Genomic DNA, 71873 nt, shown 5'->3' with positions numbered 1-71873 from the left:
AATCTCCTACCCCATTTTCTTGAATTACCAACACTCTTAATCAGAAATCTCTGCGTCCATGTCCCCTCTTGTGTCTAAATTGTACAGCCTCCAGGACTTCCCTGGCAGTCCAGTGGTTAAGACTCCAAGCTTCCACTGCAGGGGGCACGGGTTCAGTCCCTTGTTAGGGAACTAGGATCCCGCATGCCACGCTCGGTGCAGAAAAAAAAAAAAAAAAATCAAATTGTACAGCCTCTAGCATCTCTCTCTCTTCTTTCCACTTTCTGCTGCCAGGTATGGAGAAGAGGTGGTTCTGAGACCCAACAATGGAAACAAAGGACGTCCAGAACAGAGGTGACTCCCATTTCAGAGTGAAGTTTGCTTTCCTCCAAATATGTTAGAAAAAAAGAAAAATCAGATGCATCTTGCACCTCAAGGATTACAAACTTGCAACTAGTAGATAAATATGTCCTGGAGATCTAATGCACAGCATAGTGATTATAGTCAACAATACTGTATTATAAACTTCAAAGTTTCTGAGAGACTAGATCTTCATTGTTCTCACTACAAAAAAGAAATAATAATTATGTGACCTGATAGAGGTGTTAGCTAACACTATGGTGGTAGTCATAATACTGCAATATATAGATGCATGAAATCAACACCTGTACAACTTAAATTTACACAATGTTATATGTCAATTATATCTCAATTAAAAAAAAAAACAGAAACAAAAGGATTAGTTAAGCTTCAATGGGTCTACATAAGTAATTCACATTCCTTTTGTCAACATAATTTTATGTTTTCATTATAATGTGCTTTTCCTTTAACTTGAGAAAATGAGCCCACAGGATCCTGCCTAATTCTTAGGTTCTCCATTGAATGGGAAGGTGGGAAATGGGAGGGGCTTTGGAGAGAGGGTTTTTAATGTCTCTATCAGGATTCAACTAGAGAAGGACAAGAAGGAAACACATATTAATATATTAAGAGATTCATTGCAAGGAATTGGCTTATGTAATTGTAGGGGCTGGCTAGGCAAGCCTGAACTCCATATGGCAGACCATCCAGAAAGGTAGGCTAGAACTCTCAGGTGGGTTCTCCAAGGAAGAAGTTCTTATGATCTTTCAACTGATTGAACCAATTGATTATCTAGGTTAATCTCCCTTACTAAGTCAACTGATTAAGGACTTTAATCATATCTATAAAATACCTTCACAGCAACATCTAGATCAATGTTTGACTGACTAATTGAGGACTGTGGTCTAGCCAAGTTGACACATAAAGAAGACCATCATGTCCCTCAAATACCTATTTGGAACTTTGGCAGTTCCAAGAAAAATGAAATATGCTTATTTCTTTTTTCTTTTTCTTATAAGAAGAACTGATAGAAAACATGCCTTTAGGTAACGTTTCCTTAGAAATGTTCAAATCCTTTGCTCAGGAGAGTAACCCCTCTTTTGCCTGTTAATAAAGAGGTATACAGAGTTAAGCCTGGGTGGCAGCCTTAACTTCCAGTTCAATGGAATCATTGTTGTGTTTCCTGGTTGAAGCATTCCTTCCTTTGGAATTAGAACCCCTAGACCAGCAGAACCTAAGGTCACAAGGAAAGACAACAGAAATTTTGCTAGTGGATCATTAGAAGTCACATTGACTGGAGCCACTCCCATTTCCACCCCTTGATTCCTGAACCCAGGAATCTTGGCTATGGGAGAAATAGCACCATATACTGGATACTGATTTAGAGAATACACAGCATCCTAGAGGACATTGTCCCAGCCTCATGAGATATTGCCACATAGCTGGTGCTATGAATGAGTCTTCAAAAGGCCATTCCACGTTCTATCAAGCCAACTGATGCAGGATGATGGGGAACATGGTAAGGCTAGTGAATTCCATGAGCATAGGCCCATTGCTGTACTTCATGGCTGTAAAGCGAGCTTCCTGATCAGAAGCAGTGCTATGTGGGATAGTGTGGTGGTGGATAAAGTATTCTGTACATGCTCATATGGCAGTTTTGACAGAATCATTGTGTGCAGGGAAGGCAAATCCATATCTAGACTAAGTGGATATTTCAATAAGAACAAAGTCCTGGCCCATCCATGATGGAAATGGTCCAATGTAATCAATTTGCCAACAAGTAGCTTGTTGATCACCCCAGAGTCATAAAGGGATCTCGGTGTTGGTCTCTGCTGCTGGCAATTTGGGCACTCAGCAGTGGTCATAGCCAGGTTAGCACTGGTGAGTAGAAGTTGAGCCCATGCATAACCTCCATCCCTGCTACCATTCCCACTTTGTTCATGAGCCCAGTGGGCAATGACAGGTCTGATTGAAGAAAGAAGTTGACTGATATCCAAAGAATGGGTCATCCCATCCACTTGATTATTAAACTGCCCCCTCTGCTGAGGTTACCCTTTGGTGAGCATTCACATGGAAGACAAATACCTTCACAGCTTTCGCTCGTTCAGAGATGGTCTATACACTGACCTCTTCCAGGGACCTCCGTGTCACTACCTTTCCAATAATGTTCCTTTCAAGTCCCTGCCCATTCAGCCAAACCATTGCCCACAGCCCATGAATCAGCATAGACTCTTGCATCTGTATAAGCATAAGAATTCTAGGTTGAGTGAACAGTAGGATATCTTAGATCACCAAAACAGAGTCATGATGGCCCTTCAGTCAATTCCCAGACTTGAGTCAGTTTATAGGCCAAGGAGCTCTTGAATGAAGTGGAGGCCAGGTCTCTTGAGGAAAGGCTCTGCCAACACTACCAAATTTTTATACAGTACTGTTAATCTTTCTCTAAGTCTTCCCCAAAGGGACCATGATCTGCTAGCCAAATGCCATAGGTCTCTGTGAGTCAGTCTCTTGTGATGACTGCTTTGGCTCTGTTGTCCACTATGGTAAACACACTCATCTTTTGTGATTAAGTGCTGTCACTTGGTATGGGCCTCTCTGGGGATCTCATCATCCTCATTGCATTAGGGATCCTGGTGTGGTGGTTGTAGTTCCTACTGTAATGTTTGACCTACAGAGAGAAGTGGCCACAGAACCCTTCAAGGATGCTGAGGTTCCCCGCAATCTAAAGCACTGAATTCAGAATCTCTGCTGAGTGGGCTCATATCAATAAATTCTGTCTGATCCAACTTTATAGTCTTTCCACCATAATCCTATACCTTTAAGATCTATTCTACACTGTGTTCCCCAGATCTCTATATGTATAAATTGGAAAACTCATGCAGTTTTTTTTTTTTTTTCTGCACCGCGTGGCTTACAGGATCTAAGTTCCTCAAACAGGGGATCAAATCCGGGCCCCAGCAGTGAAAGCACCGAGTCCTAACCACTGGACTGCCAGGGAATTCCCCATGCAGTTTTTGTTTTTGTTTTGTTTTTGAGTGTATTAGATCTCCTCATGGGTCACGCTTGGTACCTCACTTGGGACCTGCTGGGACTTGAGTCTAGTTATAGGCCGAGAGGTTTAGAGTGGTAGCAGGGAAAGCAAATTAATACAGGCCCAAACTAAGGCAGAGGTGGTGGGGATGGGTAGGAAAATATGATGGTTATTGTTATGTGTCGGGACTTCCCTGGTGGTGCAGTGGTTAATGCAGGGGACATGGGTTCAATCCCTGGTCCGGGAAGATCCCACATGCCACGGAGCAACTAAGCCCGTGCACCACAACACCTGAGCCTGTGCTCTAGAGCCTGCGAGCCACAACTACTGAGCCCACGCACCGCAACTACTGAAGCCCGCACGCCTAGAGCCTGTGCTCCACAACAAGAGAAGCCACTGCAATGAGAAGCCCACACACCACAATGAAGAGTAGCCCCTGCTCACCACAACTAGGGAAAGCTGGCGCACAACAATCAAGACCCAATGCAGCCAAAAAAAAAATTTTTTTGTGTCAACTTGACTGAGCCATGGGGTGCACATTATTCTGGGTGTTTCTGTGAGGACAGTTTTGGCTGAGATTAACATTTAAATCCGTAGACTGAGCTAAGCAGATTGTCCTCTCTAATGTGGGAGGGTCTCATCCAATCAGTTGAAGGCCTGAATAGAACAAAATGCTGACCCTCCCCCAAGTAAGAAATAATTCTACCTACCTGACTGCCTTCAGACTGAGGCGTTAACTTTTTTGCCTGCCCTTAGACCCACACTGAAACATTGGCTCTTCCTGGGCACTGAGCCTGCCAGCCTTTGAAAGAAAACTTTACCACTGTCTCTCCTGGTTCTGACTGGAACTAAACCATTGGGTCTCCAGCTCACAGACTGTAGGAACTGCCAGCCTCAGCTCAGTAATAGTGTTATATATAATGAGGATTTGGCTTATATAAATCTATCTATCTATCTCTTTTTTTAATTAATTTATTTAAAAAATTTTTTAAATTAATTAATTTTATTTATTTATTTTTGGCTGTGTTGGGTCTTTGTTGCTGCACACAGGCTTTCTCTAGTTGTGGCAAGCAGGGGCTACTCTTCGTTGCGGTGTGCGGGCTTCTCATTGCAGTAGCTTCTCTTGTTGTGGAGCACGGGCTCTAGGCGCGCAGGCTTCAGTAGTTGTGGCTCGCGGGCTCTAAGGGGCAGGCTCAGTAGTTGTGGTGCACGGGCTTAGTTGCTCCGTGGCATGTGGAATCTTCCCGGACCAGGGCTCGAACCCGTGTCCCCTGCACTGGCAGGCAGATTCTTAACCACTGAGCCACCAGGGGAGTCCCTATCCATCTATCTCTTATTGGTTCTGTTTCTCTGGAGAACCCTGACTAATACAGAGGAGAAAGATGAGAGAGACATTAAGGAGAAAGATGGATGTCTTGGCAACCGATAAAACAGAGATTTGAAGGACGGGGAAAAACACAAGAATGATTCCAAGATTTTACCTTGGAGATCCAATCAGAGGAGAGTGTGCCTAACTGAGATAAGGAAGTCAGGAGGATGAGTAGGTTTGGAGAAGAAGAGGGTGCACCTGATTTAGCTGGCCTGAGTCTGCATGGCACACGATACATCCAGGGCAGATGTATAGGTTCCTGGAGGAAACTTGCGACTAGCTCTTGAAAAATAAGGCTAGTCATGAGAAAACAATGGAAGTCATCTCTACAGGGAGAGTTAAAATTTTAGAGTGGATAAGACCAGAGATGATTTCAAAGATCGTGTCCAGCTTTGACTCTCTATGATGAGTCTGAATTCTGGAATAACAACAGTCCCAGTTCTGAATATTCTTTATCTTGATATTCCAAGTCTCTCAATACTTACAGACTTATGTTGTTGAGTAGTGTCTCAGAGACCACTGCTGGAACCCCTGTTACGCCACCCCTGTTAGAAGGTCACCCTGCATCTACCAACACCAGGAAGCTCACTGCCTCCCAAGGCAGCCCATTTCCCTTTAGTCTGGATCATTAGGAGTTCATCAGAAGTCCAGGATGAAAAAGGGTTGGGAAGAAGATTTGCCATTAAAATAAAGGAAGCAGTAGGTGGACCAAAGAGGAACAAAGGGAGGTAGGTATCAAGAAAATCAAAGGAGGGGAAGACCAAGAAGGTACAGGGGAATTAGAATTTAGGCTCCTGGAGTTAGAGATGGGGCGGCCCCTGATGACTGAGGAGAAGATGATTCCCAAGGAGTGGTAGAGACCAAAGTCAGATTCCCTCTCTTAAGGGAGGTTTGGTGGGAGGAGTGGAAAGTTAACTGCTTATTCAAGCCATGGCTCCTTTAGTGGACTTTGTATGGTCCCCTCCATCCCCAAAGTGCATTTGCACCTTCCTTGGTACTGGTAGGTGGAGGACCCACCTCAATTATGAATACTCAAGACCACATGAATTTAGAAGGCAGGGGTAGAAGAATTCAGCTTTGAATGATTGCTTTATAAAGTAGGATGAGCTTTGCAGAGAGAATTTTATGATGGCTCCTATCCATACACAACTAGGCTGGAGGCATCTATTGCTGCATTACAAATCACTCCCACACCTTACTGGCAAAAAACAACAGTAATGACTTATTATCCCATTATTTCTGTGAGTCAGGAATTCAGACAAGACACAGCAGGGACAGCTTATCTCTGCTCCCTGATGTCTTGGGTCTTTGCTGAAGATTCAAATGCTGAGGAGCTAGAATCATCTGAAGGCTTAACTGGGGCTAGAGAATCTGCTTCCAGATGTAGCTCATTCAAGTGCCTGGCAAGTTTATGCTGGAGGCTGGTTCCTTCCAACATGGTCTCTCCACAGGTGCTTGAATGTCCTCACAACATGGTGGTTGGCTTCCACAAGTGAGCAAGTCAAGGGCCCAAGGTGGAGGCTGAAATTTCTGTTAATGGTCTTGCTCAGGAAGCCCCACACCATCAGGTCTGCAATATTCTATTGGTCACATGGATCAGCCTTCTTCATCATGCGAGGGGAATACACAGTTGTGAATACCAAGAGATGAGGAGTCACATGGGTGGCTGGCTGCCACACCTGGCATGGCAGAGGTCAGGTAAAGCCAGATGGGAGCAGTGCTGACAGAAAGATAAAGGGCAGGTGACTGAGAGAGGTGCTTCACTGTCTTGGCTATTCTAGCCTAGGGGTCTGTGGATGGTGTTCTTGGTCTATCAGATTTTCCATCAGCCCGAATAACCTCCCAAAGGTGAAGAGTTTATAGTTTCCTGAAAGGGAAGCATCAGCTGCGACCATCAAAACCAAGGCATACAAAGGCGCTTTGCTTGGCTGCACAAACTCTTTGTTGGCTATGTGTCTGGGTTGCCCAGTTTCCTGATGCTCATTGTCTATGGCTGCTAATGAATTTAGAGCCGAGTGGGAAGGGGTAGGGAAACAACAGCAGGGCTTCAAAAATGATTCTCCACTGAGCAAAGCTAAAAAGAAATCTACATGGCATACTGGATTTTGATGACAACAGATGTCTCACTCTTGGTCAATAGAATACCAAAAATCTGCATGTGTGGTGATGGGCGGCACTCTGTAGGAGCCGGTGGAGTTTCCACTTTGGCACAGTGTGGTTTCACACCGGAGCACCTCAGCGGCTGTTCTACTGACCACAGGACAATTGAAAGCCTAAGGTTTTTCCTTCTTATCACCTCTCCACCCCCTGGTGGGAGCTTTCCTGTCATTTTGCCTTTCCGGATGGAATGATGCTGAGGAGACCTCTGGGGACAGCCAAGAGAGCTCGTGCCTGAGCACAAGGGCGGGGAAAACCGGTGGACAAGATGTGAAAGGGCTTGATAAACATGTGAGAGATATTGAGGTGCAAAACACAGCCACAGAGTTGTCCTGCTAGAGAAGTGTTGCCTGAGGTGTGCTCTCCCTTCTCGCTGGGACTCGAGAGGGCGGGAGCACCTCCGGCAGGTGCCCTGTTCTCCGTGGAGCTACCCAGCCAAGACCTGCTGCTTCCGAACAGCTAAAGTCATGGTGTTTCCTCCAGGACAACAAGGGCTTCTGTTTCCAATACACGGCCTCTGCTGTTAGGGTGCTGTGTGACCAGGGCAAGTCTCAACCTTTCCACCTGTAATTTTGTCATCTGTGGATAATAACAACCTGCTTCTCTGGGGCTTGGACCACTTAGTTATCAAGTGCAGGAGGAATGAGGAAATATTCGCCGAACTCCAAAACACCATTAGGGGAAAGACTTCTGGGGGGCACTTTGGGAAAAAGTGTTATTTTCTCTCCATTAATGCCCCTGGATTCTTCCAGCACTGAGTGGCAGTAAGACAAGGCCACTGGCTTGAGGGCTGGATGCCTGAACACCTGATGGCTCTGCCTTGCTGTGTACCTGGAACACATGGCCCCCCAGGGGGTCTCTGTATATACTGTCTGCTCTGGTCTTTCATAGCCTTGAGTCTAAAGGCTGGAGTGGCCACATGGTACATTGTGGAGTGTCGACCAGATGGACACAAGAACTCGGGTTCTTGCCCAGCTCTTCCCAGCAGGTCAGAAATTAACCCATCCTGTTTCTTCACTGTCACTATGTAATAGGTCACCTGGGGGAACTTGTAAAAAATACCACTTCCCTGACACTTGGAAGGGCTACCCTCCCTCTAGCCCCACGTCTCCCATACTCCCACAGCCGTAAGACCTCACCTGGTCCCCTCGTCCCTTTCAGGAAATGCACTGAGAGTAAGTAGCGGAGGGGTTGTTTTGCTATCCTGCTTCATCTTTTCCTAGCTACGAGACCCAGGATCCTGTCACAATAGAAGGAATTTCTGGACCTTTAGTCAGCAAGTATGGATATGGGTATTGAGTGTTTCATTTACTTGCTACAAGACCTTGGGTCAATCCCTTAATTCCTCTGAGCTTTTGGCACCTCAACTTCAGAACGGGAATCTAGAAACCCGCCCTGCTTACCTCTCAGAGTTGTGACAAAAAATCAATCTCATTAGTGTTATGTGAAAGACCTTTGTAAACTGTAAAGACTGTTTGAATGAGGACCTTTATAATTAGAGAATTGAGGCTTGGATGGGCATACAAGTACTCAAGAGGATTGATTTTTCAGAGAATTAGCCCAAATCACTTTGGACTTGGGAAATAGCTTCAAGGGATCCTTTTTTTTTTTTGAGGGATCCTTGCTAAGGGGTCTACAGAGGAGTGTCCCTGGCATTTATGGGCTCCCTGAGGGCATATGATGGGGCTTACAGAGGGAAGTCTCAACATAGACCCTGTCCTCTCCTGGGTGGCAGAAGCTGTCCCAGAGCCAACACCTCTATAAGGAAGGCTACATGCACCTGTGTTGTTGCAATGATCTTCACTACAATCATTTACTGTGCTGGTACATGGCAGATGTCAGTAAATATTGGTTGAGTGAATTGATTCCAATATAAGGTAATGCCCATGCTAATCCCATACTCTTTTGAGATCTGCAACTTATCAGGGCAAAAGTAACAGATATTAGTGTGGATTAAATTAATTGGGGGAAAAAAAGAAATAACCAAACAAACTCTCCAATTATAGGATAATACATACTGTATATATTTATCATAGCTAAGGAGTAAGTATTACAGGTATGTATTATATATAACAACAAAAAGAAGTAAGAACACAATTCAGTTTCATAAAACTTTACTAGTGACTGTTATTAATATGGGCCCCAAACTGGGCTGGGCATTGCTATAGGCAGAAAGAAATCACCCATAGTGTTATAACTGAGGTGAAGGATTGAATGGTGATTGAGGGGTGTCAGGAAGGATTTAAGGAAGAGGTGGCTTTTGATGTGGGCAAAGAAGGGGGACTGGGAGAATAATCCAAGCAGGGAATCATGTGACAAATGAAACTCTGGGCATATTATGATTAAGTCACAAAAGTTAGTGCATTTGCTGTGTGGGCACTGTGCTAAGTGTTTTATATAGACTATCTTATTTGTTCCTCATGATAACTCTACGAGGTAGGTATTTTTAAAATTATTTATTTATTTATTTATTTATTTATTTATTTTGGCTGCGTTGGGTCCTTTTTCTGCACCCGGGCTTTCTCTAGTTGCAGCGAGCGGGGGCTACTCTTCGTTGCGGCGCGCGGGCTTCTCATTGAGGTGGCTTCTCTTGTTGTGGAGCACAGGCTCTAGGTGCGCGGACTTCGGTAGTTGTGGCACACGGGCTCAGGAATTGTGGCTCACGGGCTCTAGAGCACAGGCTCAGTAGTTGTGGTGCATGGGCTTAGCTGCTCCGCGGCGTGTGGGATCTTCCCGGACCAGGGCTCGAACCCATGTCCCCTGCATTGGCAGGCAGATTTTTAACCACCGTGCCACCAGGGAAGCCCAAGGTAGGTATTTTTATTCCCATTCTACACATGAAGAAACTGGAGTCCAGATGGTCAATGGCAGGAATAGTATTCAGACATTGGTCTGACCCCCTCACCTCCCAAGTCCTTGCTCTTATGCAGTCCAGCATGGATGGAGTTAGCTGCTCATGGAGAGATACAATGGGAGAAAAGATAGGATGAAGACAAATCATGGAACGTCTTGTTTATGGATTCTGAGGTGCTTTATTTAACATAGAGATGGAAGGGCACACAGGTTTTTGTTTTTTTTGTTTTTTTTTAAATTAACTTATTTATTTTATTTATTTTTGGCTGTGTTGGGTCTTCGTTTCTGTGCGTGGGCTTTCTCTAGTTGTGGCAAACAGGGGCCACTCTTCATCACGGTGCGCGGGCCTCTCACTATCGCGGCCTCTCTTGTTGCGGAGCACAGGCTCCAGATGCGCAGGCTCAGTAGTTGTGGCGCACGGGCTTAGTTGCTCCGCGGCATGTGGGATCTTCCCAGACCAGGGCTCGAACCCGTGTCCCCTGCATTAGCAGGCAGATTCTCAACCACTGCGCCACCAGGGAAGCCGGCACACAGGTTTTAAGGAAGGGGAGGAACACAGCTAGAAACATGCATCGAGGGACTTCCCTGGTGGCACAGTGGTTAAGAATCTGCCTGCCAACGCAGGGGACATGGGTTCGAGCCCTGGTCCAGGAAGATCCCACAAGCCGCGGAGCAACTAAGCCCGTGTGCCACAACTATTGAAGCCCATGCGCTTAGAGCCCGTGCTCCGCAACAAGAGAAGCCACCGCAATGAGAAGCCCGCGCACCGCAACGAAGAGTAGCCCCCGCTCGCTGCAACTAGAGAAAGCCTGCTCACAGCAATGAAGACCCAACGCAGCCAAAAAATAAAAATAAAATTAAAAAAAAAGAAACGTACATCGAAAGAGTGGATATATGTATATGTATCACTTAGTCACTTTGCTGTACCCCTGAAACTAACACAACATTATAAATCAACTCTATTCCAATAAAATTTTTTTTTTAAATGTGCATCGAGGTCACTCCTGTGGCCAGAGGGAGGGTGGACTAGAGATCAGGTGGGAGGCTGGGACCATGATCCAGGCCTGGGGAGAGAGAATCACTGCTTGCCTTCAAAACCGAAGGAATTCGAATTTACATTTTAACTTGATACCCAGCTGATTCTAATGCACATGGAAATTTGACCAGCATTGCCACAAAGAACAGGAGTTCTCCCTGGGGCTGGGGTGAGAGGTGGGGGGACACTTTGCCTCGAGGGGCACGTCTTTTTTGGATGGCAGATCCCTCTGAGAATCAGAGGAGAGCCACGGACCCTTGCCCCAGAAAAAAGTGCCCATGATTACCCAACATTCACCTACAACTTTAGGGCCTTCACAGAGCCCTGCAGAGCACAAAGACCACTGCTGCCTCTGGAAGGAATTCCCAAATCTTGATTCATTAAGTTGGGGAGGAGTGGCAAGGCGTTTACAGTTGAAAAAAAAAATTCAAGTCTGAAGCCATGGGCTGCCATTTTAGAGACCTCTTCAGAACCTGGACAAAGCTTGGTCACCGTGGCCAGAGCCAGAACTCTGTTCCCCTCCCCCTCCCCCCTTGCATTGTTCTCCAAATTCCCTGGTGATCTAAGCAGACACCCTGTAGCAATGCAACAAGGCCCACCCTGGCTTCCTTGAGTTGGATGGAGCCTGCCTGCCTGCTTGCTTTTCTTTAGTCCCAGAAAAGCCAAAATTAGCCCCACTTTTGTTTCTTTTCTCAGGAGCCTCTACATTGTATCTCAGGAAAGGATTATTGTGCTCTGGCAACCCTATCTTATCGTGGGGGAGGTGATGAGTGAAAGGAAAATGGTCTGACAAATTGGTTGAATTTGGACAATCACATGACTTTCCAGTAATTGCCCATCACTGCTTCAGTAAGGCTATTGTTTCAGCTCCCAAATATTTAGCCAAGCAGGAGGCCGGGGATGACTGGGGAGCTGTCAGAGGTTTGAGAGCTTGATAATGTGCGGAAAGGACTTTTTTTGGTGATCCTCCGGCATTTTGATGGAAATGGTGATACCCAGGAGGCTCTGGCCCCATGACTTCTTTATCACTAACTGAGCCCTTTGGGGGTAAGGGGACACCTTGGGGTCTCTGCCAGAATGCAGGGAGAAGGGGAGAGACTCCTCCTGAGGGATGGATTCTGGAAGCTATAAGCATTTGAACCTAGTTTGATTCAGCAATCACCTACCTCATGGCTGGACAGGCTGCCTTGCCGACTCCTCTGGAGAGATAGGGAAATATTCTTTTACTTCTCACAATGAGCACTGCTCAGAAAAACAAAATCAGGCACAGCGAGCCAGGAGGCAAATGTGACTTGAGCTGTCAGAGCTAAAGTTTTCACACAAAAAATTCAAGGCACAATCAGACGTTTGCCCTTAGACAACGTTTCAAAAATTCCTGCGTCTCCAGGGAGAGAGAGCTCCCACTGACCTCAGCCAGGCTTGCTCAGCCTGACATCATGGGACATTTGGAAGATGAGGCCAGTGGCGGCAGCAGCACGTGAGAATGTGTGTTATCGATGGGGAACACTTTTCCCCTGTGCTCATGCGGTCATCTGTCTGATATGCCTGTGGGTGGAGGTGGGCAGAGGGGAAGGGTGTGTCCCGTCACCGGCGACAGAAAAGAGCCATGAGGTCATCGGAGCCCAAGGCTTTCCTCACTGACCAGTGGCAGCAATTGTCTTCCTGGCTTGCATTCCCAGGGGTTCACCTCCGCTCCCACGGAGGGTTCTGATACTGGGATTCCTGCTTTGGACATATACTTTCTTCCATCTGAAAATATGTCCCGATAGCCAGAGAGGAGATATATTACTTAGCAAGAGATTTGAGCTTTAACTTTGAGAACTGCACGGATGACAACTCCCTCCCGTCTGAGCCTCCCTCAGAAGCCCCCTTGCCTCTCATAAGCCCCTGCATAGGCGGCACTCTGTGGGCAGCCCTCCACCCGCTTTGCCTCCCCCCCTCGCCACGGGGCTCCTCCATGGCATCTCACTGGGATTTGGGATTCCTCCCCACTCCTCCATCCCCAGACCTCCTGAATCAGCAACACTTGAGAATCTGTGCAATAGGCAGACCCCGTGATTCTGCTGCACTGAATTTGGGAATCATTGAGCCAGCCGCCCTCTAGGGATAGATTTAGCTCCTGTATTCTCGGATCAAAATGTTCTGAGGACGGCAGCCTCCAGGGTGTAAGCCCACAGCCTCCCATTGGTACAGGTGAGTTTTAATAACCATTAGGTCTCGTCTTCTTACTTTAGTGATTCTTACCCTGGCGGCATGTTATCAATAGAATCATGCATGGTGTTTTTTATTAAAATTACATATAATATGATTTCCAAGCAGAGGTGGGGTTTCTCCTCTCTTCTCTAACATGTCAAAAAAGCACTTTAGAATCCCTGGCAGTGGTTCCACCAGAAGGGTATGTGTTGGCACCTGCTAATCTCTTGGGGAATCTCCCTAATGAGGGCCAATTGCTTGGCGCCAAGGAGGACAGACAGCCTTCTGAACAAAGAGGGGCTTGGGGACCCAAGACTTACCCTAATAACTTCCTTTAAAAGAGTAGCCTCCCTGGGGAAAGGGATGTACTCAGATGCTTTAGGCTCCAAGATGATCGCAGAGACCTTGGACCCTGGGTTAGATCTTTGCGGGGAAGAAGGTGGGAGAGGAGATTCTGGCTCTGCCAACTGGTGGGGCTGAAACTGGGCCTGACTCAGCATTGCGAGGCCGGCTGGTGTCCTGGGAGGAGGCTGTGTAGGTGAACTGCTATATTAGGAGACCACGTCTCCCCTGGCCACGGTTAGTAAAGGGGGAGGCAGTGGTTCCTTCTTGAAGGGCCACAGCTGGGCCTGAAAGGCTGCTGGGAGCACCAGCGGACACCAGCTGAGGAGGGGGTAGGACCAGTGTCCAACAGTGACACCAAGAGGCAGCTAGAGGTCACAGCAGAAATCATGATTCCCTGCTGAGGTTTCTTTGGTGTGGTTTGCCAGCACTGATTTAAGTGCTTGGCACTTATTCATTCATTTAATAACAGTTCTGTGAGGGAGTTATTATCACCCCTTTTGTACAGAAAAGGAAATTGAGGCATGGAGGTTATATGGTGAGTAGCTGGCAGACTGTGAACCAGGCCATCTGGCTCCAGAGCCCACCCCTCTAACTGCCAGGCAGGTCTTGTTGCCTCCATAACATTAACCATTGTTGACTGAGTGCTTACTACATGCTGTATATTGTGTTCTCTGTGCTCTTTTAGTCTTCACCACTATCTCATGAGGTGGGAACTGTTCTTATTCCCATTTCACAGATGAGGAAAGTGAGGCTCAGAGAAGATACAAGTAGTGGACTGCTCACCATCGTTCTCTCCCCTCCGGGAATGGAGGCCGGACTAATCCCATCTAATCCCACCGCAGTTCCACCGCTTTTTGGAACTTCTAAGCCTTTAGGATTCTCAGAAAACCGAAGCTAGTTGGGAATCTTGACTAGGGGATACTGGACTTCCCACAATAAAACCTGTGCAGTCCTTAGTGAGGAACTGGAAAAACAAAAGTGGGACAATATTTCTACCTCCAATTTTGTGAAAGCAGATCACACCAGTCTCAGAGGTCCTGCCCCAGATTTACTGAATGAGAGTACATGAAGGGTGGGGCCAGTAAATGTGAATTTAAAACAAACCGAAAACAAACCACAGGTGATGCTGGCACCCAGCCAAGGTTGAGAATTACTGCCTTTATTTCATAGTAACATTTCACAGCCCCCAGTGACCAGGCAGCAGTGTTTCCAGGAACCATTTCGAGTTTCCAAATCCTCCTGCACAGAAGGAAGCTCCCTGTGGAAGCTGACCAGAGGGAAGGAGCTGGCTAAGGACCAGCAGAGAAGCCAAGCCCGCGGGGCCCAAGGCTCACATCCACATGCTCTTTGTTCATGCCCTCTGCTTGCCTTCTCTACTTGGAAAGTGATCTGTTGAAAGACAGGCTCAAATGTCTTATTCTCGGTGGATACTTCTCCCGTCCAGCCTGCCCTCCTGGCCTCGCCCCTACAAAGGCTTGCCCCTGTGAGCCCCAGCACAACCCTCCCTCAGCACTGCCCACCTCAGCTGTTCTCTATGTTCTCCCCACAACCAGGCAAGACACGCTAGCAGGACTGGGTATTTTTTACATGCTCCCCAGCCCAGCAGGGTGTCTGAGACATAGTACCCTCTCAGAAAGTGCTAGCTGACTGAGCATAAGGGAAGGGAAGAAGGGAAGGGTAAAGATAGAGGGATGGGGAAGCCAGACAGGGCAAAGTGCTAAGCAGGGACAGAGGATGGCTAGTGAAATCGGATTCAGTGCTGATCCCTTGAGCATTTGTGACCTCTGCTCTGACCCATGGGACGGGCCAGTCCAGCCACTCTCCTGGTCACCCAGGAATTGTGGGCAGAGGCCTGAGGGAGTGGGGAGAACGTTTATGATTTCACCAGGAATCACTTCTCATCTGTGTTGATGTTTCTAACAACCCAATAAGTAGCGTAGATGTTAATAATCTCATTTTACATCTGAGAAAACTAAGGATCAGAAAACTAATGAACATGTCCAAGGTCACAGGACTAGTAAGCAGAGGATGGGTTAATGCAAATTCACTGCTGGACAAAAGTAGCTCAGATTCTTAGGGTTGGAAGAGCCCTGGAATACCATCTGATCCATCTCTGGTCAGTGGCGCATCTTCCCAAAACATCTTAGAGGAGGGGTGATGGAGCTGTGTGGGATCACTCTAGTACCAGGGAGCTCCTGGCCACCACTGCAGCTGGGACAGGGCCAAAGGAAAGTTCTCCCTTGCACTGAGTTAAACTTCTCTGTAGCATATACCCACTAGCTCCATCCTCTCCTGAAGACCAGCCTAAGGCTTGCTCCCTTTTCACTCTGTCGGCTCTGCCCTACTGCGCCTGAGATGCCAAGGTCCACATCCTGGACTGAGTCCCAGATTCCCCTCCCTTGTGGCACTCTGGCCCAGGGCCACCCATGCTCGCTCAGCTGGGACACTCACTCGGGACAGTGTGGGCGAGTCACTGCTTGCCTATGGGGATCTACTTCCCAGTTAAGGTATAACAAAGGGGTAACATTCGCTGCCACACTCTGCCTATTCGGGAGAAACTAGAGCATCTCAAAGCATCTCCATCCTGCTTCCTCAGAAGTTTGAAAGGTTTTACTCATACAACCTCAGAATAAAAACGTACTCAGAGCCTAAAAGGCATTCAGGTGAGTTGGGCCTGAGGAGGGGGAAAGCTACAAAATGAATTGCTTCATGCCTAGGAAGTCATGATAATACCGATATCTCAACGGCCTTTGGGTTGAAAAACCCTTTCATGGTTTGTTTTCAGTTTTTGCAACCCATCAGTAAGGCAGGTAGGAGAGAAGTAGACATTTATTTTGTGAACAAGGAAAACAGAATCAGTCTCAGAGCTGGTGAGTAGTGGGATGAGGACTTGCCCCCAGGCCTTCTGGGTCTGAGGTCACTGACTTTGCCCCTTGTGCGGCAGGCCAGAGCGAGCCCTCGAGAGACCCCCTAGATGCTTGACAACACTAGGCACTCACGTGCTGCAACTCAGGCCCCTCGCCAGCTGCTACCGCTGGTGACAGCACTTCTGAGTCTGGTGCTTTATTGCGTACTATCTTATCTCAATAGGAAAAGGCAATTCAAGGGAAGAATTTCCTTGTCATGGTGCTCCCGGCTTTCCATTGTCCAGCTTTCTCAGCCCCGGTTCATCCCCTGGGTCTGACCATTACTCATATCCACGGAGGCGCCTTATCAGGGCTGTCTAAGATACAGGGACTATTTTCTTCTCAGTACCAGACAAACTGGAATCTGTCTACCCTTTGTGGCCTGACATCATCCCACAATTAGCCAGCTCAGAAGCCAGCTGCATGGGGAAGCTGCAGTCACCAGTAATCCAGCTGCTTCCTTCACAAAGCTGTAGGATTTCAGGGTCCTCTGCCGGCAAGGGTGATGGAGAGTGACCTCATGGTGAAGCTGACTGTGAAAGTCTTCACTCCTGTAATTCCTCCCTCAAATTTTACTCTGAAAAACTTCAAACCTACAGAAAAGTTGCAACAATAGTACAATGAACGTGCTTATACTATTCACCTGGATTCGTCAGTTGATCCCATTTTGTCACGTTTACCTCTTTCTCTCCATATACATAAATACCTGAAACATGTATACTTTTTTTGGTCTGAACATTTAAAAGTTGCCAAATCATGATGCTTCTCTCCTAAATAGTTGGCATGTCTATCCTGAGAACAGGGCGTTCTTCTATACAAACATAATACTATTATCATTCTCACGAAAATGAAATAATAATGTTAGCTAATATAGTGTACATATTCCAATGTCCTCAATTGTCCCAATAACCCCATGTAGCTTCCCATCCCCCGCCTTTAGGCTCCTTTAAACTAGTACAGTTCTCTAGTCTTTTTCTTTGTTTTTTATGACATTGACATTAAAAAAAAATCCAAGGTAGTTGCTTTACAGAATGGCCCACAATTTGGACTTGTCTGATTATTTCCTCAAAAATGGATTTCCGATGAAAATATTTCGCAAGAATATTTCACAGGTGATGTTGTATCCTGATCAGGATATTACAACAGGAGGCACATGATGTCAGTTTGCCCCGTCTTGGAAATGTGAACTTGATGACTTGGTTAAGGTGATATCCTCATATCACCCACATGGTGAGATCCAGATTTCCCCATTGTAAACAAACCCATTTCTATTTGTAATTCATAAACTACTCTGCAGGGTGTGATGAAACAAAATTTATCTTTTAAGGCAGGACAAGAAAATTTAAACATAAAATCCTCTCTCTGCGTCCATTTGTGCCTCCTCCTTCTCTCCCTAATGTGCAGTGTGCATCTGCATTACACATTAACCAGAACTTTTGAAAGTCGGGAGTGCCTTCACCATAAAGATAACGTTTTCTGGGACTTCCCTGGTGGTGCAGTGGTTAAGAAGCCGCCTGCCAATGCAGGGGACACGGGTTCGAGCCCTGGTCCGGGAAGATCCCACATGCCATGGAGCAACTAAGCCCGTGCGCCACAACTACTGAGCCTGCACTCTAGAGCCTGTGAGCGACAACTACTGAGCCCACGAGCCGCAACTACTGAAGCCCGCGCGCCTAGAGCCCGTGCTCCGCAACAAGAGAAGCCACCGCAATGAGAAGCCCGCGCACCGCAACGAAGAGTAGCCCCCGCTCGCCGCAACTAGAGAAAGCCTGCGCACAGCAACGATGACCCAATGCAGCCAAAATATAAATAAATAATAAGATTTAACAAATAAATAAATAAATCCTGTTTTAAAAAAAAAAAAAGATAACTTTTTCCCCCTTTCTTCTCACACTAGCAATGTAACTTCTTTGAAGAACAGCATTCTTTCCAAACTCTGCAGGGGGCTGTGCTGACTTGCAGCCCACTTTGTACGTGCTTACCTGGACTAAGTAACCTTGGTGAATCTTATGTAAAATATCATTTTATGTATGATCCTTTGTCTTGAGAATGATATGACTGTGCCTTTGACTTCTAACAGGCGGAACAGTTCTCAGAGCTTTCTGAGAGTCGGTTTCCTGGGTTATAATCCTCAGTATGGCTCAAATAAAATTCCCTTTTTTTTCTTCTTAGCTTGATTGTTAATTGAATTTTCATCAACAGGTGGTACGTTGAGACCCTGTGAGTATCCTACTCCCAATAACCTTTCACGTGTTTTTAGCAATTATTGAGGTCCTTGTCTGTCAACTATTATTATGGTGGATCACATTGTTTTTAACCTAGAAAAGAAATACTCATTATGGAAAAGGTATAGAATAATGAAAAGTATAATGGAAATATAATTGCTACATACACACAGAGAGCAAGATAAAAATACATGCACAATACACAGTATAGTTACTTATAAACTTCCCCTCTTCTAATGTTTCTGTGAATGTTATTTGGGGGACCATATATGTATTCATAACTTTCTTCAGTTTATTTTGTCTGATTATATAATAGACCTATACTAATTGAAAAAGTTTATCATATTCTGTAACAACCTACATGGGAAAAGAATCTGAAAAGGAATGGATGGAGATATATATATAAATATACATATATATATATCTGATTCACTTTGCTGTACATCTGAAATGAACACAACATTGTAAATCAACTATACTCCAATAAAAAATTTTTATAAAGTTTATGAAGCACCAAAAAGTATTAAAAAGCGTAACATTCATAAATGTATCCATGACAAAGTTACTTATATAATACATACTTTTTCATATGCCTCTTTTCTTATTCATACTAAGAACTCAAAAAAATTCTGTCCTTTTAATTTTCCTGCCTTGCTTTTAAATAGTAACTAGGTTGTTATATTTTCTCAGGGGCTCTCTCCTGCCTGTTTTCCCTGGTTTGGGAGTCGATGCTATCTGGTCTCCCTTTACCATTCTTTGGTCTTGGGGGATGTGATTGGCAATGAACAGGAACTACAACAGCTTCTTGAGCCAAGTGGTTTCCTTTGGAAACAAAGTTTTATGCTGCAAACTTGAAAGGAAAGGGAATTTAGGGGGAACTATTTTTTAATTGGGGGATGTATTCAACTGCTTCCACAGTCAGAAACCACTAGTACAAGAATCCACATAATCCCCTGACTATGGAAAGTCTCATAATAAGACTCATCTGATATTGTCAGTACACAGTGTTTTGAAAATAATTGCTGATAGTGGCACACACTCTCCTGGATTCTACTTTATTACCTGACATTGTCTTCTGCAGATTTTTCTTACCATGTTAGAACTGGGAATTCATGTTGTGAGAATGAGCAGGCCGCTCAGGCACTGAACTAGATGATTTCAAGGTAATTCAAGTCTGTTCCTCAGTCTACGGGTCTGTAATCTTTTAGGTTTAATGCCAAAATGGCATTTCTTCATGAAACTATAATGTTTAATCTTTCCGAACAAGGGGAGTTTTGGGGCGTTATCACTTTTTTCCCCCCTATTCTAGATAGTTTTATGAGAACATCTCATACAAATAGATCACTTTAAAAGTAACTTCCTGAGGGCAGTGGTCTCAAAGAATCACCTGAGGAGCTTGTCAAAGATTCCCAGACCCTGCCCAGATCTGGGAAATCCCTGGGGTGGAGACTAAGAGCCTATATTTGAACAGATATCACACACATCAGAGCTTTAGGACCTAAGGACCTAATTCCAAGTGCAATTGCTGGTCAGAGGAAAGGCCTATGGGATAGCTCTTCTCACACGTGGTCAGGCTGCCCTTGGGAAAGATTGTGGTGGCTGCAGTGTACGAGAGCCCTTGTTCCAGCTGTGGGTTTAGAAAATTTCTCAGACTTGCACTGGAGACGCCCCAAATACTAGGACACCTGCAGGAAAGACAAAAGGATGAAGGTCAAGGTCCAGTTCAGAGCAGAGGCATGGGACTTGACAGGTTGCTCTGAAAGCACATTTGAGTTGGTGCGGTCTGGACTCAGAAGCTGGAAACTAGCTCAGGAATAATGGCATGGGGAAGGGGCCCTCGCACGAAGGATTCCACAGCAACCCGCAGGATGTGAAGACAGTTTTGACAAACGTTCTCAGTACACTGGTGGTCCTGTCCTAGCTGCGGTGTCTCATTCGCCTGTACTTAATGGAAGTTGGAGGTAATCTACCGAAAACAAACAAACAAAAAAATACAGTATAATCTTAGAACCTTACAACTGGAAAGCATGTTTGATATCAAACCTAAACGAGAAAACTGCTAGAACAAACAAAACAATTAAAAAACGGGTGGCCTAGGGTGTGACACGTGAACCATGGTTACCACTCTATGCTGCAAGCAGATGGCACGTCAATTGGCCCTGGAAACTGGACCGCCAGCAGAACCAGCTGTTTTTTCTTTGCAAGCCCAGGAAAGTTTGTTGGTGGTGTTACCTTTTCAGAACATCGCCAATAATTAGCCTTATTAAATAACTCTCTGCGATATGGACTGGCATTCTGGGAAAGTTCAGAAAATTTCCTCAGCATTGCTAACTTGATACAGTGTTACATTTAGTCTTCATGTCTCCATAGGCTCCTCTTGGCTGTGACAATTTCTCATACTGTCCTCATTTTTGATGACCTCGACAATGTTGAGGAGTACTGCCCTGTTCTAAAGCCTCAGAGTCTTCTCCTTCAGTTGGCAGAAAGGGAAAGAGACAGTGGAGGAGCCACTTCAGATTCATAAAAACCCCAGCTTACAGGAGGTGCCTCTATAAACAAAATCAATGGATTGCTTTGCCCTCTGGCTTTCACTTGGGTTCAGCCAATGACAAGACAAGCAGCAACGAGAGACCAGAGGCAGAAGGCAGATATATGAAATAAATTCCTCTCAAGAATTAACTCCAGAGAGGGACCTTCAAGATGGCAGAGGAATAAGACGTGGAAATCACCTTCCTCCCCACAAATACATCAGAAAGACATCTACACGTGGAACAACTCCTACAGAACACCTACTGAACGCTGGCAGAAGACCTCAGACTCCCCAAAAGGGTGCGTGAAGAGAGGGGATTCAGAGCACCGCCTAGACGAGCTCCAGAGACAGGCGCAAGCCGCGTCTATGAGCAGACCCCAGAAACATGCATGAGACGCTAAGGCTGCTGCTGCAGCCACCAAGAAGCCTGTGTGCAAGCACAGGTCACTCTCCACACCTCCCATCCCGGGAGGCTGTGCAGCCTGCCACTGCCAGGGTCCCGTGATCCAGGGACAACTTCCCCGGGAGAACACACGGCACACCTCAGGCTGTTGCAACATCACGCTGGCCTCTGCCACTGCAGGCTTGCCCCGCATTCCATACCCCTCCCTCCCCCCGAGCCTGAGTGAGCCAGAGCCCCCAAATCAGCTGCTCCTTTAACCCTGTCCTGTCTGGGCGGGAACAGACGCCCTCAGGCGACCTACACACAGAGGTGGGTCCAAATCCAAAGCTGAACCCCAGGAGCTGTGCAAACAAAGAAGAGAAAGGGAAATCTCTCCCAGCAGCCTCAGGAGCAGCGGATTAAATCTCCACAGTCAACTTGATGTACCCTGCATCTGTGGAATACCTGAATAGACAACGAATCATTCCAAAATTGAGGCACTGGACTTTGGGAGCAGCTGTAGACTTGGGGTTTGCTTTCTGCATCTAATTTGTTTCTGATTTTATGTTTATCTTAATTTAGTATTTAGAGCTTATTATCAATGGTAGATTTGTTTATTGATTTGGTTGCTCTCTTCATTTTTTTATATACGTATATATATATATATATTTTTTTTCCTTTTTCTCTTTTTGTGAGTGTGTATGTGTATACTTCTTTGTGTGATTTTGTCTGTATAGCTTTGCTTTTACCATTTGTCCTAAGGATCTGCCTGTCTGCTTTTGTTTTTTGTTTGTATTTTTGTTTGTTTTTTTAGTATAGTTTTTAGCACTTATTATCATTGGTGGATTTGTTTTTTGGTTTGGTTGTTCTCTTCTTTCTTTCTTTTTAAATTTCTTTACATTACTTTTTAATTTTTTAATTTTTAATAATTTTTTTATTTTAATAACTTTATTTTATTTTATTTTTCTTTCTTTCTTTCTTTTTCTCCCTTTTCTTCTGAGCCGTGTGGCTGACAGGGTCTTGGTGCTCCGGCTGGGTGTCAGGCCTGAGCCTCTGAGGTCAGAGAGCCGAGTTCAGGACATTGGTCCACCAGCGACCTCCCGGCTCCATGTAATATCAAACGGCGAAAGCTCTCCCAGAGATCTCCATCTCAACGCTAAGACCCAGCTTCACTCAACAACCAGCAAGCTACAGTGCTGGACACCCTATGCCAAACAACTAGCAAGACAGGAACACAACCACACCCATTAGCAGAGAGGCTACCTAAAATCATAATAAGGTCACAGACACCCCAAACCACACCACCAGACATGGTCCTGCCCACCAGAAAGACAAGATCCAGCCTGAACGACCAGAACACAAGCACCAGTCCCCTCCACCGGGAAGTCTACCCAACCCACTGAACCAGCCTTAGCCACTGGGGGCAGACACCAAAAACAATGGGAACTTCAAACCTGCAACCTGCGAAAAGGAGACCCCAAACACAGTAAGTTAAGCAAAATGAGAAAACAGAGAAATACGCAGCAGATGAAGGAGCAAGGTAAAAACCCACCAGACCAAAAAAATGAAGAGGAAATAGGCAGTCTACCAGAAAAAGAATTCAAAGTAATGAGAGTAAAGATGATCCAAAATCTTGGAAATAGAATGGAGAAAATACAAGCAGCGTTTAACAAGAACCTAGAAGAGCTAAAGAGCAAACAAACAATGATGAACAACACAATAAATGAAATTCTAAATTCTCTAGAAGGAATCAATAGCAGAATAACTGAGGCAGAAGAACAGATAAGTGACCTGCAGGATAAAATAGTGGAAATAATTACTGCAGAGCAGAATAAAAAAAAAAAGAAAGAAAAGAATTGAGGACAGCCTCAGACACCTCTGGAACAACATTAAACACACCAACATTTGAATTATAGGGGTCCCAGAAGAAGAAGAGAAAAAAAAGGGACTGAGAAAATACTTGAAGAGATTATAGTTGAAAACTTCCCTAATATAGGAAAGGAAATAGTCAATCAAGTCCAGGAAGCACAGAGAGTCCCATACAGGATAAATCCAAGAAGAAACATAGCAAGACACATATTAATCAAATGATCAAAAATTAAATACAAAGAAAAAATATTAAAAGCAGCAAGGGAAAAGCAACAAATAACATACAAGGGAAACCCCATAAGGTTAACAGCTGATCTTTCAGCAGAAACTCTGCAAGCCAGAAGAGAGTGGCAGGACATATTTAAAGTGATGAAAGGGAAAAACCTACAACCAAGATTACTCTACCCAGCAAGGATCTCATTCAGATTCGACGGAGAATTTAAAACCTTTACAGACAAGCAAAAGCTAAGAGAATTCACACCACCAAACCAGCTTTACAACAAATGCTAAAGGAACTTCTCTAGGCAGGAAACACAAGAGGGGGAAAAGACCTACAATAACAAACCCAAAACAATTAAGAAAATGGTAATTGGAACATACATATTGATAACTACCTTAAAAGTAAATGGATTAAATGCTCCAACCAAAAGACATAGACTGGCTGAATGGATACAAAAACAAGACCCATATATATGCTGTCTACAACAGACCCACTTCGGACCTAGGTACACATACAGACTGAAAGTGAGGGGATGGAGAAAGGTATTCCATGTAAATGGAAATCAAAAGAAAGGTAGAGTATCAATTCTCATATCAGACAAAATAGACTTTAAAATGAAGACTATTACAAGAGACAAAGAAGGACACTACATACGAATCAAGGGATCGGGCTTCCCTGGTGGTGCAGTGGTTGAGAATCTGCCTGCCAATGCAGGGGACACGGGTTCGAGCCCTGGTCTGGGAAGATCCCACATGCCACGGAGCAACTGGGCCCATGAGCCACAACCACTGAGCCTGCGCGTCTGGAGCCTCTGCCTCACAACAAGAGAGGCCGCGACAGTGAAAGGCCCACGCACCGTGAGGAAGAGTGGCCCCTGCTTGCCGCAACTAGAGAAATCCCTCGCACAGAAACGAAGACCCAACACAGCCAAAAATAATAAATAAATAAATAAATAAATAAATAAATAAATAAATAAATAAGTCTGCTAAGGGGAGAGGCATTTAAAAAAAAAAAAAGAATCAAGGGATCAATCCAAGAAGAAGATATAACAATTGTAAATAATTATGCACCCAAGATAGGAGCACCTCAGTACATAAGGCAAATGCTAACAGCCATAAAAGGGGAAATCCACAGTAACACAATCATAGTAGGGGACTTTAACACCCCATTTGCACCAATGGACAGATCATCCAAACAAATTAAACAAGGAAACACAAGCTTTAAATGACACAATAGACCAGATAGATTTAATTGGTATTTATAGAACATTCCACCCAAAAGTGGCAGAATACACTTTTTTCTCAAGTGCACACAGAACATTCTCCAGGATAGATAACATCGTGGATCACACATCAAGCCTCAGAAAATTTAATAAAATTGAAATCATATCAAGTATCTTTTCCGACCACAACGCTATGAGACTAGATATGAATTACAGGAAAAAATCTGTAAAAAATACAAACACACGGAGGCTAAACAATACACTACTAAATAACCAAGATATCACTGAAGAAATCAAAGGGAAATCAAAAAATACCTAGAAACAAATGACAATGAAAACACGGCAATCCAAAACCAATGGGATACAGCAAAAGCAGTTCTAAGAAGGAAGTTTATAGCAATACAATCCTACCTCAAGAAACAAGAAAAATCTCAAATAAACAACTTAAACTTACACCTAAACCAATTAGAGAAAGAAGAACCAAAAACCCCAAAGTTAGCAGAAGGAAAAAAATCAGAAAGATCAGGTCAGAAATAAATGAAAAAGAAATGAAGGAAACAATAGCAAAGATCAATAAAACTAAAAGCTGGTTCTTTGAGAAGATTAAAAAAATGGATAAACCATTAGCCAGACTCATAAAGAAAAAAGGGAGAAGACTGAAGTCAATAGAATTAGAAATGAAAAAGGAAAAGTAACAACTTACACTGCAGAAATACAAAGGATCATGAGAGATTACTACATGCAACTATATGCCAATAAAATGGACAACCTGGAAGAAATGGACAAATTCTTAGAAAAGCACAACCTTCCAAGACTGAACCAGGAAGAAATAGAAAATATAAACAGACCAATCACAAGCACTGAAATTGAAACTGTGATTAAAAATCTTCCAACAAACAAAAGCCCAGGACCAGATGGCTTCACAGGCAAATTCTATCAAACATTTAGAGAAGAACTAACATCTAACCTTCTCAAACTCTTCCAAAATATAGCAGAGGGAGGAACACTCCCAAACTCATTCTACGAGGCTACCATCACCCTGATACCAAAACTAGACAAAGATATCACAAAGAAAGAAAACTACAGGCCAGTGTCACTGATGAACATAGATGCAAAAATCCTCAACAAAATACTAGCAAACAGAATCCAACAGCACATTAAAAGGATCATACACCATGATCCAGTGGGGTTTATCCCAGGAATGCAAGGATTCTTCAATATATGAAAATCAATCAATGTGATAAACCATATTAACAAACTGAAGGATAAAAACTATATGATCATCTCAATAGATGCACAAAAAGCTTTTGACAAAATTCAGCACCTGTTTATGATAAAAACCCTCCAGAAATTAGGCATAGAGGAAACTTACCTCAACACAATAAAGGCCATATATGACAAACCTATAGCCAACATCGCTCTCAATGGTGAAAAACTGAAACCATTTCCTCTAAGATCAGGAACAAGACAAGGTTGTCCACTCTCACCACTATTATTCAACATAGTTTTGGAAGTTTTAGCCACAGCAATCAGAGAAGAAAAAGAAAAAAAAAAAGGAATCCAAATCAGAAAAGAAGAAGTAAAACTGTCACTGTTTGCAAATGACATGATACTATACATAGAGAATCCTAAAGATGCTACCAGAAAACTACTAGAGCTAATCAATGAATTTGGTAAAGTAGCAGGATACAAAATTAATGCACAGAAATCTCTTGCATTCCCCTACACTAATGATGAAAAATCTGAAAGAGATATTAAGGAAACACTCCCATTTACCATTGCAACAAAAAGAATAAAATACCTAGGAATAAACTTACCTAAGGAGACAAAAGACCTGTATGCAGAAAACTATAAGACACTGATGAAAGAAATTGAAGATGATACAAACAGATGGAGAGATATACCATGTTCTTGGATTGGAAGAATCAACATTGTGAAAATGACTATACTACCCAAAGCAATCTACAGATTCAATACAATACCTATCAAAATACCAATGACAATTTTCACAGAACTAGAACAAAAAATTTCACAATTTGTATGGAAACACAAAAGACCCTGAATAGCCAAAGCAATCTTGAGAAAGAAAAACGGAGCTGGAGGAATCAGGCTCCCTGACTTCAAACTATACTACAAAGCTACAGTAATCAAGACAGTATGGTACTGGCACAAAAACAGAAATATAGATCAATGGAACAGGATAGAGAGCCCAGAGATAAACCCACACACATATGGTCAACTTATCTTTGATAAAGGAGGCAAGAATACACCATGGAGAAAAGACAGCCTCTTCAATAAGTGGTGCTGGGAAAACTGGACAGCTACATGTAAAAGAATGAAATTAGAACACTCCCTAACACCACACAAAAATAAACTCAAAATGGATTAAAGACCTAAATATAAGGCCAGACACTATCAAACTCTTAGAGGAAAACATAGGCAGAACACCCTATGACATAAATCACAGCAAGATCCTTTTTGACCCACCTCCTAGAGAAATGGAAATAAAAACAAAAATAAACAAATGGGACCTAATGAAACTTAAAACCTTTTGCATAGCAAAGGAAACCATAAACAAGACGAAAAGACAACCCTCAGAATGGGAGAAAATATTTGCCAACAAAGCAACAGACAAAGGATTAATCTCCCAAATTTACAAGCAGCTCATGCAGCTCAATACCAAAAAAACAAACAACCCAATCCAAAAATGGGCAGAAGACATAAATAGACATTTCTCCAAAGAAGATATACAGATTGCCAACAAACACATGAAAGGATGCTCAAAATCACTAATCATTAGAGAAATGCAAATCAAAACTACAATGAGGTATCACCTCACACCGGTCAGAATGGCCATCCTCAAAAAATCTACAAACAATAAATGCTGAAGACGGTGTGGAGAAAAGGAACCCTCTTGCCTTGTTGGTGGGAATGTAAATTGATACAGCCACTATGGAGAACAGTATGGAGGTTCCTTAAAAAACTAAAAATAGAACTACCATATGACCCAGCAATCCCACTATGGGGCATATACACTGAGAAAACCATAATTCAAAATGAGTCATGTACCACAATGTTCATTGCAGCCCTATTTACAATACCCAGGACATGGAAGCAACCTAAGTGTCCATCGACAGATGAATGGATAAAGAAGATGTGGCACATATATACAACGGAATATCACTCAGCCATAAAAAGAAACAAAACTGAGTTATTTGTAGTGAGGTGGATGGACCTAGAGACTGTCACACAGAGTGAAGTAAGTCAGAAAGAGAAAAACAAATACCGTATGCTAACACATATATATGGAATCTAAAAAAAAAAAAAAAATTGTTCTGACGAACCTAGGGGCAGGACAGGAATAAAGATGCAGACGTGGAGAATGGATTTGAGGACATGGGGAGGGGGAAGGGTAAGCTGGGACAAAGTGAGAGAGTGGCATGGACATATATACACTACCAAATGTAAAATAGATAGCTAGTGGGAAGCAGCCTCATAGCACAGGGAGATCAGCTCGGTGCTTTGTGACCACCTAGAGGGGTGGGAGGGAGACGCAAGAAGGAGGAGATATGGGGATATAAGTATACGTATAGCTGATTCACTTTGTTATACAGCAGAAAGTAACACACCACTGTAAAGCAATTATACTCCAATAAAGATGTTAAAAAAAAAAAGTGGACGCGCGAGAAGCAGGACCTTTGGGGTAGGAGGAGCAGGGTACTGCTGTTTTCCTTCATAAGCCTTTTGTTACAATCTGATTCTCTTTTTAAAAACTGTGTACCTGCACTATATTTCAAAAAACATTTTAAATGTATTTAAAAACAAATAGGATGTTTTACAGTACACCATAAAGGATGCTGAACGCTGTCAATAATTTGGGAACCGTAATCTTATCATCCCCTTACAAAACCAGCGGTGTGAAATGCACCCCAGGAGCCGCCCTCAGCAGCTCCCTGGAGGCAGCGAAACAGGACCCCGCGCTGGTCCGGGGCCCCGGGGGCGGCGTGGGACGCGCCGGACTCGCGTGAGGCGGCGGCTGCTTAGTGCGCACTCGCTCGCGGGGCGGGCATTTCTTCTCTTCCCGGAAGTCCCAGGGCAGTGGTTTGAATGGGAAGCAGGCCGCCGGGGTTAGGCCGCTTCTCTGAGGGAGAGGTAGCCAGTAGCAGGTCGGGATTCACTTCTGACAGTGCCAACAGTGGCCTCCTTCGCCGTCGCAGCTTGAGGAGACCACTTACTGCCCCGCCAGCACGGCTGTGGAGGAGCCCAGTGGAGGGTGAAGAGGGGTCGAGCGCCCCTGACCTACGACAGGGACTAAGCCCTCTTGCAATCACAGCTGCAGGACCCCGAGGACCAGGAAGAGAAGAGCCTGGCCCTCTGCTGCCAATATCGACTGCCTGTGGAAAATTTCCAGTGGAATTGGGAGGGTATGCTGAGTTCTCTAGGCGAGAGATTAACTGAGACACTGGAAGTTAACGCGCTGTTCAATGAAGTGTCCAGTCCAGAAGCAGCGGTGCTGGATGCCTGGTGCCTTGTTTGGCTTTCAGAGTTGGGTAAGGAAACAGCAAATCAGATGTGCTCTAAGTCACTTGATTTAGCACCATTCCCTGAGCTCTAAGACTGTCTCTCTCACGCGATGATGACCTTTAGAATAATACTAGACAGGCACGTGTAAACTTCTTGAAGAGATGTTCGTCACCATTACACCAAATCTTGGGTTCATTCAAGGTAGAGCCTCCTCTGTCAAAACATCGACTTGAACGTCAGAAAAAAACAATGAAAAGTGGAAGAGAGTAGAGCAATGCCCTCATAGTTGGAAACTGTGGAGGGGGATGATCAAGAAGGGACAGCAAAAGAAGTGGAGAGAATCTTGGAAATGTTGCAAAATTAGTCTTGAAACACTAAGACACTGCTCTTCTTTTTCTTAATGATGGATACAGAATTCTTTTTCTGTCACTGGAAAATATTATTCATATATCATATTTTAAAATTTTCAGTACTGGAAGGAAACTGCAAAAATTTTAAACATCAAATGCTGTGATCTCTTCTTGTTACAGCAAAGCCTGGGTTATTCATAAAAGGGGATTTTTATCTTAAATGGGTAGTAAAATCCAAACAGAGAGAACTGTATATTATATAATGAAACCTATTTTTAAAATATATCTGAAATTTCTCTTGATATTGTCTCTTTCTTGAGAGTTTATGAAGATGTCAGTCTTCCGTAGGAAAAAAAAATTCACTGGCATATTCATAAAAGGTTAAAAAAAAAGGAAAGAAATCTGTCCTTTCATTTTACAGATGAGCAAACTGTGACCAGAAAAGGAAATGACTTAACAAGGATCACACTGAATCAGACCTAGGAACTGGAGCCCAGCCATGCTCCTTGGCCCAGTGCCTCTCCCTGCTCTGGAGGAGCTCATACCCAATTGTAACAATCAGATGTGAGTGTGGCATCAGATGACTGCTCATAAATCTCTTCATCATACTGAAGTACTGGGGGAGATCAGGGGATTGGTTCTTCAGGATCTAGACAGGGTTTTAAGAAAATCTTAGGGATAGAGCTCTCCCTAAATCACACAGACTTCTTTCCTTGGGAGATTAAAATGGGTGAAATCCTTTTTTTTTTTTTTTTTGAGTAGCTTATGAAGGGGGTGGGTAATCCCTTATTGGGGTTGTTGTCAAGGCAATTCAATCCTCTGAAGTCCCTTCCATCTGTGGGTCTGATTCTTTGGTTACCAACTGGCTTGCAGGTCATATGTGGCCAGGAATTATAGGGAGAAAGGAAACTAATCCCTCTTCAATGTCTACTTTGAGTCACGTAGTGTTATGCATTTCATATACGTTATTTAATCTTCACAACAAGCTTTCTAGATAGGTATTATTCTCAGTCTACCCCAGGAGTTCACAAAGGTTAGGTAACAAGCTCCAAGCCATGCAGATAATAGGCGGCACAACCATCTCTCGTCTCCAGATGAGTGGGCAGAAGAGGATGATTACACAGTTGGTCCCCCAGCTTCTCCCTAGTGTAGGTAACCCCCTTGCACTGCTCAGTGGGTCTTCAGGGCAAGTAACTCCCGTTATCCCCCTGGTCTGACTAACGGCTACGGATGAAGCTGCAGTGGAGGCCCAGGGTGGGAACACTCCTGCTAGGAGGAAGGCATTTGGGCTGGCATCTCTTCCCAAAGGCTCCAGAGTTCCAGAGCTTTGCATAACAGGCAGATTCTCATTGAACAATGAGGCCAAACTTTGCTGCCAAAATTGTCAGTTTAAAAGTTCACTCTGGGATTCCATTTTGAGACCAGCTTGGACACGATAACAACTGGTTTGTGAAGGAAGAGGCCGGGACGATGGGATCTAGAGAGATGGTTAACATCTGGAGCTCAAGTAGTTCGTGCCGCTCAAAGTCAGCAAGATCATTTGATGTTCTTGAGTGAATGGCCATTTCCATTAGGATCCAACCAATTTCTGGTGCCCCAGGGACATGAGCCAGCCTCCCGTTGGGAGGGGCGATGTGCTAAAGACAAACTCCAGGGATGTCATCCTATCCCCAGGCCTTCTGCCTTTCCAAAGATGAGCTCTCCTCCTGCCTTGCTGTTACTAATCAAATTAAACATGTTCCCCAAGTTGGTACTGTATCCATGACTGTACATTTCTGCTTCTTGAAAAGTTGTGGCTGCAGGGATGTAAAACTCACCAATCAGCTGTGGCCCACCTGAGGCATGTCAGTCAGCTTCCTACTCTGTATCTTGCAATAGCTACCAGTCAGCCACAGGATTAAGCACCAACTCCCAGGTTCCTTTCCAGCCTCTTCACCCACCCCCTACACCCATTCTGGCCACATCAGAGTCCTCTTTCCTTAGCTAGATTGCCCCCTTCCCTGCTTCCAATCCTCTGTGTGCTTTCATCTGCTGGAATGTTCTCCCAACCTCCCCCTGCCCCCAGTTAAAAGTTTCATCTTCCCTCAAAGTACAGCTTCAGTGATTAAGATCACAAAGCAAAACTGACTTTAGTAAACTCCATTAAAAGACAACCAGGGTCCAAAGCAGTTGGATAAATAGGGTGGCTTTAGGTTCACTTCTAGTTCAGAGATCATGCAGGGGATTGGAATCTGTGCAGAGACCTGTGGAACAACCTGCTTCCCTGAGGCACCCTCTCTTTCATGCTGCTGGGACTTGCACTACCCCTCAGGAGCAACTGGGCAGCTGCAGCTGAGTCACACAGGCTGCCAGGGGCCAGCTAGGAGCAGAGCTGTGTTTCTTGGCATTTCTCCCAGGTCCCCTGGTGGCCAACTTCTGTGGCTGTGCTGGGATTCAGATGTATCTCTGTGCTCCATGGTGAGATACTTCAGTTCACTCAATCAGGATTTATTCATTGCAGCGTTCCTCCCACCTTAGCTCCAAAATAATCCTGAGAGGGGATTTCAACCATGCCTCTTACCCTTTGCATGCTTTCAGTTACCTCCTGAAGCAGACGGTCCCCTTCACCTGCAGACCCTAGCCCAGCACACACTGGGCCAGGATGGAGCAAGTCCTGGTACCTAGAGCACTTTGCTTTGCTCACCCTTGCAATACCAGTGACCTTGCAAACACTTGGTTGATCAAACAGTCCTCTCTCAACTTCCAGCAGAAAACTCAAGTGGGTGACTGGAGGGCAGGAGCCAGGTCCCATCAGAACCTGTGATTGTGTCCCAAACCCCCCAAACGTGGGCCCACCCCTCTCTAGGCTTAGCCAGGTCTTACGGAGTGGGGCTTTACTAAGATCCAAACATATTAGCTGTTTGTTAGATGAACTCGTTTGTAGCAGATATTCAGAGTAGGGTTGAATCCAAAGGGAAAGGGAAAAGAGAGGCCAAACTATTTTAGATTATATTTCAAAGCAAGATTGGTTTGTGAACTTTGAATTTTCAGAACAAACTCTGGGTGTGTCCAGGTCTCTCCACAGGGCCCAAGGTCTTAGCTCCATTCTGAGCCATGGTGCAGACCAGCCAAGCTCCGTGACAGCTCCTGGTTCCTCACTTTCATGGGCGGCCTTGGCAGAAGCTTAAATTCCTGCCATGGCTGTCTCTGCAGGTTGATCCTTGCTCAGTTCCTGACAAAACCTTGACCTTGGGCTCTGAGCTGCTGAGCTGGCTCCAGAAAGTGTTACTTATCAGAGGTCAAGTCCACTGGCTTCATAGACCACCTGTGTACCCGGGGTCTGAATATCTCCATGTTGTCTTTGTTCCCTCCAAGGTTTACGTCTTCAGGATCCCACTGTGGAGAAAAGACACAAGAGGTACCTTGGTAGAATAGGCCCTTCCCATCTTACAATTTCCCCAACAACAGCTCCAATCCTGGTTCTCATGGCCCAGGCACAGACAAGAACAAACAGGTAAGGACAAGTTAACCAGGCCTGTGTTTCTAGAACCTAACAGGGCAAGTATAACTTTAAATCAAGGAATTAATGGACAGCCACCCTGAACAGACCAGCCCTACTTCCCCTCCTACTCTCTGTTCCCCTGTCTTCACCAAGTCCTTCTCTAGTGAGACTCAGTCATGTTCCCTTTATCCTGAGAATTCCCACCTCCCTGCCTAACTCACTCCTGGAAAAGACCAGGCAAACTCAACCCATTCTTTATGGCCCAGGTAAGTTCCTCCTCTTCCAAGAAGCCTATCCTGACACCCATTGAGCTCTCCCCCTCTTCTCTACTGCCTGTACCACTGGTTTGCAGCTGAGCATGGGCAGCCCTGCCCTGGGTGTCCACCTTGTCCTCTCAGGTAGATGACAGAGCTTCTTAGGAGCAGGGCACTGGTCTGCCCTTGCCCCCCACGTGGTGTTTCCTCTAAACTTGAGGTCAGCAGACTTATCAAAAACAAACATTTAAAACCTAATCCAGAGTGGTGGTCACTGCCAGTGAATATCTCATCACTCTGACTCAGACAAGTATGGGAAATTGAAATGCGCAGGGGTTAAAAAAAAAAAGGTTAAAAGAAAAAAAAAATGGGTGAGCACACAAGCACTGATGAAGCTGTTTGCAAAATCCTCCTATTGTTCTAAAACGATAGATAAAAGGAGAGCTTTTCATGTGGGCCAAGAGCAAGGGCATCGTCTTTAGTGATTCCAGCCACAGAGGCAAGTAGGGGTCGGGCTCAGGTCCTCTTTCTGACACTAACTTGCTTTCTCTTCTCTGGATCTTGATTTCTCCATGTGTAAATTGGGAGGCTGAATCAGCAACTAGATAATACGATCTGTCATTTCTGAGTTTCTATGACTGGTGATTCTGAGTCAGAAGGTTGCATTTGACCGTAGCAAAAGACCCAGGAAACAACAAGCAAAGGCCACATAGGATGTGTCAGCCCGGGCCAGACAATCTATTTGGGCAAGAAAATAGAGCCAGGCATGGACATACACTCCAAGAAAAGTGTTCCACCAGCTACTCAAACCTGAGCAGAATCAAACAGTCCAGTCCTTAGAGGGTCAGGACAAGGTCCTCAAGGCTCCCTGAGCCACTGAAAGATAATGCTCACACCCCACTAGTTATAAAACACAAATTGTAGCTTTGTTTCCAACAGAAAGAGAGTCCCGTTCAATTACTGATTTACTGCTCATAACTGAATTGAGTTCTACTACTTGGTCATGAAAAACAGCATCATGTTAAAAAGACCACCTCATCCCCAGTAACCTTGCAGGCCAGGGACTGAGCTGATTTCGTTGGTGCAGCTCAGCCCCTTGTACGTGTCTGGGGCTGTGTCAGGCACATGTGTACTAATTTCTCACCTACCTGTGGATGCGGACTTGGGGGGACACCTCTAAGCAAATTCCTTCCAGACATCATCAGAGATCCCAAGTAAAAGAGCTCCCCGGCCCCTCAGCCTCCGAGACCCAGTTGCCTAGTAGTGGAAGTGGGGGCCTGTTCCATTCTCTGAGAATGGACAGTATGCTTTTTGATGAATTCTGTTTTCAAGTGGAGACCCACGTTCTAGATCTCAGTTCTGGACCAGTCTCACCAGGAGGGCCCAGGGTGCTCATCAAAAAGACTGATGCTGGGGACCCACCCTAGACCCTATCTGTGGGTTGGGACCTAAGGCTTGGCATTTGAACAAGCTCCTAGGGTGGTTCTTAGCCGCCCTGATGTGTCAGAACCACTGCTCCAGCTCCTGAAATGTCTTCTTAAGAGTTATCCTTGCTACTCCTGACCAATTCCTCTGCTGGCAAACAGAAACAGCCCACCGCTCTGGTCAGGTGCACTCTTTAAAGTGGGTTAAGCCTTCGAAAACAATTTAAATCTCTTCCTTCTGAATTCCCAGAATAATATGTTTTAAAATGTCATTTTCAGTAATAAAAACATCACTGGAATCCAGGCATTCAGAGAATTTGAGCAAAAGATAATCTACTCTCTTATCAGAAAAAAAATCCTGGGAGGTGACAGGCACAGGTGGCTGTCATGAATCATGTGTTTATTTGTCACTTGGAGGCGAGGAGGGCATAGAGACAGCAGCCAGCTGCCCAAGGTCTCACAATGACAACAGAGGGGAATGTTGATCTCAACTCCTGCAGCCACTCCCGGCACCACTACCATTAGTGACCTGCTGGGCTTCCTCTTGTTCAAAAACTTTTGTTCTAAGCATGTTTCTTCCTTGGGCTATGCATCTTCTCTGAGCCCCTACTAGATGGTTTGGACAAAGCAGAAAGAACTCTGAAATGGAGAGCCCGGAAAAAACCCTCGACTTTCAGACTCTCCTCTCATTTTCAAATTCTTTTTTTTCCTAGAGGAATCTGGCACGGGCCCAGCCATCCAAGGGGGGCTCACAAAAACAGGAACTGAAATCAAGCCACAGGAAGACCCTTGCGGAATAAAGAGAGAGCACGATTGTCCATACCTGCTCCGAGTTTAGGGCTTCCCAATACTTCTGCTGCAGAATAAAAAGAGAGATTAAAAAAAAAGTGTTGACTAGCTTTTGCCACCATCACAGAGCAGAGATCAGCGCCAGCCCCTGTCTGCTCAGTGAGCCAGGAGGCAGGCCCTCTGCTGGTCCGGAGGCAAAGGAACAACTGACTTCAGCAAACAAAAAGGCAGTAGCTACTACTGGCTACAACTTAGTTAAATGGTCAGTAGGATAATTGTGATAATTATGAAGGGCTACAGGTCCTTGAAAAAATTACCATCTATGCAGATTTTTAAATTACTATTATTAGAAATTATTATTAGGCATAATCGTAATAATAAAGATTCCATTTATTAACCACATGGCTGAGATGAGTCAACTCAAGCCCATAAAACTAAGAAAGAGAGATGCAAATAAAATCCTCATCTTGAAACTATGGGGTATTTGCTACCAGCCAAGATTCATATTTAATCAGCCTTTACTGCACGGTTGGTTCCACCCCAAGCCTCAAATATGTCTGGCTCAGGTTCTTGAAGGGTAGCATCGCCGTCTGCTCTCATTCGTCCAGCACCTCTGTAGTGCCCAGGACACGTGTGTGTGTGTGTGTGTGTGTGTGTGTGTGTATTCATAAGCTGTGAATCTGCAAATGTCTGTTATACTGATCTGTGTATGTCTGTTACACTGAACTGCTGCCAATCTGCACAGTACACAGGATTTGGCTTTATTGTCACATTGAAACAAAGCCCCTACTGTTCAATTCTTTTAAAATTTCCATTTTGAACAACTTCTGTTTGTTTGCTTTTGTTTGGTCTTTCTGAGCTCCTTGAGGGCTGCAGTTTGACTCAACTTTGAGTCTTCAGGGCTGGCAGGGCTGGCACGGAATGCACTCAGCAAGTCTGTTACGTGAATCTGTATGTGCGTGCATGTGTGCAGCTGTGTGTCTGTTAAGATTATAAAAACTTTATTGAACACCTCTATTTGTCCGCTGATAACTGTGCTAGCCCAGAGATGGGGCTCTGCTCTGGGGCCTGCACAAGTCCCATTCTGGGTCAGAGCTGGAGGTAGGGGTGGAGTCAGGCAGAGAGGTCTGACCCAGGCTGTGCTGGCAGAGCTGTGCCCCAAGCTCAGTGGCAGGGCACCTGGCAGACTGGAGGCGAAGGGCAGAGGTCCCACCCTGAAACTGAGGAGGGCAGGGAAGGGGCACCAAAGCTGGGTCCTTGGTCAGTGCCCCCCACAAGAGTTCCCTGCTCCCTGCTGGGTAGGATGTGGTGGTCGCTGCAGGAGGGAGGGCAGGATATGGGGGTGTGGGTGGCAGAAATGAAGCTTGACAGTCGTCTCCCCAGTTTCTCCCTCTTCCCTCCCTCTCCCACCCACCCCTTCCAGGTCACATGCTTCCAGCCGGGTACCTATGAACTCCTTCCCCCATTCCACGGGAGGACAGAATGGACCTAGAAAACTTGAGTCACCACTGACTTCAGCTGTACCATGCCTTTTTCTTTTGAACAACTTTTTAATTATAAGATTTTCAGTCATACACAAAAGCAAAAGAATAATCTAATGAACACCCGTGGACATATCCTCTTTCATTTGCTCTAGCTCCCCCAATTTTTTATTTGCTGAAGTATTTTAAAGTAAATAATTTCATCTGTAAATACTTCAGTATGTAACTCATAGATAAGGACTTAAAAAATCCTAAGCACAATGCCATTAATACCTAACAAAACTGTGATAATTCCATAGCATTCATCTTTTAATAACATCCTGCTGGGGAGAACATAAACTAAAAAAAAGATTAAATGGAGAACACATAAAATTACTAAAAATGATGTTTCCACACACACTGCAAAAGACGGAAATGTTGATGACAACACGGGTGGAAAAAGTTACATAACTTCTGCAAATGTAATAGAAATAAAAAGAGAGATGAAAGAAAATATGCTAAGAATAAGAACATTAATGGAAAAACTGGTGAAATCCAAATAAAGTCTGTACTTTAGTTAATAGTAATGTACTAATGTTAATTTCTCTGTGTTGACAAATGCAGCATGGTGGTGCAAGATGTTAACATTAGAGGGAATTGGGTGAAGGTATACAGGAACTCTCTGTCTTATCTTTGCAACTTTTCTGTAAATCTAAAATTATTCCAAAAGAAAAAGCGTACTTAAAGACAAGCAAACAAATAAAGAAGTTTAAGAGTCCTCCAACTGAATTTGAAATGAAACCTTGAAACCTCCTTTCCAAAATCTTCAGCATCACAAGCAATCTAAAATTTCAGAAGAGTACCCTCTAGTGGAAGTAGTAGCCAGGATTTCTTTTTTAAGTTACTTTCTAAACCAGTGATAATGTGCCTAAGGAATACAATTAACCCAAATCTTTGTAACTGAGGTCTCTCTCCACCCCCCACAAAGAAGTAAAAATAAATAAACATTTTTGTAGTCTTTTCCCTGTTTCAAGTGCAAAATTTGTTCATTTTTGTATAGAATTTTTTCAAAACCCAAAATAAAGATTGCCCAGAATTCTATCCCTAAAAGAGGACCTCAATGAACAGTTATTGAATAGCCCTCTGAAATACACACACACACACACACACACACACACCCCAAATTATGCAAATGGCTCTTCTCTCTTAAAATATAGTGAGCATTTCCACATATCCTTATATTGTCTTTAGGACCACAATTCCATCATCTCCGTGAACCACAGCATGTAGGGTTTCAAGTCACCTCATTTCTAAAAGCACACTTTTTCGTGCTTCTGAAACCAAGAGGCAACCTATAGGCCCTGTCCACAGGGCATGCGGTAAGTTCTCCTTTGTTCCTGAAGACTCTGAGGTGTGTCTCAGCCACTGAGGAAACAGGGTCACTTTCTAGGACTGGGAGCTGGATGGGCCCTCGGAGACCATTTGTTCAACTCTTACATCTGGGGAGAAGTGACTTCCCCAAGATGGGAGAGGTGAAATGGTGTTGGACTCAGGACCCATTATAAAGGTTTTTTGTTTTTTCTGATCATAAAGTTTTGAGACTTGCCAGATACACACCAGCTACAGTTCCATCTTAGATTTCATCAAGTAGATTTCCTTTTTGATTTTCCTAGTACTTTACAGGCTTTTAAACCTTAACACCATACTCTTCAAAAATCTCATCCTTTCAATTTCTTTAGTTAGTTAATTAAGCAGTTCTATAGCACTTACTCTGGATCAAGTGCGGTTTCACCTCCCATACTTCCTTTCCTCCTCTACCAGCCCAAACTCCCCACTCAGCTCTTCCTTCCTGGGCTGTCGTGAGGAAAATGGGATGTGAGGAAAAATGGATCACAGGCCGTGGAGTGCTGTATGCAAGGCCCATGGTGAACTGGATCAGTGAGAGAGAAGTTCTGACTCACACTGGGCCGGTTTCCCTTATAAAGATGACAGTTTCACTGCAGGGACATCCCAAGGTTGGGATGAAGGGGAAGCCGAGATGAAGCCCTATGTATTACAACGGTGGGCAGCAAGGGTTGGGAGCGAGCACCTCTGAACTCCACTCACAAAGAGATGCAAATACTGTATTTAGGCCAAACTCCAAGACCACCAGTGGGAAAGGCCTTGGCAACCTTGGCTCCTGTTCCTGATTTTTTTTAAATTATTTTTTCCCATTAAAACAGGAGATATAATTGACATAAAACATTGTATGTTCCTGATTTTTTTGGAAGAAATTTTGCTATTCATATGCTGCTCAGAACCGAAGAAGTGGCCCAGGGAAGGGCGGGAAATGGCCACGATCAAGCTGGATTCAGGAGCAGGGCTGCTGCAGATAAAACACAGGATACGCCATGAAATCTGAATTTCAGATAATAAATAATGTTTTAGTATAGGTGTGTTTATCTGAAATTCAAATTCACTGGCCTCTTGTATTTTTTGCCTGTTAAATCTAGCAACCCTACTCAGGAACACAGGGAAGGCTTCCCGGAGGAAGCAGGATTTAGCCAGGGCCTTGAAGGGCAGGAGAAGACAGATGAGCAAAGGAACCCAGAGAAGGGAAAGCTGGCTGGATGTACAGAGGAAAACCTGGAGAGTTGGCCCAGAACCAGACAATGAAATGTCCCAGAGGTCAGGCTAAGGGGTCTGGACATAAACTGTAAAAGAGGGCCTCAGAGCAGGAAGGCCATGGGGCTGATCGAGTGTTGGGAAGACCTTGGGTAGGACAGCCCTGAAAGGAGGGGAGACGGAGGCAGGAGCTCAGTCAGGGGCTCTTCCCTGGATTTCAGGCAGCGTGATGGAAATGCTTCTAGAGACTGCGGAGGCCAGAAGAGGTTTTCTGAGCGGCACCCAGGCAGACACAGCAGCCCATTTTGCTGGTGGTTGACCCTGCTGTTTTCCTGATGGAAGCCTTTCCACTTCTAAGAACTGACTCAGTGTAATTAACCTCCGCCTAACTCCCCCAGTACACTTTCTCACTTTAGGTCACTTGCTAAATGGGACCTGAAAGATGGCCCAGTTCAAAGCTCAGCATCTGCGGGAAGAGTGCTATGTCGGAGCCTCAGCAGCTCCCTGAGCTCATTATCTCCACGTACAGAGCAAGTCCGGAGAAATGAACGGCGTCGCCTGGCTCAAAGGCTCTCAGGGCCAGCGTAGGTGTCCGAGCCCACTTGCAGCCCGTTGTCCACTGCACTGCATCTAGCACCATCGGCAGGCTTGCAGGGCCCCAGCAGCACCCCCATTTGATCCTCAGAATCACTCTGTAATGTAAGTAGGGCAGGTCTCCTGATGCCCATTTACAGAGGGAGAAACTAAAACCCAAGAAGTCCAAGGCAGAACCAAGGCCGCCTGGCAGGTCAGCGAGAGCCTGGACAAGCCAGTGTCCACCTGACCCCTGGTCAGCCCTCTCTCTCCTGCTCAGCCCCGTTGCCCTGGGGTCCCAGTACAGGCTTTCCTTACCCCCAGGGGAACTAGCTGACTGTCCACACATTTCCGGACACACCATCTCTCACTGCTGCAGAGCACACAGGGGCACACAGATCTGTGTAGGGCAGATACCATGCCCTGAACTTGATTTCTGGTCTTTGGGACCTATTAGAAATTTCTGGCCTCTTTCTTCATACTTACATGTATTTACTTCTAAAATTAGCACTTTTAGAATCAGTATGTGTGTGTGTATTCTTTTTATCAACTAATTAATTGTTTTTTCCTTGAAAGAATGATTTGGCTTTAAGACTGACAAACATCCAAGGGACCCTGTCCTGGTCTGCTGGTGCTGGAAGCAGGGTCTGGAGAGGGAACAAGCAGTCCTGGTTGTCAAGAGCCTTAGGCACAGAATTAGCAGGACACGGGGGCCTGGGACGCGAGCCTCTTCAGGCAGCAGTCTGGTGTCTGGTGTTTGGCTCTGAACACACACACACACACACACACACACACACACACACACACTGAGCCAGCTCCAGGTACAGTCATTCTCAACATGCAGACTTTCTTCTGTTGACAGAAACAGCCTCCTCGCAGAATTCCTACAAAGCTTCAATGGCATTGCTAGGAAGCACAGAAGGAAAAAAATGACTAAACACAAAGCTGGACTCAATCTTTTCTGGCATCCCAGAGGCTAGGAGGCAAAAAAACCTTTAAAAGGCACAGGAGCAGTCTTAAGACCGAGGGAATGTCGACCCTGTGCTCATAAAACAGGTGCTGGCTGCCCCGGCAAGTGAGCGGGCCGCTCCGGAAAGCCCTGCTCCCTCTGGGCCCTGGGCCCTCACCCACAGACCATGAGCCGGTGACCCTTCCCCCACATGTGTTCAGAACGCCCTCCGACGGTTGTGTCAGGAGCCAGGCTGCCCGGTGTCGAGTGGCTGCGCGAGTGAGTGAGTGGGTGGGTTTCTCCGTGGAGTGTGCCCTGTCTTGCGGAGACGTCCAGAAATCCGCGCAGCCCACGCAGATGGCCTGCCTACAGAGTCGTGGGTCACATTCAGGCTCCACTGCCATTTGTCTGGTGCCCTGACCAGCCCATCCAGTGGACACTTGAGAAAAGGTGAAAATAACCCAGCTCTCCCTCCACGCAAGCTCCCATGCCTTATCTGTCTCTGCTTCACCTCTTTTCATGGGTGTTCTGCATCACTGGCATTCCTTGTAAATCCCAATGTTTTATCCTGTCTATTAGACAGGACCCTGCCTGAGAACACAGGTAGCGCATAGGTGAGTGGAGAGAGTCCTGTGGAGAGAGTCTTCTCATCTGTAAAATGGGAATGATAGATAAGAAACTCGGCCCTGGGTAGTTCCTGCCGAGGCAGTGGGGTGTAGTGGGTAACCACAGGGTTTCAGAGCCAGACAGAGCTGGGTTCAAATCCCCAGGTCTGCCAATTACAACGATGACAATGATGATGATGATGATGATGATGATGCCGATGTTTTCTTGGGCAGGTTACTTAAACTCACTGAATCCCAGGCTCCTCTTCTGGGAAACAAGAATATTTAAAGGTACTTGCCTCAGGGCTGTTAGGAGGACTATACCAAACAGTGCTTGTAAAGTATAGAACATACCACGCCTGCCTCATGACACACACGCAGTCACTGTGAGCAATGAATTTAAAGACGCGCAGTGAGCTGAGTGCTGCGGATACAGTGTGTGTCGTGTTGAGGGACCTCTCTTCTCTCCACCTCCCCCAGCACGGCAGGAAGTAGGTCTTCAAACCTGTGGGTATGTGCCCCAAGGACATGGACACAAAAGCACCCTCTGAGAGTTAAGTCACAAAGTCGTAAAGGACCACAGAGGTGACAAGCACAACACCTTAGCGACAAAGAGTGCCTCCCAGGCCTCCAGAGTGGGAGCAAGCGTTCACTTATGGACCTGTGGGTCAAGCAGAAACCCAGCTGGCTGGCCAAAGACACAGACGACTGTAGCCAGAGAGCACAGACAGATGCCCTGGGTGTCTCAGCCCAGTGTTAGGAAATATCTGAACTGTGCAATCCATCCTGGGAGTAAGAGGAGTCGCAAACCAGAAGAGGTGATGACCTGGGGCCCGGCCTCAGTCCCTTGGGGGTGTGGTCTGGAGGAGCAAGGTCATGATCAGACTGTGACCAATCTACCAAGTACCTCCCACTGCGTGTGGTGGGTCAGGCCAGCCCCCCTGCCCTCATGCTTTTCTTTCAAATCCCCCCCCAAGAACATGTTTGCTGAATGAGTGACCCAAACAGGTGGGTGAAATGCAGTGTCACACTCGTCAGCTGAAAGACACCCTCTTGCTCCCCTTCAGCCATCAAGGAGCCAGAACTTTTAAGGAATATTGCTCTGAAAAACTGGGGAGCCCACCCAATCCCACCACCCTGAGGCAGCTGATGGTTGATAGGCTTGTGGCTTAACTTTAATTTTCTTCTTTACATCTTCCAAAATTTCTACAATAAACATGTATTACTTTTAAGCAGAGAATATATAGATCACCAGAAGGCCGGATGGGCCACAAGCCTGACAAGCTACACTGTCCCCTGCTCACATTTCATCAGTGTCTGTGTTTAGTGAGATTCTAAGTAACTTCCGATCGGGACTCAGCGCTTTGTCACGTGTAGCGTATGGGTGTTCTGGGGAATGAAGTAGGAGGCTGTGCTGGGGGTTCTGGAGGAGGCTGTGCTGGGGTGGATGGGGGCACCTGAGCTTCTAAAAATATACTCCTTGTTTAACAAGGGCAAAAGCATTCATCTCCATTTGCCTCATGTATGAGTGCGACCCTGTGCCCTTGGAATTTAAAAGGAAAGAGTGAACAGAGGAGAGGGAGAAAAAGGACTGCAAAACACAGAAACGGCCCAAAACAGCCACAAAGACAAATTTCTGAATTTTTCAAGGTCACTGTCCAATCCTTAGCTCAGCTGAGGGTTTCCACTGAGCGAGCTTGCGTCCCGCCCTCCCCAAGCCCCCTCCCCCATCTCACCAACTCAACTGTCCCTTCCCCTCACTGAACACTCTCCCTCTCTCCCCTTAGCTTTAGACTCTGCCCGGACTGCTGGCTCCGGGCTGCCAAGCCATGCGCCTTGGGTTGTCCGACACATTCTGAGACCAGATCCAAGAAATAAACAGCACCAGATGAAGGACTCGGGGATACACGGACCCCAAATGGTCCTTGGTCTGGAGCAGAATTTCTCCCTCAAAACCCACCTCTCAATGACCAGCTGTGTGTGTTCCAGGATCAAGAGGTAAAGATGAGGGCAGCCCAGGTCCCTAGACCTAAAAGCCTGTGCACAGCCTGGCCGGGGAGACAGGTCCCTGCAGCCCTCTGGCTACACGGCAAACAACAGCAGGGGTGGAAGAGAGGTGTATGCTCTGGGCACCCAAGGGAAGGAGGCTTTAATCTCTGGTGTGTACGTGGAGGGGAGGGGAGTTCACACAGCAGGTGGCATCTGGGTAGGATTCTGACACACGGCAGTTGGGCCAGAGGAAATCCCAGGAAGAAAGGCCCAGAGCCCTGGGGATGAGGGAAGAGTCCACGGCCGGGGAGGACATGTAGGTGAGGGCACGGGAGGGGCACGAGGCTGGGGCAGGTGTGCAAGGCCTGAACCCCACACTAAGGGACCTGGACTCTACCCCGCAGATCAGGGGCTCTAAGTCTTTCGGATTTCAGGGTCCACTACGAGTTGAACGAATCTGGGGGACTGACTCAGGACAGCTGATTGATTACTTTGCCAAATAAGGCCATTAAGACCAATACCAAACCCTCAACACCATCTTAGCACTTCCTATTATCGTCAGTTCATAAAAGGGCATTTAAATATCAAAAGAGTGGGAGAACCAACAAACCCAGAAGGAAGGACGGCCCCTCCCCCTGCTGGTACCACCTGGCCACTATGCTGTCCTTGTTCTCACTTGCCACAGACAAAGGGAAACTTCCTCCTGACCAGGGCTGGGAGCCACAGCTGTGGGGCTGAGAGTGACAGGACCTCAGACCTAAGAGTTAGACCCATTTCCGGTATCCAAAACGTGATGTGTTTTGTTCAAAGATCCAAAAATTCAAAATGAGGCAAAGCTTATGAAAGTGCCAGGCACGATGCCCATTGAGGGCCCCCGTGTATGACCCTGACAGCATCACAGGGAGAAGCCTGGTGATCCTTGGGGGGGAAGAAAGCCTTCCATGGTCAAATGGGTTTGGGAAACACCAAGACTCTTTAAAAAGTTTGTTAGTCAGCATTTATTTCTGTACGACTTGAATGTGCCCCGTGATTCAGCATGCAGTGTTTCCATGACTCATTTGACTGCGGAAAATCCTCCTCAGTGCAGACAGCATGGGAAAGTCCTTGGGCAGACGCTTATTCACTACTGAGCGGGCATGAGGTTGGCGTAGGCCGAGGAGAACAGAGCAGTGCAGGCACCACAGAGGCACCGGCAAGCACGGGTGAAGGAGGACCCGTGCACCTGCCGGCGGACACAGCACCTACCTCGAGGTCAGAGTTGATGGAGGAGACCTGGGAGGAGCTACTGGAGGACACGCGCGCCCGGATGACCTGAACCGGAGGGTACGAGGGGGGCTCCTGCAGGAACGTGGCTCCCGTGCTTGTCTGTCCATCTCCAGGCAGCCTGGTGGCACTGCAGCTCACCTGCAAGGTGTGTGGGGAAGGGCAGGCAGGAGACTTGGTTGGCATCTCTGTTTTTTGCACTGTCAGAGCATCCACGTGCTTCAGCATTCAAAAGGCACTGAAGGACGCAGCCGCCTCCACCCCTCCTCCTGCGGCCACCCAGCTCCTCCTCAGAGGCAGCCGGCCCTCCTTTGTGTGTCCTTCCCAATAGTCTGTGCACACACGAGCAAATGCATGTACATATTTCCCCCATTTCCACTAATGGTAGTACACTCCATACTCTCTTAGGCATCTTGCTTTATTTCACTTAACAACATGCCTTAGAAATAGTTTTATAGCAGATTTTTTTTTTTTTTTGGTAGCGTTGTACAGATGTTCACAATCTATTTAAACCAGTCCCCTGCTGATGGACGTTTAGGATATTCCCAGTCTCTTGCTTTTACAATCAATCCTGGCTGCAGTAAATTATATTGTACATTAAAAATTTCAGGATATAAAGGATAAATTCTTAGAAGTGGAATTGCTGGATCAGAGGGTATGAGCGCTTGTAATTTGGATAGCTCTTGCCAAAAGTGCGCTCCATAGAGGCTTAACCAACGCACCCGCCAGCAGCATATGAGAGTGAGTTGGGAAGGGTTATGGGAGGAAGAAACTTGTGAGATTACCTGTCTGTCTGTCTGTCTGTCCATCTATCTCAGAAGAGAGCTTCCTCCCACAGGCCTCACAGGGGTGTCCCCAGAGGTCCTCAAGGCTCTGGGCTGGGCTCTCAGAGCCGGGTAGTCATCCCACTGACACAGCACAGGGGGAATAACCCGCCTTCTGGACCGTATCTTCCACCAACTAACCATATGACCTCGGCAAAAAACTTATCCTCCTGAGTCTCAGTTTCCTAATCTATAGAAGGGGCTGGTAACCCCTGCCTTGCTTCCTTTGAACTGGTGTCACGGGGCTCAGGTTTAGTAAACGTCCTGGACACATGAGAAGAACAGCTGTTCGTACTGGTCCCCAAATCACGCAGGGCTCCAGCCCTGGATGGGTCAAGGGCACAGTTCCCTGTGAGAGTCTGGCTGGAAGGGAGGAAAGTCCACAAAGGAGACAAAGACAGCTTTCTGGGTGGGGGAGGGGGGAGGCGGGGCAGCAGAGGCCTCCCAGGCCACAACAAACGAAAGAATCTATAAATTCCTCAGGTCTGACCACACCTGAGTCAACAGATAAAATGGAGTTTTCAAATGCTGCAAGCTGTTGACTCCTAGGACCCCACGCCCTCGGCCTCCTAGGCTCAGCCTGACCCCAGCTGCATCTATTGGAAAATCTCTCCTTGACCAGTGCTCAGGAGGGGATGCTGGCAAGAGTGGGCACCACTCTGGCTCTTTTGCCCACTTCCTGATGGTAGTTCAAACAGGACGTGTATCAAGGCACATGGCAACAGGGTACCAATATCACCACAACATGCCCATCGGGACATTCTCATGAAAAAAAGAAAATAATTTGCTAATGCAGCAGGCCTGAAATTGTGGCATGAAACGGCGGCATAAAAAGCATGTCCTCTCTATAAAAGCTCAGGTGCCAGAGTCAGACAGGATTAGTCTGAAACCTATTTCTGTGATTTTCTAACTATGGGATCTTGAGCAAGTGAGTTAACCCTCCCTGTGCCTCATTTTAAAAGAATAATAAAATGATCAACTATTAATAAATGACAATAGAAATAATAATAGTATCTACCTCAGGTTGTTATAAGAATCTGCGTTGCTAATAATTGTAAAAAAACATTTATCAAGCGCTTACTTGGTGTCAGCAATCATGCCGAGTAAGAAGCAGCATAGCATTTTGGTCAAAGGCACAGACTCGGCAGAGACAGGTCTGAATCCTGGTTCTACCACCAACAAACCATGTGACCTTGAGCAAGTTGCTTAACCTCTCTGGGCCCCATTTTCCTTCTCTGTAAAATGAGCATAATACCTCAAGGGTTGGCTGTTGGATGAAATGAGTTGATCTATGTAAAGCACTTAGACCAGTACTCCAAGCACTGTGACCAATAAGTACAATAAGCATCATGGAAGTGTTGGCTGTTATTATTTAGTCAGAGCCTGGCAGGTAGTTAGCCCTCAGTAAACAGACCACCACGCGAATGATGACCCCAGAGCCCAGTGACGCGGCTTCTGCCCAGGCTAGAGGGTGGGGCTCCTGGCTCCCTGCTGGGAGCTGTCTTGGAGGCAACTCTCGCCCTCTGGTGGACACAGAAGGAAGAGGCCGAGTGGAAGTATTTGCTCAAAAAGGTGCTGGCCGGCCTCAGTGGAGCAGAATGGAAGAGGAACACAGTCTTCTCTCTAGGAGTCTGCTCTCCAGCGGGCATCCACTCAAGATTCAGGTACTGGAAGGGTTCAAGTGAATGCAACTTTTGCACTATTATTTTTCACAAGTTCCACGGCTTAAAAATTTCTAGTGCAAAGCGTTGGCCAGATGCTGCCAGGGCTCCCTGTGCTTTCCCCAGGGCTTCCCATCACCCACCCACCCACCCTCTTGACAGAAGAAGAACTTAATGGCCGAAGTGCGCTCTTAATCGTGAAAGCGTGCTCCAAACCTCCCAGAACTCCACTTACGTCACATACAGGTTATTTACACCCACTTTCCAAGGAACAACAACAAAGAGTAAAACCTCTCTCTCAGGCCCAAAGTCTGAGTGTCAGCCCGTCCCAGGGGCAGCCCAGCGGGGCGGCTATCCCTGCACTCTGCGTTCCAAACACACCTGTATGGAGAGCCCGTGACCTGACGCACCAGGGTTTTGGCAAACAAGACAGAAGGAGACAAAGTTTATATCCCAGCAGGAAACAGAAAACAAACAAAAGTAAAAGATCACGATAAGTGCTTTGCAGAGCATTTCAAAAGGTAATAAAATAAACAGCAGAGGGGTGGAAGCAACTTTTGAATGAGTGGTGGGGGAAGGAGAAGGTGGCATTTTTACTGAAATTGGAAAGACAGGAAAGAAGCATCCATGCAAAAAATCAGGAGAAAGAGCATGTAGGCAGAGGAACAGAGAGAAATTCTGTGCAGCCAGAGAGAGGTAAAGAGGGGAGAATAGGAGGCAGTGAGGGAGGGGGAAAGCGAGGGGCTGTGTCAGGAGATTAGATTTTATTCTGCGTGAAATGGGAAGACAGAGGAGTCTTTTAAACCAAAGAGGAACAAGATGTCATTTACATTTCTAAGAGACCCTTCTGGTTACTGGTTGTAAATGGAGGGGGTAGGACAAGAATAGCAGTGAGAGGAAAACCAGTTAGGAGGCTCCTGGATCTACTGGTTTTTTTCTTTCTTTATTGAAGTAAAGTTGATTTACAATATTGTGTTAGTTTCAGGTGTACAGCAAAGTGATTCATTTCTACATATTTATATGAATATACCTATATTCTTTTTTTCCAGTTCTTTTCTATTACAGCTTATTACAAGATATTGAATATAGTTCCCTGTGCTATTCAGTAAAACCTTGTCGTTTATCTATTTTATGTATGGTTGTGTGCATCTGTTAATCCCATACTTCCAATTTATCCCTCCCCCTACCCTTCCACTTTGGTAACCATAAGTTTTTTTTCTATGTCTGTAAGTCTGTTTCTGTTTTGTAAATAAGTTCATTTGTAATTTTGGGGGGTAATATTTTTTAGATTCCACATGTAAGTGATATCATATGATATTTGCCTTTCTCTGTCTCACTTCCCTCAGTATGATAATCTCTAGGTTGGATCTACTTTAAAAGAAGTATTTGCAAGACTCACAAATGGGTGATATGGGCACGGGCGTATAGTGAGGGAAAGAGAGGAATCTGAGTTTGACCCACTGCACGGACAGTGGTGTCGCTTACTGACATGAGGAAGGTGGGGAGAGGAGCCGGTCTGGACATGGAAATCCAGAATTCCGTATTGGACACGGCACGTGCGAGATGCCACATGGTGACGATGAAGAGGGAGGATGAAGAGGTAGTGGGGCAGCCAAGACTGGAACTGAAGGAGAGGAAAAGGATGGAGACACAGGCCAGGGAAATCGGCCAGAGCTGGCAGGTAGGGCTATGGGACTGGAAGAGTGTACCCAGAGAAGGGAGCCCTCCTGAGGTGGAGCTGGGGTACTGCAACCTTGAAGTCAGCTCACCAGGAGGAGCCCGCAGAGGTGAGGGTGGCAGAAAAACCAGAACAGGGAGGGGCCCAGAAATCAGAAGAAGCAGGTGGCCAAACGAGTTGAACCTCAACTAGGACAGAAATGACCCCGGGATTTAGCAACTGGGAGGTCGCTGTAGCCTCGACAGGAACGACTTAGTGGGGTGTGGGACATGGAATGGGCTTCTTGTCGCCTCTTTCCCTCCACCCCTCTTCCTCCTGAAGGCCCCCCCCACCCCGTGCAGGCCAGAACCCTGGGAGTCATCTGGAGCACGCGGTCCTCCTCACCACATCCTCACTGCCCCCACTGCTCTACCTGCCGACTCCACTGCAGCTCTGCTTCTCCATCGGCTGCAGCCTTGGTTCAGGCCACACCATGTCTTTCCTGGACTTACAACTGTCCCTCACTGACCCCCTTGCTTTTAGTCTCCACTCCCTAGTCTGCCCCCAAACACTGCCTGAGTGACGGCTCTAAAATGCACGTCTGACCCTGAGTCTCCAGTCCTGAAGCCTCCTGGACTCCCGTCACCCTCTGATGATAGTCAGCTTCCGCAGTGTGACGATCTCACCCTTACCTCGCTTCCAACCTTTCATCTCCGAACTCCCCTTCATCTGACCGCCGCCGCCCGCCCCCCACCAAGGCCTCTGAGAGTTCCTTCCTCTTTTTACAGGCTTTCCTGCCTCATTCCGCCCCTCCTGCAGCTAAAATGTCACTTCCTCCAGGAAGCCTTCCAGGACTACCTCCCACCCTTCTGGACACCCGGCTGTGGCCCACAGCCACTTACCTGCTGCACAGGCTCGATGGTCAGCTCCAGGTAGCGGCTGACGGCTGCCATCCTCTTGAGGGGCTTGCAGTACGGTAGCGTGGTGAGAGGCACCCAGTCCGAATTCTTTCAAGCGGGGATGGGGAGACAGAAAGGGGGATTCTTAAAGTCAGGAGACCTTTTCTAAAAATAGGATCCCAGAACCCCTACAGTATTTTTTTTCTGTTCTTTTATGGCACATCTCACTTTGCTTCCTGTAAGATGTATCTTATCTGTCTCTTTGAGGTCACAGTAGGTGGGTGGGTCCCAAACTTTGCTACACCGTGGAATCACCTGGGCTTCTTAAAAAACCAAACAACTGAAGTTTAGCTCTCACCCCCCCACCCCGCCCCACACCAGACATTCTGATTTAATTGGTATGGATGTGACTTACAGAGTTTAAAAGCCCCCCAGATAATTCTAAAGTATGGCAAAGTTTGGGAATCACTGGAGTGGGTGCTAAATAAATGCTTTTGTAAAGCAGTGGTTCTTGAACTTTACTGCGTACCAGAAGCACCCAGAGGACTTATAAAAACACCCCGAGTTTTGGATTTGGTAGAGCTGGGTGGAGCCCTAGAATTTGCATTTCTAACAAGTTTCCAGGCAGTGCTGGTCCGGGGACCACACTTTGAGAACCACTGATGGAAAGACTGCTGAAGAGATTACAAAGGCTCCACTTCCTCTCTTCAAAATACTAAACACACGGGGCTCTCTTTAAATACCTTAGCTCCCCATTGGGATATAATTTCGTAACAGTTTCTAGAATGGAATGAAAATAACTTCCCACTAGAGCCTTCTTGGGAACTTGGATCTTTGGTCTAAGCACCTGTATATCCCCTTTTACCTTGGTCATACCCACACTATCTTCTACTTCATTAACTCAGTCAGATTACACTGTTAAACCTAGAAAATTTGGAGGAGTGGACCCGGTTCACTCACACGGAGCCTCATTTCTACCCTGAAAGAAATGAGGGTAGTGAGGAGCCCAGGTAGTAGGCGAGATTTTTTTTTCCTCAAAAAATGATCTTAGAAAAGAGGGAGCTGCTTTATGTTCAACTCTTTACGAGCTCTCTTATTATTATGAGGCACTTTCTCAATTATTTGCAACCAAGGACTTTTGACAAAGAAAAATTGCCTCAGTTAGCATAGTTCTGCTTACTTAGAGGGGTCACCTGATTAAATCAGCAAAAGACAGAGACAGACACATTTACTGGTATGACATAATTGTAAAGGGTGGATGTTATTTGTAAACAGCACTTTTAAAAATCAGCTTTTTAGTAATACCAACTTTAAAAAAAAAGCTGTGTTAGTGGTGGCAATACTGTGGATGTCAGATGCATGCAAAAGTGGGAACTTAAGTTTTTACGAAATGAGGGCAAAAAGCACATTACTTCTAAACTAACGTATTAATTTATATAGCATGTGAACTTAAATATATATATATGTAAATTACCGAAGAGCATAAGAGCAAACTTAAAAAAAAATATTTTGTACTTGGGAAAACAGAGGATCCTATTTATTCAGGGCACTCATCATTGCATGTAACAGTAGTTTTTTAAAGTGACCAACTGGCCAAGCTCGTGGGGACCCCCGGGATTCCCAGGCCCGGCCCCAGTGAGGCTCGCTGCCTCTGCCCATGCTGTGCACAAACACCGGGGGGGCCCCCCGTCCAGCTGTGAGACCTTGCCTCGGTCCTTGCCTCCTGGTTTTCTTCCTCCTTCTCTGCACAGGTCAAAAGGGCTTGGGTGTCGGCGTTCTCTCTGGCTTCAGAGGCAAATCCCAAGGCGTGCCTCATCTTGCTCTTCATCACCCAGGAAAGGAAAATGATCTGAGAAGTGAAGTTAAGGTCCACGGAGGCAGGGACCTTCAGCCACCGGTGCTGCCTTCACCTCTGCACCCTGAGGGCTCCACCCTGGGCTGGTTCCTTCCCTCCCCGGGATCATCCTGCTGGGTCAGCCCCAGAACAGACCCAGCTCACCTGAGGACAGAGCCAGGTCCAACACTCCCTAGTTCCTGTCCCCCTGAGGGCCCAGCACCCAGCCAGACAACGCCTCTAACAAGCACTTAGTAGATACTTGTTACACAAAAGGATTTTGAAAACCATTTTCCCTGGCTTACAGGGACAGTACACGTAGTGGGTTGAATAGTGTCCTCCCAAAATTCATATCCACTCGGAACTTCAGAATGTGATCTTATTTGGAAACAGGGTGTTTGCTGATATAATTAGTTAAGATGAGGTGGTAGTGGACTAGGGTGGATAAGGTAAGTCCTGTGGCAGGAACCTCACAGGAAGAAGAGAAGTAACGCAGAGATACACAAAGGGAAAAAGGCCAGGTGAAGATGGAGGCAGAAATTAAAATTATGCTGCCAGCTCAATATCAGAAAACAAACAACCCAATCCCGAAATGGACAGAAGACCTAAATAGACATTTCTCCAAAGAAGACATACAGATGGACAACAAACACATGAAAGGATGCTCAACATCACTAATCATTAGAGAAATGCAAATCAAAACCACAGTGAGGTATCTATCACCTCACACCGGTCAGAATGGCCATCATCAAAAAATCTACAAGCAATAAATGCTGGAGAGGGTGTGGAGAAAAGGGAACCCTCTTGCACTGTTGGTGGGAATGTAAATTGATACAGCTACTATGGAGAACAGTATGGAGGTTCCTTAAGAAACTAAAAATAGAACTACTATACCACCCAGCAATCCCACTACTGGGCAAATACCCTGAGAAAACCATAATTCAAAAAGAGTCATGTACCACAATGTTCATTGCAGCTCTATTTACAATAGCCAGGACATGGAAGCAACCTAAACGTCCATCGACAGATGAATGGATAAAGAAGACGTGGCACATATATACAATGGAATATTAGTCAGCCATAAAAAGAAACAAAATTGAGTTATTTGTAGTGAGATGCATGGACCTAGAGACTGTCATACAGAGTGAAGTAAGTCAGAAAGAGAAAAACAAATACTGTATGCTAACACATATATGTGGAATCTAAAAAAAAAAAAATTGTTCTGACGAACCTAGGGGCAGGACAGGAATAAAGACGCAGACGTAGAGAATGGACTTGAGGACACGGGGAGGGGGAAGGGTAAGCTGGGACAAAGTGAGAGAGTGGCATGGACATATATACACTACCAAATGTAAAATAGATAGCTAGTGGGAAGCAGCCGCATAGCACATGGAGATCAGCTTCATGCTTTGTGTCCACCTAGAGGGGTGGGATAGGGAGGGTGGGAGGGAGACGCAAGAGGGAGGGGATATGGGGATATATGTATATGTATAGCTGATTCACTTTGTTATAAAGCAGAAACTAACACACCATTGTAAAGCAATTATACTCCAATAAAGATGTTAAAAAATAAAAAAAAATTATGCTGCCAGGAGCCAAGGAACCCCAGGAGCCACCAGAAGTTGGAAGAGTCAGGGAAAGATTCTCCCCTAGAACCTCTGGAGAGAGTATGGCTCTGCCTGGATTTCGCACTTCTGGCTTCCAAAGCTGAGAGAATAAATTCCTGTGGTTTAAGCCATCACGTTTGTGGTAATGTGTTATGGCAGCCCTCGCAGACTCAAATAGTACGTGATAAAATCCATTTCTGAACTATTTATGCTAAATCCACAGGTTTTCCACCCCTCCCCCAACCCCACCCAGCATCTCCACTCGCCACCGTCTGAGCTTAGCTTGCCCTTGAGGCCCTCACACCAAGGTCACTGGGGTGTCAGCACATCAGGCAACACCCCTTTGGGGATCAGAAAGGGGGTCAGTGATCACTGACAGCTTTTCTCTCTGCTTCCCCACCCCAGGCTCCAGCACCGAAGAGGACAGAAAGCAGATGATCACCCGTGCAGGGCAGGTCAGCTCGCAAAGCCCTTCCCAGCCTGTGAGAAGACAAGGCAAAGGTGAGGAAAACAGGTTCACAGAGGGCGGGGACCAATCCAGGTGGGGAGCAGCGCCGAGACAGGAGCCTGGCTCTTCTGTGATCCCAAGGCCAGGAAGCTTCATACTCCCCTCTGCTGTTTCACAAAGCTCCAGTCAAGAGATATTTCTTCTTATTAAAAAAAAAAAAAAGAAAAAAAAGGAGGGACTTCCCTGGTGGCGCAGTGGGTAAGACTCTGCACTCCCAATGCAGGGCGCCCAGGTTCGATCCCTGGTCAGGGAACTAGATCCCACACACATGCCGCAACTAAGAAGCCAGCAAGCTGCAGCTAAGGAGCCAGCCTGCCGCAACTAAGACCCGGTGCAACCAAATAAATGAATAAATAAATAAAATAAAAAAAGGACACAAAGCACAAAACTGCACATTGCAATTGTATCTGCCTCCCCCAGGATTCAAACCACCACCCTGGCTACTGGGAAAGAATTCTTTCTAGCAAGAGGGTAGGAGGGCAGATGAGACACAGCAGCCAAGCCCCCTGGGCCTGGGGTGGATACGGCGAGGTCCAGCGCTGCACGGCCGAGGGAGGTCAGGAACCAGGGTGTGGCCCGTAGCAGGTATTCAGGCCGCCGGTCATGGGCCACGATGGCCGAGGCGTAGAGGAGGCCAGCCAGGGCCGACAGGAGCCGGGTCCACAGGTAGATGGAGGGAAATGTCCTACCCCAGCACTGGGCAGAGAGAGAAGGGGGCTGGGCTGGGAGGAACACTGCCACCTCCGTCAGCTCCCTTAAAGCTGATTCTAAGACCCAGGCCCCTGGTGATGTAAGAGGTTGGAGGGCAAGCCCCCTGCCCATGGCCAGTCCCCAGAGATGCCACTTCTGTTGGGCTTCAAGCTGCTTCCAGGAATTCCCTGGCAGTCCAGTGGTTAGAGCCCCTCGCTTCCACTGCAGAGGGCATGGGTTTGATCCCTGGTTGGTGAACTAAGATCCCGCAAGCCGCGTGGCGCAGCCAAAAAAAAAAGAAAGCTATTTCCTTTGTCTGGTGAACTCCTATTCATCCCTCAGAACCTGGCTTAAACTCAACTCTGGGAAACCATCCCTTAACACCTCCACCCTAAGGGGAGCAAGTTATTCCCTCTTCAGGGTCCCTCACACCTCTGACGTATCCCTCTACTGGAGTGCCTTTCACCCTGATCATGACTTAGCTCCTTACACATCTGTCGGTCCAACAGACAGAGGGCTCCTGAGAGCAGGGCTGAGGTCCTCACCATCTCGGTGCCCTGGAACCCAGCACTGGGCAGGGGCTCATGAATGTCAGTGGGGAGAGCAGGACGGAGACTGAATTATGGAGAGCCAAGGGCCCACCCTTCTCGTCTCGGGGCCACCAACTCTGAACCACGCGGGGCGGGAAAGTCAGGAAAATTAGAAATAACATTCTGGAAAATTTGAAGCCAAGGGGATATTTCTGGAGAATGAGCAATGGAAATATTGGTTTTTAAAAAAGGAAACATGCAATATTTATATGTAAGTATCCTTTACAGGTATAAAGTCACTTTATATACACATTAAGTATATATACAAATATTATGTATTTCCAATTATATACAATTACATAGGTATTTAAATTAATACACAAATATAAATTATATTATATATATATATATATATATATATATATATATATATATATATATATATATATATATATATATATATATAACTTAGTTTGCTCATTAGATGACCGTACTTAGAGACATACAGGCCTTGGTTAAGGAATGGAAAAAATTCAAGAGAAAAAGCATGTTTTAGCCGATTTTCTCCATTTTAATTTTAACCCTCAAAAAGATTCCTGGGACTTCCCTGGTGGCGCAGTGGATAAGAATCCGCCTGCCAATGCAGGGGACACGGGTTCCATCCCTGGTCCGGGAAGATCCCACATGCCACGGAACAACTAAGCCCGTGCGCCACAACTACTGAGCCTGCACTCTAGAGCCCACGAGCCACAACTACTGAAGCCCACGCACCTAGAGCCCGTGCTCCGCCACCACAATGAGAAGCCCGTGCACTGCAACGAAGAGTAGCCCCTGCTTGCCGCTACTGGAGAAAGTCCGCGTGCAGCAACGAAGACCCAACACAGCCAAAAATAAATAAATCAAATCAAATCAAAAAAAAAAAAAAGATTCCTGGGAATTCCCCGGCGGTCCAGTGGTTGGGTCTCCACGCTTTCATTGCCAAGGGCCTGGGTTCAATCCCTGGTTGGGGAACTAGGATCCCGCAAGCCGCGCAGCGTGGCCAAGGAAAGGGGAAGAAAAAAAAAAAAGATTCCTCAGGAGTGTTACATCTCCCTCTGCATCTCTTCTAGTTTTGTTCCCGGGCCTCCCGGTTTCTGGCCCGCCACCCCCTGAGCAGACAGCACGCAGCTGGGGACGGTGGCCCCTGGCCCACTGTCCCCAGAGGCTGCGGGTGGAGTGTCACCCCTTCCCATCAGTCCGTCCCACCTCACACGGCCCAGGCAGCACTGCTATGGCGGGAAGACTTTGGGGTCCTCCAGCCCACCCACCCCCACTTTACAGAGGACACTGATGGCCAGAGGGGAAGGTGACTTGCAGAGCCGGGCTGGGCCCTGAGCTGGACGAGGCCAAGCTGGGGCAGCCCTCTGCTCTCACTCCCGTGCCAACCCATGCCCAGCGCCCACTGACTCAGAACTCAAGCTCTTCTCAGGGTCGGTACCAGGGTCTAGAGGGCTCCGCCTGCAGCGCTGAACACACAGCTGTGCTTCAAGCATCACTGCTTGAAGACTGGAACTGGCTTGGTGACTCGAGATGTGGTATGAATTTCTCCAGCACACACAGGCCTGTCTAGCAGGACAGGACAGACGGCTGGGAGGACGACCTGCCTGGTGGCTTCCCGGCAAATCCGCGCTGGGGACTGGAAGCGGGCTGTGCCTCAGACACTCTTACAGCAGCAGTGATTCCCAGCGTTGTCAGCACAACGCTTTACTGATCAGTGCGTGTTTCACACCCTTTGTCCTGTTCAAGGACTTGCTCACTACCTCCTAAAGCAGGAATAACAATACCAATTGTTCTCAACATGCCAGGTACTGGGCAAAGTGTCTAACCCATGGAATTCTTCCTTTCACCGAATGGGAAGGGCCCTCCCAGTAACCTCTTGGTTATTGATTCTGGTCTTGGTCCTGTTCTCCGAGACTGCGAAGAACAAGGCTGCTCTTTCTGCCCCAAGACAGCCCTCTGTTTCCTGTATCCATGAGCTTCCTTTTCTCTAGGCCAAATGCAGTGACTCAGTAAGAAGTGTCTGCTGGAAGCTACCCTGGGCAGACCCCAAGCACCTGGAACACAGTGAGAAATAGAACAGACAAGGGCACTGCTCTCACAGGGCTGATGCTCTGCTAGGGAACCAGGCAGCAACTTGGTAAGTAACTAAAGGAGCTAATTCAGGCTGTGATAAATGCGATGAAGAAAATGAAGCAGAGGGAGGGACACAGAGGTGGGGCTAGCCTGGGGCTATTTTAGGTGGGATGGTGTTATGGGTTGAATTGTGTCCCCCCAAAAAGATGTTGGAGTCCCAGCCGCCAGAGGTAGTGAATGTGGCCTTATCTGGAAATAGGGTTTTTGCAGATGATCAAGGTAAGCTGAGGTTATTACGGTGGGCTCTAATCCAAGATGACTGTGTCCTTGTGAAAAGGGGAAAGTCAGACACAGAAACATACGGAGGGAAGCCATGTGACGATACACACACACACACACACACACACACACACACACACACACACACACACACAGGGAGAACTCCACACACATCCTGGGGTTGTGCTGCCACCAGCCAAGGAACTACCAGAAGCTTAGAGAAAGGCCTGGAATGGATCCCTCTCTAAGGCCTTCAGAAAGAGCGTGGCCCTGCTGACACTTTGGTATTGGACCTCTGGCCTCCAGGACTTAAAGACAGCACGTTTCTGTTGTTCAGAGTCTGGGATACTTTGTTATGGCAGCAGCAGGAAACTAATACAGGTGGTCAGGGCAATGCAGTGGTTCCTTCAGAGGTCCTCATGTGGCACGGCTTCCCGGCCCTGACCACACCCTGGAGGCCCGTCCCAGCGGCAGCTGAACTGAGCACAGTGCCCTCCACGCCCCCCTCCCTTGCCCTGGAGACAGCATCTTTGCTGGTGAGGCCCTGTACCCCAGGAGGTTTCAGGCTGCAGCTCCCACGAGTGGTCAACTAAGCACCCGCCTCCTCAAACCCTGTTCTCCTGGGATTGCTATTAAACCACAGTGCTCTTGGGCAAGACTAAATGATGGGCCGTCACATTTCTGGTGTCAGGCCCGGCCATTTTCACGCGTCCATAATATGTGGCTCTTCGGCAGGCGCTCTCCTGCCTCGGTGGCCTTTCCCGCACACTCTCCTCTGCCCTAGGTGCCTTCCCTTCACCTCTGCCTCCTCAGACCCCACCTGGCCTTTGCTGCCAACCTGGGGCCGTGCCAACACCCAGTGCCTGGCAGTGTGAACAGTTTTCACCCTCGCTCATTTGAATAATGTAGGAGGCTTCTCTCTTTCTTCCAAAACCCCAAACATTTGATTCTTTCTTAGAGCATTCAAACATCCTGCTTTCCATTTCTGTGTCTTCCTTGGGGAGACTGTGAGCTCCCCAAGGGCAAGCAGGGCATCTCAAGGCACGTCTGTTTCCCCCAAGGGACTGGCCATCACAGGGCTTCCCTCACCCCAGATGCCTGGAAAATATCTGCCAACAAGACACTCTCGAATACACAGACCGCAGGAGCTGCATGATCCTGTTCTCTAAAACCTCAGATCTTCTCATTCCTTAATGGGGTGCTTGCCCATCCAAACTCAGGGGCTCCTTCCGGAGAGCCTGCTTTTCACTTGCTACGAGAAATGGAGAGAACACAGTGCCCTCTCCCTGTGAGCCTCAGGACCCCCCGAGGCCTGGGGGCGGCTGTCCGCTGCCCGCACACACGTGTATACACGCACACACACCCACGTACACACCCACACGCGCACATGTGAACGGAGACACCACCTATCCACCCCGGTGACCTGGAGCTGGGAGGATGCTCCCAGATGCCCTGAGACCTGCCAGGGTGGCCCGCAGTCCCGGCCCCAGACTCACGATTCTGGAGAGTGGGGGGATCCGGGAAGCCCAGGAGCCCAAGGCTGCGATGCCGCCCAGCAGGTAGCCAAGGATTTCAGTATTGTCCTGCGGGAAGAGTGATACACTCAGCACCCCAAGGAGATGCCCATGCTCCCCAGGCCCATCCTTTTCTGCTTTTAGGAGGTTCTTCCCAACAAGGTCTAACCCTGACGCCCACCCCCAGGGCATTCGTTGGAACTAGGAGGGGAGGGGCCCGCATTCCCCCCCCGTCAGGTCCCCCTGAGCAGACTCGGCCTCACCTGTACCAGGCTTCCCAGCAGCCTCCGCTGTGGCCCTCGGATGGGGCCTGAAGCCTTCGGGATAGCAGCCCACAGAGCCCAGCCTGGGCCCAGGCTCAGCGGCAGGACTAGGGCAAATATGCTGGCCCTGAGCTGCCGCCTCCTCTTTCTCTCCCGGGACCCACGACCTGCAACAGACACCAAGATCCCACAGGGCTCCAGGGATCTGGAACTCGACAGACAGCTGCGTGGGAAGAACTGGTGTCGACCCCAGACCCGAGGCCAGGATGGGCTCCCACACTGTTCCACAGGCCAGCCCCTCACCCCCCTTCAAGGGCCTGTGGTTGGGTTTTCTCCCCTTCCCCTTATCCCCCCACCCCCCCGTGACTGGCACTCTTCCCCCATAGTGTTTTATGTTTCAAGGCAGGGCAATGTGATCCTTTATCATATGCATCTGCATGCACACAGAGTCGCCCGTCCTAGACTGGAGACCGCTGAAGGCAGGCACTGTGCCCGGCCAGTTCTATAATCTGCACAGAGCCCGGCACAGAGCGGAACCGGCACAAGCTTGGTGAATGTATTATGAGTGGGCACACTGGTGCCAAGGCACCAAAGCTGTGAGTAGGATAAGCATCGTCTTTGAAAGTCTCCTTGAAATAGAAGACAGATCCTCCTCTGAACAATTCCAAAAAGAACATTCCTCCTCTGGGCAGCCTCGAGCAGCTGAGAGCATCTTACATTACCCCCTGATGCAAGCATTTCCTTTTGGGACAAGGGTCTGAGCACACTGCTGCCCCTTCTCAGGAATGTCCCAGTCCCACATACTTAAGGCTACTCATCCCATCTCAGTCACTTCCAGCCCCCGCTCGGCCTGAGGCAGCCCAGGTGCTTCGCTTGGAGCTCCTGGACTTGCACACTGAGTATCATTGCCCATCCCCAAAGCCCCGCCCACTCCCCTTCCTGACCTCTGCCCATGCTGCTCTTTCACCTGGAATGCCCTTCCTTGCGGTCCCAGTTCCGACGTCACGTCCTTCTCTGACATCTGCAGCCCCTCCCCTCCTCTGGTTGCCCATTGTGTGCCCACACCCCCTTACTAGCAGCGCTAACTACCTTTTAGGCCCCTGACTCCCCGCTCTGGGTGAAGCCAGGGAGCTCGCCCATTCGTCTGTGCCTGGCAGGGTCCAGGCTCGGGTGTGACAGGGAGAGGCACTCAGCACACTGATGGATGAAATGAGTGGATGGATGAAGACAGGAACAGATGGCAGCACACTTACCTGAATTGGACTTGACTTTGGAGCTGCAGACTGGGAAGAGAATGGACACAAAGTTCACCAGGTCAACAGCTGCTAGGTAGGCACCAGTGAAGACCTGGGAGCAAAGGAAAGAGGGTCTTGGTGTTCAAACATCTTTCAGCAACTGTAGCACCTCTCATTCTGGATCTCCTCTACCACGTGTGTTCCACTGATGTAGGGGTTCCAGGGACACCTCCAACCCCAGGAAAGGTTGGTTATCACCTCCATTTGACTAACGAGGAGATGGGGTGCTTAAGTAACCAATCCCATTATGCAGACGCCCATCAGAGAGATGGGACAAGAACTCAGCCCGCCCCACTTTCCACTGGACAGCATAGTCTCTGCTGTGCAACTTTGGCCCAGCCACTGAACTTCCCTGGGCCTCGGTTTCCTCATCTATAAAGCAGGGATAATAACAGTGCCTCCCTCATTGTTAAGTAGATTGTATGGGCCGATTCATGGGAAGTTGCTTAGACCAGCGACTGGAGGAAAGTAAAATGCACCCACCCATACATGCACTAGCTACTGACAGTATAGTTGACACTTGAACAACTCAGGGGTTGGGGCACCGACTCCTCTGCAGTGGAAATTCCAAGTATAACTTTACAGTCAGCCCTCTGTATCCGAGGTTCTGCATCCATGGATTCAACCAACTGTGGATCCTGTAGTGCGTAGTGTGTATTTATTGAAAAAAATCCACGTATAAGTGGACACACACAGTTCAAACCCATGTTGTTCAAGGGTCCATTGTACTTAGTGCTTAAGAGCATGCGTTCTGGGGTTTGAATCCTGACTCTGTACTTACTAGAGGGTGACTTTAGCAAGGTTATTTAACCTCTCTATGCCTCAGTTTCCACATGTATAAAACAGGGATAATGAGAGCACCCATGTCATAGGTCGATTTGAGGATTAAATGAGTTAATACATGAAAAGCCCTTAATGTCAAGTACATAGTTAAGTATTTAATAAATATCAGCTATTATTGTTGGACTTGAGCTAGGCCTCATTATAGTCTATCAGCTAATGAGAATGGGCTCCCAGAATGAAAGGTGATTTGTTTCTGATAGAATGCTGCTCACAGCAGGGTCTAGAACTCTCCAGATCTGTGTCCAACCACTAGGCTCCCCTCCTTCACATCTACCTGGATGGCAAAAGGCCAGGACCAGCCCCCTGAAGTGGGACCCATAGGTCCTCCTTGGGATATGTGTTTTGGGATAAGCCCCTTCTACACAGATTTGTTTGAGGGTCTAGACTTTGGAAAAACTTGAAACTGCTTCTCACTTGCTCCAAAGTCCACATCACCACCTGGGAAAGGATTCACACACCGCTGCCTGAGCTGCGGCCGGGCCCTGGGCTCTAAAAACAGTAACAGCAACAATCCCTTTTTATTGGACATCTACTATGCGTCAGCTGGTTTTTAAGTGATGGGGATATGGTAGTGAATAAAAATTTTTGCCCTTATGGAGCTGACATTCTAGTAGGGGTTAACATACAATAAGCCATAAACATAATGAATAAGTAAAGTCGATGGTATATTAGGGAAAAATAGAGCAAGATGAGGTGGTCTGGAGCACCTGTGGTAGAGGCAGGGCACACTTTTAAACAGGTGATCAGGGAGGCCTTATTGAGAAGGAGATATTTGAGCAAAGACTTAAAGGAGGTGAGCAGTGAGCCACGTGGGTATTGGAGGAGCAGGAAGACCAGCAGGGGCACAAGCCCTGAGGTGAAACTGCCTCACGTGGGGAAGGAACAAGACAGAAACCACTGTCACCTGTGGGCCCAACACACCTGGATGGTGAGCTGTTTGGCCAGAATCGCCCCGATGGTGTCACACAGGCTGGTCAGGAGGCAGCAGGCAGCACACAGCGCCGACTGGTCCCGTCCGGATTTCTTCCCACATCTCAGATAGAGAAGCCTGCGGGGACAGACAGGCGTGTGGGCAGAACACAGAGATGTGAGTTTGGGTTCCCAAAGCAGGTGTCTGAAAAGGGCAATTGTGACTTTATGTCCTTCAGAATCACTTTCTTCCCAATATTCAGCAGGTGGTTTTGACCTTAGTTTACAGATGGGAAAAGAAAGGATGGAAAGCCTCCGAGCCTCTGACCAACAAGTCCATGGCAGGAGGCAGACCTCATGAAAGGAGGAAAGAAATTCCTCCTACAAATCTGGCTGCCTCAAGTTCATGACCCACCACTCAGTGCTGACAAATGAGCTGTCAGCTTTTACGTTTTGAAAGGAAACAGGAGGGTTATAAAAGTAACCCAATCATTGCAGTTTAACTGCAGAGCAGAGTTAATTGCCTGGATTAAAAAGGCAACTCGCTTCTTTGAAATTAAAATGAAATCCTTCTAATCCATCTGTGCAGTGAAATGGCCTGGCTTCTGCCAGCTGCATCCAAACTGATTTCATTTTGGGTGCATGTTCTTCACACACTGGGGGAGACTCCTTGAAGTTGTGATGGCACTTTGGGCTGACCTCCCCCTAGGGGCCCCACTGCTGGCTTCTCTCCCTTACTGCCTGCTTTCCACCCCCAGGAACAAGCGCAGGAAGGCAGGACAGACTGGAAGGGGCCAGATGTCTCTCTGTCAGCATCATTGATCGGATCTTGGAAATACTTTGTTCTAGATGTTTCCCTGCTCCATTTCTATGGAGAAACTGAGGCATGATTGCAGTTCTGGTTTCATTTCCTTTAACCACAGGGTGGTACTCACTGTACATCATTAGGACCATTTGGCTGGTTCTGAGCGTCAGCCCTTGGGACTAATGAATGAGGACAGAAGGCCATTGGGCTCCCAAACATTCCCCGACCGGCCAGCCGAAGCCCAAAGCTCACAGTGGGAACACCAACTGTTAATTTCGGTCCTGAAACTGTTTCAAGGCCCAGGAGTGAAGACTCCTACATTAGAGACTCTCTGAGTTGGAGCCAAATTAGAAATAATTCATTTAGGGCTTCCCTGGTGGTGCAGTGGTTAAGAATCCGCCTGCCATTGCAGGGGACACGGGTTCGAGCCCTGGTCCGGGAAGATCCCACATGCCGCGGAGCAACTAAGCCCATGCACCACAACTACTGAGCCAGCGCTCTAGAACCCGCGAGCCACAACTACTGAGCCCGCGTGCCACAACTCCTGAGGCCTGACAACTACTGAGCCAGCGCTCTAGAACCCGCGAGCCACAACTACTGAGCCCGCGTGCCACAACTCCTGAGGCCTGCGTGCCTGGAGCCCGTGCTCCGCAACAAGAGAAGCCACTGCCATTAGAAGCCCATGCACCGCAACGAAGAGTAGCCCCCGCTCACCGCAACCAGAGAAAGCCCGTGTGCAGCAACCAAGACCCAACACAGCCAAAAAAATAAAACAAACAAATAAATAAATAAATGTATAAAAAAAAAGAAATAATTCATTTCAACCCTCCCATTTGAGAAAGGAGAAAACTGAGGCCTATGGTGAAAGGTGAGTTAATGGCAGGCCTTCTGCTTTACATGGGGCGGCTCTGCGTGTGCCCTGCGGCTCTTCGGCCACTTCCCCAGCTCTCAAGGGTCAGGGATCCTGGGCTGACCCTGACCTAGTCCCCACACAGCTGAGGCAAGACGAAAAGGCAGAGGCTGTGCTCTCAGCCTGGCCACTGGGCATTCTCGAGGCAGCTCCTTAACCTCTCCACGCCTTAGTTCCTGGAGGGTAAGACGTCTAATAATACTGGCTTTAGAGGGTGGCGGTGAGGGACAAGTGAGATAATGCACATAAAGTGCCTTGTTAGTTCCCATCCTCTGATCTGGGTAGTTTACCTCACAAGCCTGCCCCTTTCTAGTAGGTTCTGGGATTTCGGTTCTCCCCATTTACTCAGGCAAGTTAGTTAACCTCTCAGCAGCTCAGGCTTCTCATCTAAGCGGGGTCAATGACAGTCCCTACCCCGTGGGGCTGTGGCAGGGATCAGTGAGTTAACGCAGCACTAGGCCCTCAGTAACTGTTCTAAGTGTCTTCTTATTCATATTCCAGGGACTGGGCAGTGGGGCTGCAGAATCTCTCCACCAACGTCAAATGCCTGAGGGGAACGTGATTGCCTGTCGAAGGTGAGCCGGTGCCAGCCTCCCTCAGGGGTGGGCCTTCTCCCCTGCCAGGGAATACGTGGGTGGCACCATCCTCCAGAGCTTGGGACAGGGTGGCAGAAGATCTGGAGAACATCTTTAGCCAGACTTCACCCTTAGAACCCAGGTTATGGGGACCACTTGGCCAAAACACTCCAGGTGTCGGACAGACCAGGGCAAAGTCTGTGGCCAGAGTCGGATACTAGCCTCCACTCTTCTCAGCTAAGAGGGTCAGTAAATTGAGGCCCGAAACATTGAGAGACTTGTCCAAGGCCCTTGCCCTCCGCCAAGGGTTGATGGCAGTGTTGGAGCAATGATAATGCTGTTTAATGAGCACTTAGTAAGAGCTTTACCAGCACTATTTGATCCTCCCAGCCGTCCTATGTGCTATCATCCCATTTACGTGAGGAAAACGAGCCCCAGGGATCTTATAGCTCGCCCAGCTCACACGGCCAGTAAACGGGGAAAGGCTGACACTAGAACCCAGGACTGGCTGCTTCCGGTCCACGGCCCTGTCCACTGCACCACCCAGCCTCCTCCTGCTGGCTCCCAGCCCAGCCTCCTTGTGCGTGGAATCCGGAAAGAAGTATCTGATTTCAGTCTACAGCAAAATGTTCCTCTCGATCCTGCAATTGTGCTGCCTCCTGCATCCTCCCTTTCTGCCCCCTTCCCTCTAGGTTTCCAAGCGCGAGTTAGCAGGGGGCAGCGCCCCATTTCCCCCCCCCGCGGCCGCCCCGGTCCCCACCCCGGCGCCGCCCGGCCCCAGTCCCCATTACAGCGCGTGGACGGCGATCCAGCAGGAAAAGGCGCAGATCCACAGGCCGAAGGAGATGCAGACACGGTGGCGGGCGAAGCAATGGTCCAGGTAGTCCCAGTTCCAGAGCGCGGGCGCGGGGCTGGGCGCCTCCTCCATGGCTGTCTCGGCTCCGCCTGGCCCGGTGCCCGCGCCTCTCTCTGGCCGGGGACCCGCGCGCAGCCCCTCCCCGCTGCCCGCCGCCCCGGGCGCTGCCTCCCCGCGCGTCCCCTTCTCCGATTCTGTTCCTTCGCGGCGGCCCCAGCCGAGCGCGCCGACCGCCGGCCGGAGATGGGCGCGCCCAGCTCCGTGCTCCCGGGGGCGGGCGGCGGCGGTCAAGACTCGAGGGAAAAGTTTCCGGGAACGCGCGGCTCCCCACCCCTCGCGCTATTGTCGGGGGTCGGCGGGCGGGAGGCCGCCCCCCAGCGGCGGAAGCCAGGAGCAGCCTCTGCACAAAGGCCGCCCCCCAGACAGCAGCAGCACGGCTCCCGCGGACCCCTTCGCTGTCACGCACCCCCAAACCCGGCGGCCAGAGCGGAATACAGTGACCTGCCGGCGCACTGTGAGGCAGCTCGTCCGTTCATTAACCCACCATATTTCCTGAGTCAAACAATACATACTTGGCGCCTGGGGAGCTTGCTTGGGCGCTGGGGATCGCGATGAGTGGGGCTTGGTCCAGATCGTTAACATGGCACAATACAAAGGGTGCTGTGGGAGGCCAAGAAGGAGGAATCAAACGCGCCCCTCTGCATCCTCCCTCACTCTTTTCTGAGGCTGGAGCTGCACCCTGTGTCCCTGCTCCGTTGCACAAGCGGGGCTCTGGAGGCGAAGTCCTCTTACCCCGCGACCCCCGCCGCCAAGGAGCCCCGTGATTTTTGCAATCTGCCCCCTCCCATCCAGCCACACTGCCATCAGTTCAAGTACACAGGGCTATTGTTCTTGAAAACAAACTATTATGATGATTTAAAATTTTCCTTGTTGATTTTAATAACTTTTCTTAAAGGACATGGCTATATCATTTCTTTTTTTTTTTTTATTTTTAAAAATAGCTTTACTGAGATCCCGTTCATATATCATAAAATTCACCCATTTAAAGTGTACAATTCAGTGGTTTTTACTATATCCACAGAGTTGTGCAACCACCGCCATTATCTAATTTTAGAACATTTTCATTACCTGCCAAATAACCTAGTACCTACTAGCAGTTACTCTCCAGCCCCCCTCAAGCACTCCCAGCCCTAGGCAACCACACATCTACCTCTGTCTCTATGGAGCTGCCTATGCTGGACATTCCTTATAAATGGAATCATCCAATAGTGACCTTTTTGTGACTGACTTCTTTCACTTAGCATAATGTTTTTAAGCGTCATCCATGTTGTAGCATGTATCTGTATGTTATTTCTTTTTATGGCTGAAAAATAATCCATTGTATGGTTATACCACATTTATTTATCTTCTCATCAGTTGATGGACATTTGGGTTGTTTCCACTTTTTGGCTGTTATGAATAATGCTGCTGTGAACATTTGTCTACAAGTTTTTGTGTGGACATAGGTTTTCAGTCCTCTTAGTCACAGACCTAGGAGTGGAATTGCTGGATCCCATGGTAACTCTGTGTTTCAAGTTTCGAGGAACTACTGGACTGTTTTCCAAAGTGGCTACACTATTTTATTGGTTCATTCATTTTTAAAAGTTATGACCACACACGGGAGAAATAAAACACTATCTGTCAGGCATTGTGCTAGGAGCGGGGGACACACTGTTGAGAAAAACAGATGTTTTTCTACCTCAGTGGAATTTACAGTCCAGTAGAAAAGAGAGAGATATTAAACAGGCAATCAAGCAAATAAAGATAAAATTAAAATATGTTGGGCTTCCCTGGTGGCGCAGTGGTTGGGAATCTGCCTGCCGGTGCAGGGGACACGGGTTCGAGCCCTGGTTTGGGAAGATCCCACGTGCCTCGGAGCAACTACGCCCGTGAGCTGCAATTGCTGAGCCTGCACGTCTGGAGCCTGTGCTCCGCAACAAGAGAGGCCACGATAGTGAGAGGCCCGCGCACCGCCATGAAGAGTGGCCCCCACTTGCCGCAACTAGAGAAAGCCCTCGCACAGAAACGAAGACCCAACACAGCCATAAATAAAAATAAATAAATAAATAATTAATTTTTAAAAAAAATTAAAATATGTTATTAAACAAAAGGGGCCAAAATTCAAATAGTAAAATGATTAAGATGAATTGATATAAAATTCATGCCAACTAAGACAAGATTAAAGGGTTAAATTAAAAGGAAAAATATATGTAACCCAAGTTTCTCATAGTGTATAAACAATAAATGCTCCTGGTCTGAAACCTCTGCCTTCTGATTCTTTTTTTTTTTTCTTTTTCATCTTTTTTTTTTCTTCTTTGTTTTTGCCTTCTGGTTCTTTTCGGGCTCTTCCGGTGTTTGTCCTCTGTGCTTACAAATGGTCATCTCTGCCTTGCTCTCCTGTGGGTGCTGACCGGTGACTGCCTAGATCCTGGGTTCCTCTAGTGATGCTGTCTACTTACTGCTCCCAAAGGCAGATCTATCCAAAGATAATCTATTCCACTAATTATCTCACTGAAGTGAGGACACAGCCCACAGTCTTGTGTCACTCTCTCACCAGGCCCTAAGGTTGCCTTATGCTCTCAGTTTTGTTTTGACTTGAAGATACCACTATTTAATTTGATTCAATCTTGGTTCCGGTTTCCTTCTCTCTCAGGCTCAGCATAGACCCTGGGGAGGTGGGCCTAATTTAAAAGTTGCGGGGACTTCCCTGGCTGTCCAGTGGTTAAGGCCCCGTGCTTCCAATGCTGGGGGCACGGGTTCGATCCCTGGTCAGGGAACTGAGATCCCACAAGCTGCACAGTGCAGCCGAAAAAAAAATAAAAAATAAAAGTTGCTTCAGGGAATTCCCTGGTGGTCCAGTGGTTAGAACTCGGCGCTTTCACTGCCATGGCCCCGGTTCGATCCCTGGTCGGGGAACTAAGAACCCTGCTTGGCCAATCCTCCTCACACACCTTGGACCAGGTTTACACACATTAACGTCTTTTTCTTAAATTAGTAATTCTTAAATTAATTAAATTAGTAAATTTAATTTAGTAAATTTAATTTACTTAAATTAGTAATTTCTTAAATTAGTAATTAGTAACATCTTTTTCTTAAATTAGAAATTCTTCATCTAATTTAAGGATGAAGAAAACCTCATCCCTGAAAAATATGAACTTGTGTGCACACCCACACACAGTTTCTCGTATACTCTTAAGGAATTTATGGAACTCCTGAAATTCAACTATGGATCCCATAGCAGAATAGACCCAGACTAAAAACCCCTACTTTAAGTGTTTAAGTCCTACAGGTCCCCTGCCTGAGCAGTTGAGGCGGTGTGGCCCACAGATTGTCGGTATCAGAATCACTCTGGCTGCCTGTCAAAAAGCAGACCTACTAAATCCAACTCCCTGGACATGTGTCCTTGGAATCTACATGGATTAGTTTCCTGGAGTTGCTGAAACAAATCACCACAAATGCAGTGGTTTAAAGAAACAACAATGTATTCCCTCAGTTCTGGAGGCCGAAAGTCTGAAATCAGTTTTCACTGGACCAAAATCAAGGTGTTGGCTGGGCTGCCTCTCCATGGCAGCTCTGGGGGAGAAGCTGTTTCTTGCCCTGCCTCTTCCAGCTTCTGGTGGCTGCCAGCATTCCTTGCCTTATGGCTGCATCCCTCTGATCGGTCTCTGCCTCCTGCCTCCGTGGCTACATTGCCTTCTCCTCTTCTGTGTGTTAAATCTCCCTCTGCTTTTCTCTTATAAAGACACTGTGATTGCATTTGTGGCCTACTCAGATAATCCACGATAATCTTCTTGTCTCAAGTTCTTTAACTTAATCACGTCTGCAAAGACCCTTTTTCCACATAAGGTAACATTTACAGGTTCCAAGGATTAGGACTTGAAATCTTTGGGGGCCATTATTTAGTCAACTACACTGCTTTGCACAAGCTTCTTAGGAGATTCTTTTTTTCTTTTTTTAATTTATTTATTTTATTTATTTATTTTTGGCTGCGTTGGGTCTTCATTGCTGCACGCGGGCTTTCTCTAGTTGTGGTGAGCGGGGGCTACTCTTCGTTGCAGCGTGCGGGCTTCTTATTGCAGTGGCTTCTCTTGTTGCGGAGCACAGGCTCTAGGCATGCAGGCTTCAGTAGTTGTGGCATGCGGGCTCAGGAGTTGTGGCTCGCGGGCTCTAGGGCGTAGGCTCAGTAGTTGTGGCACATGGGCTTAGTTGCTCCACGGCATGTGGGATCTTCCCGGTTCAGGGCTCGAACCCATGTCCCCTGCATTGGCAGGCAGATTCTTAACCACTGTGCCACCAGGGAAGTCCCTTCTTAGGAGATTCTTATGAGACACACTGGGTTATGAGATGGCCCTCAGTGGGGCTGGAGAAGCTGCGGGGAGCTGTTCCCAGTCTCTGGATATCTTGGCTCATTGGATGATGCAGTGGGAAGACGTGGGCTTTGGAGAATCTTGACTGGAATTCTCACTCTGCGTCCTTGCAGGTGTGATTGGGGAGAAGCACTGATTCTCTCTGCACGGGAGTATTTTTACCTGTAAACTGAGAATAGGAGTACCTACCCTAGAGTTACTGTGATTATTAGACATCCTGCAGATAAGGCATCTGGCACATGTCAGCAGTGGCTATTATTATTGTTACTGTCCTTCCTAGGAAGAACCTCAGATCCACTAAAAAAAAAGAGGTATAAAGAGAATGTGAAAAGGAAGATCAACAATGGAGGGAGACACAGAGCTCAGTTCTGAGCTCTCTTCCCTTCCCCACCACCAGATGTGCCAGGAACATCTGCCTTCTGTGCTTGTGCCTCCCGAGTGAGTTATCTGCAGCTCAGAGCTCCCAGACTTTAGACTCACATATGCAACTGCCTATGCGTGACATGTCTTGCTTGTCTTAATTGAGCACGTCTAAAACCAAACTGGGTGATTTTCCTTCCCAAAGCTGCTCCACCAGTGGTCTTCCCTACCAAGGTGACTGGGCGTCCTGGTCCTGATGGGGTAGGTGCCTGCTCTCCTCCTCTGTTAGGGTGCCTCTCAAGCACGATGAGTGTTGTCTTTCTACCAGGCTGTGAGCACCTTGCAGCCGGGGTTGGTTAGTTCCTACCTGTCTCCCCAGCTCAGTGCCTGGCACATAGTTAGAAAAATATTTACGGAGTGAAAATATTGATTTTTAAACAGGCCAAAGAAATGTGATATGTACTTAAGAACATATTGAAAATGCTTTGGGTAGTATAGTCATTTTCACAATGTTGATTCTTCCAATCCAAAATGGTTCTGAAGAACCTAGAGCAGGACAGGAATAAAGACGCAGATGTAGAGAATGGACTTGAGGACACAGGGAGAGGGAAGGGTAAGCTGGGACGAAGTGAGAGAGTGGCATGGACATACATACACTACCAAATGTAAAATAGATAGCTAGTGGGAAGCAGCCGCATAGCACAGGGAGATCAGCTCGGTGCTTCGTGACCACCTAGAGGGGTGGGATAGGGAGGGTGGGAGGGAGACTCAAGAAGGAGGGGATATGGGGATATAAGTATACATATAGCTGATTCACTTTGTTATACAGCAGAAACTAACACAACATTGTAAAACAATTAAACTCCAATAAAGATGTTAAAAAAAAAAAAGAAAGAAAATGCTTTGGTGATACCTAACATTGCATGTGTGGGTACATTGGGGAAGGCTTTCAAGAAACGCATGAGCTGGGCTTTGGAGAATGTTTGCTTTTGTTGGCAAGGCCATGGCACCAGTCCTGCGAAGGTGCTCCTGGAGGTGGGAAGAGCTGGCCTATGGGCACGGGAAACAGCAGAGGTTCTGCAGCGAGGGGAGATGGGCGAGAGGGGCAGATGGTCCGGTCCTGAAGGAGCCAGGACTTCATCCTGTAGGGAACACTTAGGATGATGTAGTCTAACCAATTCCCTCCCTGCCATTAGGACCCCTCCCAAATTCTTCCAGTAGCTTCCATAGGGCTCTCCACCTGATCCGCCCTCAGGAAGTGTCTCAGTTCCTTTACCAGGCTCCTCCGAGGCCCAGAAGCGAATGTTTTTTTGGCCATGGTCCAGAGTTCGCCAGAAAGAAAAACTAACAAGAGGACCATAACACACGTCCTCCCTCACAGCTCGTAAACTTGTCCTGTTGGTAGAGGCACTGCGCCCATGGGCATTATCCTGACGAAGGAAGGGCTGCAGTGGGCTGGGCATTTCCGAGGAATGGGCAGCCAATCAGGCCGTAAATCCCCGCCGCTTGTGGTGGTGGGTGGGACAGGCTAGCAGCTCAACAGCTTTTCTCTTCTGAGGACACATTGCCTCCTGCCAGTGTTCTTTAAAATGCATTA

At 47.1% G+C, this 71873-nt stretch overlaps 1 protein-coding gene across 3 annotated transcripts; it reads right to left on the bottom strand.

Moving 5' to 3' along the window:
- Nucleotides 1–32523: 32523 nt before the first annotated feature.
- TMEM44 (transmembrane protein 44) lies at nt 32524–65675 on the bottom strand. Of its 3 annotated transcripts, none has more exons than XM_061193250.1 (11): nt 65446–65675; nt 62377–62503; nt 60571–60664; nt 59318–59484; nt 59037–59123; nt 54455–54625; nt 51689–51829; nt 49984–50088; nt 44922–45080; nt 35531–35563; nt 32524–32923 (listed from the first exon to the last, which is right to left on the bottom strand). In XM_061193250.1, exons 1-11 carry the CDS (start codon nt 65580–65582, stop codon nt 32813–32815), a joined length of 1332 nt encoding a protein of 443 aa, XP_061049233.1. In that variant the 5' UTR covers nt 65583–65675; the 3' UTR covers nt 32524–32812. The 3 variants fall into 3 exon arrangements, with proteins under 3 accessions (XP_061049233.1, XP_061049234.1, XP_061049235.1); XM_061193251.1 differs by having other exon boundaries at nt 51701–51829; XM_061193252.1 differs by lacking the exon at nt 35531–35563.
- Nucleotides 65676–71873: the final 6198 nt, after the last annotated feature.

Source organism: Eubalaena glacialis, chromosome 6, assembly GCF_028564815.1.
Source record: "Eubalaena glacialis isolate mEubGla1 chromosome 6, mEubGla1.1.hap2.+ XY, whole genome shotgun sequence".
In the NCBI taxonomy this organism is placed as follows: Eukaryota; Metazoa; Chordata; class Mammalia; order Artiodactyla; family Balaenidae; genus Eubalaena; species Eubalaena glacialis.
The sequence above is the reverse complement of the archived record's forward strand: the minus strand, read 5'-3'. Positions and strand labels throughout refer to the sequence as shown.

Coding starts and splice junctions, on each gene's coding strand:
- TMEM44 (XM_061193250.1), bottom strand. CDS start 65,582: ATGGAGGAGGCGCCCAGCCCCGCGCCCGCGCTCTGGAACTGGGACTAC. Junction 51,830..54,454: donor GTGCAGCGCTGGACCTCGCC/GTATCCACCCCA, acceptor TTCACTTCTCAG/ATCATTTTCCTTTCCTGGGT. Junction 35,564..44,921: donor CCATCAACTCTGACCTCGAG/GTAGGTGCTGTG, acceptor TTTATTCTGCAG/CAGAAGTATTGGGAAGCCCT.